The sequence below is a fragment of the Curcuma longa genome, chromosome 13, assembly GCF_044706935.1.
Source record: "Curcuma longa cultivar G26 ecotype Majalengka, Jawa Barat chromosome 13, ITB_CL_G26_1.1, whole genome shotgun sequence".
Classification (NCBI taxonomy): Eukaryota; Viridiplantae; Streptophyta; class Magnoliopsida; order Zingiberales; family Zingiberaceae; genus Curcuma; species Curcuma longa.
The window spans coordinates 1396553-1454297 of NC_133873.1; the positions used below are offsets into that span (position 1 = coordinate 1396553).

At 36.7% G+C, this 57745-nt stretch overlaps 1 protein-coding gene and 1 long non-coding RNA gene across 2 annotated transcripts; both read right to left on the bottom strand.

Moving 5' to 3' along the window:
* Positions 1–17857: 17857 nt before the first annotated feature.
* LOC141843862 (uncharacterized) lies at positions 17858–21473 on the bottom strand. Its single transcript, XR_012603094.1, has 4 exons — positions 21326–21473; positions 21197–21235; positions 20222–20297; positions 17858–17922 (listed from the first exon to the last, which is right to left on the bottom strand). It is a non-coding gene; the product is annotated as an uncharacterized LOC141843862 (long non-coding RNA).
* Positions 21474–22875: 1402 nt separating this feature from the next.
* Positions 22876–42195, bottom strand: LOC141844189 (mitogen-activated protein kinase kinase kinase YODA-like). The gene is made up of 12 exons (XM_074732219.1): positions 41859–42195; positions 39829–40519; positions 38998–39726; positions 37049–37136; positions 36886–36948; positions 32307–32467; positions 32155–32230; positions 30610–30669; positions 30428–30535; positions 29554–29793; positions 24318–24406; positions 22876–23802 (listed from the first exon to the last, which is right to left on the bottom strand). The coding sequence occupies exons 2-12, from the start codon at positions 40362–40364 to the stop codon at positions 23292–23294; spliced, it is 2661 nt and encodes an 886-aa protein (XP_074588320.1). The 5' UTR covers positions 40365–40519; positions 41859–42195; the 3' UTR covers positions 22876–23291.
* Between the last annotated feature and the right edge of the window lie 15550 nt (positions 42196–57745).

Below are 57745 nucleotides of genomic sequence, written 5' to 3' on the forward strand. Positions count from 1 at the left end.
AAACACACTTAAAGAAATGGTATACAAGAGAAAGAAATCAGAAAAAGGGCAAGGGTTCATTGATAGCATTTACTTATACCCATGCCTTCCACTTTCATGCACTTTCTTTTCTTGAATTTCTTTTCTCTTGAAATTTCATTTCTAAATTCCTATTTCATCCATTTCAGTTCATGATTCCTTTGTGTCTTCAATAAACCTTAATATTTGTGGATTCCAAATCATGAATGGTAGTGGAGAGTAGAAAACAAGCAAGCCTATGGAAATGCATGAAACCTAAGTGCTTGAGTGAGCTCCATCTCCGTTTTGATCATGAATTAGAATTAGGGTGAGAGCCACTGATTTATCTATTGAAAACAACCTCGTGAGATTCAGTGTGATGCATTTTTCTCAATTAGTCATGAAGGGTGAAACTTACTATGCGGTTAACCAAATACAAGTCTAATCCATGGATTTAAGTTTTTGAGACTTTACAAGCTTAGATAATTTTCTTTTAATTGTTTCTAATCATGATTGAGGATGATCTAGGGGGGTACAATCCTAGTTTATTTTGTTGACTTGAGCGGGACGCTCAAGGGTAAGTGTGGGGGAATTTGATGAGTTAGGATTTTTATGCACTTTATCGATTCAATTTTGGGTTCTTTCATGAAAATAAATTGCTTAATGATTTAATTTGATTATATTTGTGATATATTGCATAATTTGAGGCTTGATTATAATTTTCATGATTTAATGGCGAATTTTACATTAATTGAGTTTAATTGGTTGTAGGATTCAAATTGAACCGAGATCAAGCTCAACCATGATCGAATCGAGCCAAGATTGACCCAATTGATCGATCCAACTTCATGAATCAAGACTCAAGTGCGATTAGGATGGAACCCATGCGAACCGGAGCCAATTTGGAGCTAAATTGAGTGAATTTGATTGAAATGGGCTAACTCAGACTCAAGTCAGGCTAACCGAACCCACTGCTACAGTACCCAAGCTTTAATGAGAAAGCTACAGTAACCTAAAAATCGCGGTTACTGTAGCACTACTGTAGCAAACTGCAGCGCCGCCATCTTCTTCGTTTTTCCTTCATTTCTGCTCCGTTTTTCTTCGTTTTTTTTTAGGGAAGCTCGGATTTCTTCATCCCACATTGATTCCCGGATTCAAGAGAGCAACTACGACCCTAATTTGGCACCAATTGACGGAAGTTTCTTCCGGTTGAGGGTTTCACCGGAGGAGCCAGTTCCGCCACATTTCCAGCCGGATTCCATGGATTTGATCTACCGGAGCGTTCAAGAACATTAGGAGGGGTTCTCTGATGGTTTTTGAGGGTTCCTGAATCTCAATGAGCTAGCGATTCCAAGGATTTTCAGCTGGAGGCATTCATCCTGTTTCGGCTCTGTTTGGAGAGGAATCTGAGGGTTTCAGAAAAGCCTCTGATTGGAGTCGATTTCAGATTAGTTCAAGCTGGGATTGAGAGGAGCTATTCTAGGATTTCTGATCTTTGATTGGTTCTTGTGTGACGGCAAGAAGGAATCGATTTGAGGGAAGAAACCGAGCTGTCCCTGTTTTTGTTTTTGCACTGTTTCTGTAGTTTCTGCACTTTGTTTCTGAATCTGATAAACAAATCTGTTTAAGACTCTTTCAATCTAGTTTAGCTATGAACATTAGTTGAGTTATTTGTTTTGATAGATGAAATTGACAATGTTCATGACTTTTTACTTCCTTTCCTACTTTGTTTTAAATAAACTCAGAATAAATATAAAGTTTACTGATCAAAATATACTAGGTATCAATCTCCAGGCATCTAATCAAAGCACAGGATCAGGTTTTTTGGCACAGACTAGCAGCAACAAGATTGATGTTGGACAATCTGAAATTCTACAAATGTTTCGAATAACTGTTGAAGAAAACTAAATTTTCATACAATTAGATGACAAACCACCTATAGTACATGCTTACATGATGGACACCTATCCCTCATTCTAGTGTATTTTAATGGAGTTATAATACTACAATTTACTACCTAAACAATGGGATGTATTAGAAGTCACACAAGACGTCCTCATTGAAGCCAGTGAAATACATGTAAATTAGAATTGAAATGATGATGAAAGTAACCCATAAACTGAAAATGAGATTGAAGGGTGCACATAGTTTACAACTCACAATTGCTACAAGTACCTGCTTCATCAGGAGGGAGTCTCAATCATTTAGTATGGACCCTAGATCAAATTGGCCAGTCGATTCCCCTTAATTGATAGTAATATTGTTAAATGAGCAGTGCAGGGTGTACCTGATATTGCTCATATAAAACCACTATTGGACCTCACAACTCACCATGCCACAATACAAATAAAGCGAAGCAACATCTTAATAAAAGCCAATAAGTAATACAAGATACACAAGATATATGCACCAGCAGAAACGTAATAAATGACAAAAAAAAAATTGAAGTTTTGAGATAAGATGATGACAAGCAAAATAGATATGAAGACATTATCTCATGCCAAGATACTAAGGTCTAGAAGTTTATCATATCACCTAGGATAACAGTGAAAAAACCCAACATCATACGACTTTTCCATTTTGTGCGCCTAGCTATCGATGCGGTGATGATTCACCACGACAACAAAAGGCAACAAACTACAACAGACTATGATATTTGCTAGCACACAAACCAAATCATATTTATCTCTAGTAAACAACGCTTTTCCCCGGTGAAAGTGTCAGCACAGTTAGATGTACTAAGTATCCACAAGGATCTCACGCATATGACTAATCCTGGGCACAAAAGATCGTACCTTCAACATTTCAAACAAAAGACTCAAACAAAATCACATGAATCAAAGCTGAAAAGAATCTAAAAGGGAAAAAAAACGAGTGGAACTTAAAATTAATAAGGAAACGTTGAATTTACTGACTCACATCGATCTTTTGTTGCCCGAAATGAGCAGCAAGGAGTTCCTCTTGTGTTTGAGCAGTCATCGTGATCGCGGGGCGATGGAAAGGAAGGCGGCTGCTGAAAACCCTAACGACGCATGCCGAACGATGCGACTGGCTCGAGGCTATAAATCGTGCTCGTCTACTGCACTAAATTACAACATTGCCACTTGGTTGATCCTCAACCGACGGTCGTGATTTGGCACTTTGAAAAGGTTAATTAACATAATTTCAATAATTTTTTTTTAAGTTTAATGAACCTAAAATAATTTTCATCATGACGAAAATTCGAAGGATGTATTTTTCACCCACTTTCTCATTGTTCAGGCTAGAAATAGCATTTTAAATTTTTTTTTAAAAGATGAAATTTTCAATCATTTTTCTCTTTATTCATACTAAAACACCATTTAAATAGTTTGATGAACTAAATTAACTTACATTTATAAATTAATACCAAATATATATTTATGAGAGCGTGAGAAGTTCATATTTTGATATGAGTTATGATTTAATGTTGTTGAGTTTATCAAAGCATTTTAATTGAAATACTCTAAGTCAGAAAAACAGTTTGAATTAGCAAAATAAAACCTTACACCTTGTAAAAGAGTTTTTAAATAAAAAAAATTGTATCTGATTGAAAAATTAATTTTCATAATTAATAAATTGAATAAGGGCGTAGACGGACTAAGAAATCTGTAATTCAATCCAACTCAAGGTAAATTACTGATTAGGCAAGGTCTATTAAAAAATTATATATATATATATATATATATATATATATATATATATATATATATATATATATGATTAAAATTTTTACGTTTGAGTTGCAAATTAAATGGATTAAGCTCACGAGTCTAAAAATAAAAATATATATATATAATATTAAAAATTTTAAGTTTGGTTGTGAATTGAGTGAGTTAAGTCTACGAGCTCATTAACATTTTCACTTTTATTTTAAATTTTAGAAGAAAAAAATTTCTCAACTCACGCCACTTAGACTCACCTTTAAAGATAAAATATCAATTCAATCCATTTAAATTGTTCGACGGAATGGACCAACCTAATTAACTAAGCTAAATTGATGACTCTGTCGACAATCCATTTCTTATACAGTACGATGAGAGGGCATCAAGGCAACGATAATCGACAAAAACCCCTTCAATACTTTAGTGAATAGGTCGCTGAAGGAATGAGAGTATAAGTGCATTAGAATGCATATCTCTATCGCTACCTTCTCCTTATTTATTATGTAACCTCAGCTCATCGTACGTTACAATCGTCCACTCCATCCATTAACTACTTATGCAGCCATAACTATCTATGTCACCATAACTATCCATCCATGCCTTTATAAAATGTTCTTCCAATAACACAACGGTTACTACTAAAGTGAAGCTTAAGGTCGAATCTCGATGAAGCTAAGACAATGTCCTCCTCCGTAATGGTCAACTGTAGATTTTTTATTTACCTCCTCACAAATAATCATGAGGTCAATTGTGTAAGGTTGCTGAAGTGACGGATTGTACATTTTGCTGAAGTGTTTGAGTGAAGATCGCCTAATGCCGACCTAGTAAGGAGGGATATATTGGGAATGTTATCGGGCAAAGATGCTCTCTAAGAATGTGAAGGTGTGCATTGGGATGTTCTCAAAATAGGATGTTAATTTCTAGGCATATTCTCAAGCGGAGATATTTCCAAAACATGTAAGGGCGTGTAATGGGAATGTTTTTAGATAGAGATGTTCTTAAAGGTCGCTTGATGTGGATGTTTCATTTTTGATGTGTGTTTTATATAAAATTTTTAATATTATTTTATATGTATTTCGTTTTATTATATGAGCATATTTTTGTATATTCTCACGCATCGATTATATTTTTTTATTTGAAGAACTGTTTTTTTACTTTCTGTTTGAACATGAAATCGAAGTTTATCGACATCATAGGTCTGTACTGGCAAAGTAAAAGAGGTAACATGTGGCTTTCTCTCTATCAAGTCACTATCACCGCAAGCGCCACTACTACTGCCGTCTTATCCACTAGTCGTTTCATCTATTGTCACCGTCGGAAGCGTGCACTCCAAGTGAGTTTTCTCTTTCGTTTCATTTGTTTTTTTATTTGTTTCTAAGCAACAGGATAGCTTTTTCCCTTCTTTTGTTGTGGGTCGGCTTTCTCCCCGTAGTGCTTGGTGTTGTCAGGGTCACGGCGCAACTGGAGACGAAGGTTTCTTCTTCTTTGTCCCATGGTACTGTTCACCTTCTATTTCATTTAAACTGGAGATCTTGTTGGAGAGAATGAAGATAAAGATATTTGTAGAGAGAGAGAAGGAGGAGAACTCAATAACAATTGTTATTAATCTACTTGATTGTATTGTCAAATGTCAACTACAAGGAGCATATTTATACACATAAAAGTGACTCTTTAAGGTACACATAAGTAACTCTTTAAGGGACACATACAAAACTCTTTAAAAGACACTTAAGTAACTCTTCATGACTAAATGCTAAAAATATGCTCTAGGAATATTCTCTAGAGTTAATGAACAAAAATTAAGTTTATTATTCAACATCTCCCTTTAAACTAACTTTTGTCACTCCGAGTTTTGCTCTTAATCTTGCAAAATCTTCAAACTTCAATGCTTTGGTGAAAATATCAGCAACTTGATCTTGTGTCTTCACATACTTTAGTTGAACTTCATTTCCAATGATATTTTCTCTAATAAAATGATATCTTATATCTATATGCTTGCTCCTTGTTAAAACTGATGGAATCAAAATATCTCCATAATGGTATGATATTGTTCACTATGGGCATAAACCCTCATGACTTTATTCTGGGCTCTCCAAAAGGCCTCATTCCAATGGAGATACTTTCCATCCTTTTAACCTCATGATCTTTCCCATGTACTTTAGATGTGGGATTATGTTTGCACCCTTGATCCTTTTAACCTTGATCTTTCACATGTACTTTAGATGTGGGACTATGTTTGCACCCTTGCAACCCAACAATCCCCCTCCCCAAACAAAGGACCACAGGCCCCCCCCCAACGTCGTTTTGATGTCTGAATCCTCGACCCACCAGGATTTTTTACCTCTCGGTCCACCCGACCTACTAGGACTTCCCACCTAGCCGCAGCTAGGACTTTTTGCCCCTCGGTCCATCCGACCTACTAGGACTTCCCACATAGTCGCAACTAGGACTTTTTGCCCCTCGGTCCACCCGACCTAGGACTTCTCACCTGGTGTCTGGTCCTCTTGATTCAGACACGGGAAACACCCACTTCCTTTGTTTAAGGTTCAAACCACATGGTTAGATCTGGATCATGGCTCATCCGGCGGTTAGTCCGGTGAAGAGCAACCTCGCTCTGATACCACTTGTTAAAATCGATGGAATCAAAATATCTCCACAATGGTATGATATTGTCCACTTTGGGGCTAAATCTCATGGCTTTGTTCTTGTGCTCTCCCCAAAAGGCCTCATTCCAATGGAGATACTTTCCATCCTTTTTAACCCCATGATCTTTCCTATGTACTTTAGATGTGGGACTATGTTTGCACCCTTACAACCCTACACTCCTATCATGAAAAATAGGATTCTTTCCCAAAGCAATAGCTGACTTATTATCAATGAAAATTTCAGTAGCTTCTTCTTGTGGAAAAAACATTATCTTCAATAATTTTCTCAACCATATAGCATGACAAACACAAGCAGCAGCAGTTACATATTTTGCTTTACAAGTTGACAACATAACAATCGGTTGTTAATTACTTTGAACTCCAAGTGAATGCAGTATTGCCAATGCAAAATAGAAAATCAGAAGTGTTTTTTCTATCATCAATATCTCTTCCCCAATCACTATCACTATATCCAACTAACTTGCAATTCTAAAAAAATGAATAAATTAAACCATAATCCAAAATTCCCTTAACATATCTCAATATTCTTTTAGCAGCCTTCATATGAGATTGAGTTGGGGACTTCATATAATGACTGATAAGTCTAACTCCATAAAGAATATCAGGTCTAGAACATGTCAAGTACCTCAAATTTCCAATAAGCTTTCTATATAATGTTGGATTAACCTTTTTACCATCGTTAAATCTAGATAACTTGACTCCACATTCAACAGGGGTGTCAACTGTTTGACAAACTTTCATACCAAATTCATGCAAGATTTTATTTGCATATTCCTTTAAGAAATAAAGATATCATTTTCGATTTGTTTTACCTCAATGCCAAGATAATATGGCATTATCTCAATATCTGTCATGTCAAATTCTACAGTCATATCTTTTTTAATTCATCAAACATTATTGAATTGCTCTCTGTAAAAATTAGATCATCAACATATAAACAAACAATTATCAAATCACCTATTCTTCTTTTCTTTAACATAGAGACAATATTCATGTGGACACTTTATGAAGCCTTTAAATTTGAAATATTGATCAATTCTGTTATACCAAGCTCTGGGGGCTTGTTTTAATCCATACAAAGCCTTCTTCAACTTCAGAACTTTGTTTTCTTGTCCTTTGGCAATATACCCTAATGGTTGTTCTATATAAACATATTCCTCTAACTTAGTCATTCAAGAAAGCTGACTTGACATCTAACTGACAAATATTCTATTGTCTTTATGCAGCCAATGCAATAATCAATCGAATAGTTTTTAAACGAGCAACTGGAACAAAAACTTCATTATAATCAATACCTGGTTGCTGACTAAACCCTCTTGCAACAAGATGAGCTTTGTATTTTTGAACTTCTCCTTTTACATTCTTCTTTATCTTGTAGATCCATTTCAGACCAATAGTTTGCTTTTCTTTTGGAAGTGTCGTCAATTCACATGTATCATTCTTATGAATTGCATTTATTTCTTCATCCATTGCAAGCCTCCATTGTTCATTTTTCACTGCTTCTTTAAAGGTTAGGGGTTCTGAATCTACAAAAAAAACACATAGAAGCATTAATTTCAATATGTTTCAGCATAAATATCTTCCAAACTTCTCATCTTTTGAGGTGTTTCAGTTGAATGGTCTTCATGAAAAGTAGGTGGTTGAGTTGTATTTTGTATTGGCACTATAGCATCCTCTTCTTCTCTAAAGTATGAGAAGAAAATTATAAGTTTTCTCCACTTGAACTTCTCAATTGCAAGATGCTTCTTCAGCAAATTCAACATCTCGATTTATCACCACTTTATTATTGCTTGGGTTGCTATTCTACCAAACATAACCCTAATTTTGGCAAAACCTTTAAATTCTCCTTAAAAATGTTTATCCCCCTTTAATATTGCACCAACAATCGTTTCGGAGGGAAAAGAGTACCTTAAATTCTCAATATATGCTGAAAACAGAATTATCAGTCGACTCATAGTTTATCAGTCGACTCAGCAGTCGACTGCAATCTGAAACAGTCGACTGATAAACTGGATTTCAGTTATCAGAGACGAAATTGAAAAATGCATAAGTAATTGTACGAGTTTCAAAAATTAGTGAAATTTCACACGTACATTACTTATGACTAACCCTATTTGAGAAAAATATTTTTGAAAAATTTTGGTCTCAAATATGGTAGTTTGATACAAATTCCAAAAGTGATTGAATAAAGTCAATATATGTCCAAGTTTGTATCAACTTTTCTAATGTATTTGAATTTTCTGATTTAGAGACTATGTTTAAATTCCTGAGGGATTTTAAAATGTGTTTGATTATGTTAATTTAGGATATAACCACAAGGCTCCCCCTAAACATCATGTACTTCTTTCAAACACTTTTTAAATCAAATGCTCCCCCTAAATCATAACTCCATGAACTTAAAAACAATTAAGCTCCCCCTTAAGGTTTGAAATCACAACTCCTTGAGTAAAAGAAAATTAAGCTCCCCCTTAAGGTTTGAACTCACAATTCTTTGAATTTTAATCAATCAAACTCCCCTTTAAGTTGTGAAATTCCAATATCTTTTAGAAATTCCAAACTTTTCTCCCCCTTAAGGTTTGAAATTATAACTCATTGTCTTTTCAATAATTCTAGCTCTCCTTGAAATTTTACTCAAAATAGTTGAAAACTCAAACTCCCCCTTTAAAGTTGAATTTTGACATTATTAGCATGGATAACCACGAGAACATATTAGAAATCATTAAAGCACATAGATAAATTCCACATAAGAGATATCAAAAACACCAATAATCATCACAATTAATTCATAAAAGATTTAGCATTTAACCAAGTCAACATTAACAAGTAAGTCATAAAAATATCAACACATGTCATAGGTTCCAAACAAAACATCCAAGTACATAACAAACATCCAAACAAACAATCAAAAAAAAACTAGATGTTCAAGATACATATGATAAGACAATAAATACATCTTGACATCTAAAATCCTATCATCTACTCGTCAGCTGCTGGAGGAGGAGGAGGTGGTGGAGCCTGAGGTGCCTGCTGTCCTCGTAACAAGTCGAGGATCTGACCTCGATCTGTAGCCCAGTCCTGCCTCATGGTCTGGAGCTCCACACGAATGTCCTGTCTGAATGACAGGAACTCTCCATAGAAGTCTCCAAGTCTCTGCTCTATGCGTGTGAGGCGATCCTCAGATGGTCCTCGTGCAGGCTCTGGAGCAGGAGCAGGGACATCAGGTGCTGCAGCTCCCTCTGGAGCATCAGGTGCACCCTCCTCAGCAGCAACAGCAGGAGCAGCAGGGTCAGCTGGTGCAGCAGGGTCCTGTATGTCTTGTGCCCATCTCATGGCACCGTCATGATACTCTATCTTTGCTAGACTAAGTTGGAGGGACCCTATACAATCATATGACTTTCTAAGTTTCTTGATTTGACCCTTTGTGACATCTATGCCCTTAGATGCAAAGAATGCAGTCAGAATGTGGCAAAAGGGCATATATAGCTTTCCTTGACTAGGAGCAGAATAGTATATGATGGAAGCAAAGACATTCAAAGCTATATCGATGTCAAGGTGATGCTCGAGGGCGTACATCATGATGAGATGTGGCCAGCGAATAACAGATCGCCCTCGAGTGACTATAGGTAGAATGCAATCTAGAATGATGCGATACCAAACATAATGGATTGCAGACATACCAGAATGATCAAACATATTTTGTAGTGGGGGTCTAGGAGTACCAAAGTAAAATTGATGTATGGTATCAGCTGAGATATGACGGAAGGATCCAGAAATGATACCATGTGGATTGGGATAAGTTACAAAAGGATTTTGAGATTGACGACATTGAAGAAAAGCTTGAAGAATGTCTGGGTTGAACTCAATGATGGTTCCCCCCACGGTAGACTCATACCTATTGTTTTCCCCTCCTACTTGTCGAAGATTAACATAGAATTCTTTACACAGGTCAATGTTGATGTCATGAGTGCAGGACATAAGAATTCCTAGATTGTAAAAAGTTATTAGTTCCATGAGTTGTGGGGTTCTAGCAGTGAAGTAGTCATTGTTCAGATAGCGACACCCCATAATCTGAAAATCAAGAGTGGAAAAGAGATTTTCGGCTCCGGCCGAATAGAATCGTGGCACTATGGGCTCAGGAGGAGGTGTGGGTTCCCTAGGTGGTGAGGGATTCCTACGAGAAGGCCCTTCACTTCTAGGCCGTTTGGATACAGCATGTTTAATTTTATAACCTCTATATGCACCAAATCAAAAGATCATGGTATGTATATGATGCATGCAATGAATGCAATGATAAAAACACATAAACAAGATAGAAACAAGTTAGTCTAGGAGTAAAATCATTGATTTTGAGAGGAAATGAATGTTGGAAAAGGAATATACCTCCTTGGTTGCTCCATGTGAAGAAGGAACGCTCTAGGGTTTGCAAAAGAGTGAGGAAAATGTAGTGGAGACCTAGGGTTAGGCTTAGGAAGGGTTTGGAAGCTTTGAAATGGCCGGAGGAGGGCTGGAGTCGGAGAAAATCGGCGCCGGCGACTGAAAACCTAGGTTTTCAGTCGCCTGCTGTCGGGCGCGTATATAAGGTTTTTCGCTCATCAGTCGACTGATGATAAGTCGACTGATGTCAGTCGACTGATGTAAAAACAGTCGACTGTTCTCTTATTTTGAACATCACAGAAAGATCAGTCGAGTGCTGTGATGGTTCAGTCGTTCAGTCGACTGTTATCAGTCGACTCGACTGATTGGTGAGTCGACTAGCATCAGTCGACTGCCCTTAAATGCCCTTAAAAACTCACAGAAAGATCAGTCGAGTCATTTTGGTCCTGAGTCGACTGATCAGTCGACTGATGGAGTTATCAGTCGACTGATATTCTGAATATGTTCTTATCAGTCGAATTTCAGTAATTCCATAGAAATTCCACAAAATTCAGAAAAATCTGAAATTTTGCGAGCACATTTGTTTTAATGATATCTATCAGGGAAAAATTATGTTTCATGAAAATTCTTCATAGTTTCATGGATTGGCACAAACTTCAAGAATGTGCTTAATTGTGCATTGTTAAGTATCACTATGATGCATTGTTGTGATTCCTATAGGTTTGTGACTGTCTAGCATTGTGATTGCATTTGTTATATGTTTTCCAAACATTTTAAATATCCAATTACCATTCAAGCAAACACAAACACAATCAAAGTCATCCTAGTGTCTTGTGAGGTATAATAGTTTGATATGGGATCATGCAATGCTAAGTTCATAACCAATCAAAATTCATATCAAATTCTCTACTATCTAAGTTCTCATTTGTTCTATAGTATTTTCCAAACCAATATTTTTGATACTTTCATTAGCATATTTGGTTTGGTAAACATGAGTTCTTACCTAAATAACATGAAATACATCCTTCTTTGGTATCCAAAAGTTTGATTCACTCACATTTTCTAAATATTTCTTGGGTACCCATGCTTGTCTTATTTTACCCTTGGTGATTGGTTTGTTGAATGACCCTTGTCTTCCCACTAGAGAAATGTAGGCAAACTCCTTGGGTTTATATCCTAGTCCCGCCTTGTTATATACTGCCCTTTGGCTATTTAAGATCAAGTCAAGGTTCTTGGACCCTAATGTGAACTTCTCTAAGCATTTCTTTAAGTTAACAGTTTCCTCTTTCAGTTTCACATTTTCTTCACTAATTTCATTGAATTTACTAAGTTCACATGCATTGTTCCTAATAGTTCTAAGTTCCTCCCTTAATGCCTTAACCTTAGATTTTGATTCAATTAAAGCATTTCTAAGATAAGCCATAGTACGAAAAATAAACTTTTGTTTCTTTCTATCCATTACCTCATCCTCACTTGAGGAGGATTCATTACCACTTGATGACGATTCGTCGCTACTTGATTCCTCGTCACTTGAAGTCTCCTGGTCCCTTCCACGTGCCATGAGCGCCATGTGCCTTGTGATGTGACATGTCTCTTCATCATCTGAAGAGTCACTACTTGATGTATCATCCCATGTGGCTTGGGCCACCATGACTTCCTTCTTCTTTTTATCCTCTTTCTTCATTTCTTTCTTCTTCCACTTTGGACAGTTTGTCTTGACGTGTCCCTTTTTATTGCATTCATAGCAAATTACGTTAGAATTAGAATTGACCCTTTTTGATTTACCTTGATGTGATTTGATCATCCTTTTGGCATCTCTCTTAGTGAACCCTCTCGACTTCCCAGTCAACTGTTTAATATAGTGCGCTGCTTCTCTGATTGACATCTCTTCGTCGCTATCAGAGGATTCCTGCTCAGATTCGGATGAAGACTCCTCCTCCTTTTTCTTCTTCTTCTTTTTATCTGCAATCAAGGCTATACCTTTCTCTTTTGTTGCCATATTAGCTTGCTCATGTAGTTGAAATTCACAGAATAATTCATCAAGCTTAACAGCGGATAGATCCCTTGATACTTTATACGCATCAACCATAGATGCCCATAAAGTAGTTCGGGGAAAGGCTTGTAACACATACCTTACAAGATCGCGGTTATCGATCTTTTCACCGATTACATGGAGACCGTTTACGATCTCCTTGAACCTCCCATGCATCTGACTTACATTTTCATTAGATCTCATTGAAAAGGATTGTAGTTGGCTTACCAAGAGATCCTTCTTGGCTCGTCGAGATTCGCTTGATCCTTCATTCAGTTCAATGAGCTTTTCCCATAATTCTTTGGCCGAGTCGAAAGGACCAACCTTGCTCAATTGCTCTTTAGAGAGTCCGCACTGCAAGGTCGTTATGGCTTTCGCATTCGCTTGCGCCTTCTTACATATGTCCTTTGACCAGTTCTTGATAGGTAGGGTTGTTCCAGTTGCATCCTTCGGTTTTTCGAAGCCTTCTACAACAATAATCCAGTTTTCAAAGTCATTCATTAAATAAAATTCCATTCTACCTTTCCAGTATGCGAAATCGTTTCCGTCGAAGAATGGTGGTCGTGCGGTGCTATAACCCTCTTGGAACGCCATATGTTGCTCCGGTTGATTGTTAGATCCTCCGAAACGTAACCGGCTCTGATACCACTTGTTAGGATCGGTTGGTTCGCTAGAGGGGGGTGAATAGCATTTTTCGATTCTTCTTGATTGTTTCTCTGCAAGAGTGTTAGCGGAAGCAAAATATAAAAGAGAAAACAATAGATCAACGCTAACCCGGTTTGTTTACTTGGTATCCACCTCCGCAGAGGTGACTAATCCAAGGATCCACACGCACGCACACACCCGATGCACTATGAATCTTCTCCTTCTCGAAAACCTCGAAGGCGGAGAAACCTTTACAACTCTTTCGATCTCCTCAAAATGATATGAAATAATGTTTAGGAGGAGAGGAAGAAAGCAAAGAATCAGAGAACAAACACGTTCTCAAAAGAAGCACAAAGAATAAAAGAATAGCAGAATTCTTGAGTTGATCTCGAGCAGGCTTCTTTTATAATTCTTCAACATCAGTCGACTGCTGGCAGGGCCAGTCGACTGATGGCTTCAATCGGCAACAAAATCTCGCATTAAAGCGCATTAAATGCTTGCCAATCTTCGCCAACGTTCAAATAGCAGTCGACTGATCCAAGACCAGTCGACTGGCATCAGTCGACTCACCATACACCAGTCGACTGCCCAGTCGACTCCTGTCTTCCTCTGGCTCGACTGATTTTTCTGTGTGCGTCTGATTTATGAGCAGTCGACTGCTGGCAGGGCCAGTCGACTGGTGAAGCTGAAAAATCCCATTTCAGCTTCTCTTGACCTAGACCTCGGCCTTCAAACACCTCCCATAGCCTCGTGCCTTCCCTGGATGCTCCATCATCCTTGCACTAGCCTGAGATGCTTCCATCAGCTTCGTCATGTCAAGTCCTTGCCAAGACCACCCCTTGGACTTTTCCTTGCCAAGACTACCCACTTGGACTTTTCCTTGCCAAGACTTGGACTTTTCCTTGCCAAGACTACCCACTTGGACTTTTCCTTGCCAAGACTTCCCACTTGGACTTTTCCTTGCCAAGACTTCCCACTTGGACTTTTCCTTGCCAAGACTTCCCACTTGGACTTTTCCTTTGCCAAGACTTCCCCTTGGACTTGGACTTTTCTTTGCCAAGACTACGCTTGGACTTTCCTGCAAACTTGCATCACACATGTTAGATCACAAGTATTGCCTAACTTTAAACATGGTTTAGCCAAACATTGAAACTCAATGCACTTGGGGCAAAGATTGCACCAACATGCAAATTCAACATCTCAACTTACCACCACTCTATTATTGCTTCGGTTGTATAATTTGTAACCTTTGGAATGTAAATCGTATTCCATAAAGACATATTTAACACTTCGATTATCAAGCTTGGACCTCTTTTGTTGCAATACTTGAGTGTATGCAATGCTTTCAAAAACTCGTAAATGTTTAACATTAGGGTTTCTTCCATTCCATGCTTCTTGAGGAGTTTGATCTTTGACATTTAATGTTGGAGAGCAATTAAACAAGTAAACTGCACAAGAAACAGCTTCGGCCTAAAACTCCTTTAGCATATTTTTTGTTTTTAGCATGTAACTTGTCATGTTAAGAATAGTTCTATTCTTCCTTTCGGGTACTCCATTTTATTGTGGTTGTCTAGGAACTATCGAAGGACAATGGATTCCATGATTTTCACAAAAGTCATTGAACTTTTTAGAAGTGAATTCGCCTCTCCAATCAGATCTCAAAACTTTGATATTATATCCACTTTCCTTTTCTACAAGTGTCTTGAAATTTTTAAAAGCAATAAAAGCTTTTGATTTTTTGTTTAAGAAAATAAGCCCTTCTATTAAAATCATCAATAAAGAGTAAGAAATATTTACCTTACCGAGTGAAGGTGGATTGATCAGTCCATAGACATTTATATGCACAAGTTCAAGTGCGTGGTTGCTTTAAATATTGATTCTTTGGAAAACTACTCCTAGCATGTTTGCCAAGAAGGCATACTTCACATAAATAATTGGAATGATTTATTAGAGGCATCCCTTTCACCATCTTCTTTTCTCCCATAGCCTTCACTCCTCCAAAGTTTACATGGCCGAATCTCATGTACTAGCACCATGGTTCTTGCACATTAGCCTTCAAACACTTTGCTTCAATTGTTTTAATATTCAAAGTAAACATCTTATTCTTTGACATAGAAACCTTAGCAAGAAAATTAGCATTTTGATATGTAAACCAAAGATAATTATTTTTCATAAGAATCTCATAACCCCTTTCAAGACCCAAGCTTAGAATGTTACTCCTTAATTTTGGCACAAGGTAAACATCTGAGATCATTTTATGACTACCATCTAGAGATGAGAATTATACCTTTCTCTTCAATGTGGATTTTTGAGTTTCCAAAAGAAATAGTGTCTTTCACTTTCACAACAAGCTCTACAAATTGATCTTTGTATCCACACATATGATTGCTTGCACCATTATTCAAGTAACACAAGTTTTTATCACCTTTCTCTTCTTCTTTGATTTGTAGCAACAAAGTTGACTCTTCAGTTTTTGATTGTCAGCAACAAGATGAGCCGCTTCTTTAATATCATTAGTAGCACCATAACATTCCCAAGCATAATGACTCATTTTATGGCAAGTATAACATTTAACTTTAGACTTGTCATACCTCCTTTCATTTGAAGTTGGATGATAGCTTTGTCCTTTTCCTCTTGTTCTTCTACGGTATCTAGGTGATGGTTGGATTCTTTCTTCTTGATTAGAGTTATCTCTATTACCCCAACTTGGTCTAATTTAGCTATGTCCACGTCCTCTTTTTTTGTCCATGGTCTCTTCCGCATCCACGTCATCTAAAATAGTTGTGTCCTCTTTCATCATTCTTTAGGGTAGCTTTGACTTTGAGAACTTACTCCAATGGCTCTTCTTTTCTTCTCTTCATCTTTTTTTCATGGGCTTGTAATGAGCCCTCTAATTTTTCAATAGTCATTGAATCTAAATCTTTTTATTCTTCAATAACACACACAATATGTAACGACCCGGCCCCTCGGCCCCTTGGGCGGCCCAACTAGCGGCCCCCTTGGCGACCCCTATGTCGTCAATCGACGACCCTCGGCCGTGTCGTTACTCACTAGGACTTTCCACCCCTGGCCAGTGGATTTTTGCCTCCCCTAGGATTCGAACTCTAGACCTCCAGGATAAGTACTAGAGTTTATGAATCCTGGTAGCCAAGTGAGATGCTGTCACGCCCCGGGAGATGGCTGACCGAAAATTTCGGCAACATCTCCCCTGTAACAATTGCAATTCCCTGTATACATATATGACATAAAGGCCTACAAGGCCACAAATAAGCCTACACGGCCACAATCCATAACATAACAAAACTAAATCACAAGTATTAAAACTGAAATAATAACCACAACTATTATTCTATAGCATGCATATCACAAACCGAAACATGTATATGAAAATCCATAAGACAGATCAAGTTCTGAAACATATCTATCGATAACATATTAAAACCAAAACCAAAGAGACGACATCATCTCGATAGGGGACTAGCAGCGCAGCTCCAGACTGACCTCAACCTGAAAAGAATGAAATCAACGGGATGAGTTCAAAGAACCCAGCGGATATCCAATAGACATGTATAGTAAACTATTCCTAGCAGTAATAATCATGTAAGTACAGCCTCCTGAAGGGATAATAAGAAATGCAAAACTGAAAGAACGGAAGAGCTGTACATACCAGAATCTCCTACCAAAATGCATCAGGTCTCCTGTATGTGCATGTCAAACAAATGCAACAACCAAAATGCAGCAAGCATAAATGCAATCCATGCAGTATGCACATGATGCAATGACATGGTCACCCCTGACGCCAGTCAGCCACCGTCACCACGATGGTGAGGTCGAGTGGGTAGGGCTGTGACAACTGTGCACTCTGCCATCACTGCTCCTGAGTGACCGAGTGGACAGGATGCTGTCGGAGTACACCTATCCTCCTGCCCCAAGTCATATGGGGGAGCAAAGCTCTCATCTCCTCGTGTCACGATGCGAAGGAGGGATCCCTGTATGCTACCACGCTGCGGAACCACTACCCCTGAGCGGCCGAGCGGAGCATGACAGAGCAACTGCACACACCCTCCTGATGTACCACTAACCCATGAGTGGCAGTGTGTGCAGATCATGTAACTGACGACGGGCTCAACTACAAAGGAGCCGACGATCGCCAGCATGCAATCATGCAAGGATGGTGCATGACGCTAATGCATACAAGGTATATCTAGTGGATAGACAATGCCCAATAAAGAACGGTATATCACTACTTTGATGCACCTATATACGCTACGCATGACAAGTATCAATATGCTAAGGAGCTAAACAGGTATCAGGTAAGAATGATATACAACATATATGAGCAAGTAGTGATATACCAAGGCATATATATATATAAAAGCATAACAAGAATTATTACTACCAGCTATAGCTAAACTATACATGTCAAATAACTTATCTAAAAAGATAAGACAAGATACCCGCCTTCCGAAAGTAGTCGGTGTCCGCAAGGAACCTCCATCCAGAAATCCAATAGTAAGTCACTGTCCTGTACCACAGGGCTTAAACTTAGATATTTACATATCAAGGTGATTGACTAATGAGAAAATAAATTGTATCAAGTCCGATCCTATACATCTCTATTCATTTAATTAACTCCTAAAGAAAAAGGATGAGAGATGACTCTACATTATATATCTAAATCAAATTATTAATTATGTTGATCATTTGGTGTTGTGCTCCACCTAAACTCGTTTCCTGCACCCCCTTTGAAAAACAATTTATGCTCCAGCACAAAATATCTCAAGTAAAATAGCACTATCCAAAGACCTTCCTCGTGCAACCTTCTCATTAACCATTGTATTTTCTTCTCCGAAGCCTGTCTACCCTACCTACTGATTACTACAAGTTTTCCAACTTGAAGTCATGCAATTACAGAACTCTCAATCGGATCTTGGTCTCACACTCCTGGGGAAATGAATCCACTGTATAGAGTAAAAGGGGAGAGAATTCTACATAAATCAAAAGTAAAACAGCTTCTGCACAGTGCTTACCTATATGAAACTGTAAATATCAGTTTGTCACGTTTGATTGTTTCTCAACTACTCCATATCAAGATATAAAACTATATATATATATAAACTAGATCAGTAAGAACAACTCCATAGTTCTACCTGTGAATCGTAGGAGAGGGAGAGAGAGAGGCGGTGCAACTGCTATGATTTCCTCCTCGATCTTTCGCTTCTCTCACGAATCCGGTGAGCAAACTCCTCTGCCCTCCCGATCACACCCGATGCCACCCTTAGGAAGAAAGGGAACCTCACCGTCTAGGGCACAAAGAGGAGAGGGTGAGGGGTGCTGGTCGGCTAGGGAAAGACAACAGAAACGGCGAACGACCTCTGCTGAGGGGAAAGATGTGTGTGAACGCCGATTGAGGAGGGAAGGTGGCAGCCGGCCGTGGTGTCCTTCACAAAGGAGAAGGAGACGGCGGAGCGGCTCGCTCCTTCCTTGGCTACAGGCAACGAAGTGAAGGGGGTTGGGGAAGAGGAAAGGCGTCGTTTCCACAAGGAGAAGAGTAATAACAATGGTTCGGCGGAAGGAGAAGAAGAAGATGAAGAGAAGGAGCGGCCGTCGGTTTCGGCGAAGAAAGGGGGAACGCTCGTGCGTTTTCCGGGCGGGAGAAGAAACGACGCAGACGGAGGGTTATCAATTCCTAATGGGTTTCGGGTTTTAAACCCGTTAACCATTAAATTTTTTTTTTTTAAATTACCGTATTTTACACAATATAATTAAATTTAGGAGTTAAAGGACGAAGAACTTTTTCCACTATGCATACATCTTCTATTTTGTCTCCATATCTCTTTAATTGATTGGCAATTGCCTTCATCTATGAACAATAATCTAAGATGGAATCAGATTCTTTCATTTGCAATGCTTTAAAATCACACCTTAGTGATTGAAGTTTTACCTTCTTTATTTTGGCAACACCTTGGAAAGGCTTTGTCAATATCTCTCAAGCTTCTTTTAAAGTAGTAGCATCAACCACCTCCTCGAACATGGAATCATCCAAACATTGATGGATGAGAGTGAGGGCTTGTTGATCCTTCTTCCTTGTCTTTGACAAAAAATCCTTCTCTACTTGAGATAAATCATCTTCATTTTGAGACTTCTCAAAGCCTTTCTCTACAATCTCCCATGCATCTTGAGAACCAAGCAAGGATTTCATCCTTAAACACCATATCTCAAAATTCTCCTTTGTGAGATAAGGAAATTGAAAAGAAGAAACTCCATCGTTGACCATCACTTGAGCACTTTAACATGGCTTTGATATCACCTTGTTGGAGAGAAAGAAGATGAAGATCTTTGTAGAGAGGAAAAGAATATAGGAGAACTCAATGACACTTGTTTCTTAACTTCTTGATGATTACAAATGCAAGTACAAGGGATATTTATACATTCAAGATACTTCAAGTGACTTTTTATGACTAGATACTAAGAATATACTCTAGATGCTAAGCATATACTCTAGAGTTAATGAATGATTACTATTCAGTCATATATACACAAATTAAATTTATTATTTCAACATATGACTACTACAATATACCCTTCTCCGGAACCCCGCATTGGTGGGAGCTTATGCACTAGGTTGTCTTTTTTTTAACATATGATACATTAAATTTTACATGAAAAACATGGAAGATTATTGAGATGGGGAAATCAACATTTCTCCCAAACACAGATTGTCAAGCCCATATTGCATTAGATAGACTAGCCACAATATTATCAGGGTACAAAAGTATAAATTGCTCAAACAGTGCTTCATTTTAACAGAGATAAAATCATACATGTTTTGCCATTCCAAAATCTGCCAGTTTAAAATGGTCATTTGGATCTACCAATATGTTTGCACCTTTGATGTCCCTACAAAAGGTTGAGGAACAATTTAGATGCAGAGAAGAAATCCAGTTTAAACTTCATTTTCAAAGATGGAGATGAATCATTCAAAAGAAACACTTTCTTATGCCACACCTATGTACAATATATTTAGCATGCAAATATGCTACTACAGAAAGAATTTGCTGAGTATATCTCCAAATTGCTGGCTCACCAAATTGACCATAGTCCTGAAGGAGTTTATGTATAGAAACACCAAATACATATTAATGTAAAGTTTGTCATCAATCTGTTTGAAGAAAATGCATACAAGGAAATACACTATTTCTTGCAGCTATTCGGTCAATTATTAGCAGTGCTTTCACCTAAAATGGAAATATAAGCTGTGTAGATATAGTGATATACCTTTCCCAATGGACAGGGGCATATTTGCATCAAATCAGATTTATCGCCCAAAATAGAAGTAGCTTAGATCTTTACAGGCATGCAAGCATACTCATTCGCTATTCTTTAAAGTTACAGAACTGAGAAGAGTCAATGTATATTCATTCCCATGGTCAACCATAAAGTTCAGATATCACAGAGTAATGAAAATGAGATTTCACTTCTCCATGATGTCATGCTATGTCTGGTAAACCATTAGCTGTTGATGGTCAGAAAAGAGATCATTTATATCTACATACTAAACACACAGATAAACATTAGATAAGTATTTGAGTCTAAAATGACAGTTGAAGTTGATTATAATTTGATAAGTGGCTTGGGAATATTTAGTCTAATGTCAAAATCTCAATTTATACATCACATCTCAAAGAAAACACCAATACTTGGAACTCTTCTACCTATATATATATATATAATTGCTTAATTTTGATCTGCCACTAGAACTATGAAACATTGAATTGACAAGGAAGAAGAGGGCACACCAGAAAGTGATTAGGGTTTGGTAAACCTGTATGAGAAATCTGTAATGTCAGAAGGCACGATCAATTATCAAATCAAGGCAGCTGCCAACCTAAACCAACCTAACAATAACAATAAAGCTTTTGGTTTACCTCCTGAGAACTAGCAAATTATTATTAGATGGAAGAAGATAGGGAAGAGGTAGGAGGGAAAGTGGGCGTCGACGGTCTGCCGGATGAGCCTGTAGCGCCGAGGTGAAGGAAGCCGGAGCATTAGAGGTGGGGTTTTTTTGAAAAATCATGATCGACAGCGGTGAAGAACCTAGTCGGAGTGTAGCTTCATTCCAAATTGCAGGTTTTAGACGCTACCCGCAATGACTTTCTTGATCGTAAAAATATAAATAAATAAAATAAAATAAAATTGACGGCGGTGACCGGAAACCCGGCCGGAGTCACGTCACCGTCGCATTTCAAATGAATTCAAGTTCAACGTTACGGTACGCCCAACGGTAAAAATATAAATAAAATAAAATTCATGGCAGTGACCGGAAACCAAGTACGCTCAAGTGCTCCCTCGATTTCCTATAGTGTCTTTTGATACCGAGTTCCTGACCGGAAACCAAGCACTATCTTCTCTCGGCGGACGAAGCGCTACGCTGTTTAAAGGCCAACGTAAAGCAATGGAAGTTGATTCAACAACTCGGCCTCACCCTCTTCGACGCCGATGGCAATCTTCCCAGCGTTGGAGAGGCGTTCATCTGGGAGTTCAATTTCTGCAACTTTGACATCCGTCGCGACCATTTTAATTACAATTCGGATGGTATCGATTTCGAATGCTATGCCTCGAGGGGATCGAGCCCTGTCGCGTGTGCTGCCACTGTGACGGACTGTACGGTGGATTAGAGAATAGACGATAGACAAAAATAAATAAATTAATCTCAGTCAGTCGCATTTACTCAATCCCCAAGAGTGATCAATTCGGTCCCATAGAAATTTCTCACCGACCACCAGGGTAAATCAAGAAGCGCACGCAGCGGCCAACCCAGATGTCCAACATCCATTGCGATCCCCATTTGAAGGAAAAATTTCTGCAAATATATCATAGCTGGGGATCGAACTGGGTTGCCTTGGTGATAACCTGGATGTCCTACCGCGGTACATGGCCCCGGGGACGAGAATAGACAATAGAGATAACGCGGGAAGTTGCGATACTCATAAATTTTTAAATAAAAATTAAACAAATGAATTATTTTCTAAATTTATAAATTATTTTTTTTATTTTAATTAATTCAATTTAATCGAATAAATGAAATAAAATCAAATTAATTAATTTTTTAATAATTTTTTTTTTAAATTTTAAATTCAATCAATTTAATTGAATTTTTCTGCTAAAGTCTTCTTGGAGAGAAGATTTATCCTCCTACGAAGAATCAGCAGCGTGCTGACCAAAAGCAATTATTTAGTGCTTTTTTATTTTACTGTTATGTATGGATGGTATTGAGCTATTCAAAATATATTTTTTTCATTTTATTATTGATGTATGACTGGAGGAGCAATTTATTATGATTACATGAAAAATATAAATTCAATTTTTGTTTTTTAGGAAAAATTTTAAATTTCATATTAAAGGATAAAAGAAAAGGATTTGTCATCAACAATTATCTCAATCAAAATATCTTTCATTTTCTAAATATGTTTTTTTCTCAATCTTCTGAAAGATAAAATTAGTAAAAGTCATAGTATAATAACTTAATGATGTAGAATGTTGGACAATGTGGGGTCAGCCTTTATACAAATAGTCTAACTGTATGCACAAGTTGAGTTCCGAGCTTCCGGTTTTCCAAACATCGCTTGCTCTTTCTCTTCCCTAACAAAGAAATTGCATCCTCAATGAAATCACTGCGTCAATCTGCGGACTCCACTAATACTTACCAGTTTGAAACTTGGCAGAGCATTGTCGAAAAGAACGTAGTCCGCTGCCCAAGTCTCCAAAGAACAAAGAATGATTGTACACTTGCAACTTCCTTACCAAATAAATTAGTTTGGGATGAAATTGGGGCTAATATAAGCATGCCAGAACCAACAAAAAAAATTACGATCTGGCTGATCATTCTGTCAGTCATGTAGCCTTTGCAGAGTCATGAGTTGGAAGACCTGAACTGGGATTTTGTGAAGGCTTAAGCTTCATTTGATCTCTTAACGAAGGAAGGAGCACACGATCAGGCTGCTTCTCATGAGGATCCCATAAATGAACATGTCTGAGCCTGCCAAATTGAGCACTGCGAATGTCAGCTTCTGATGCCACTCTTTCCCAAACTTTTTGTGGGCCTTGCTGCATTCCAGCTAAAAGATTGAGTTTCCGTTCGTGGCATATGGTCCCGCTAAGATACATATCACTTTTGCATTTTGACAAGCAAGTGAAGCCATCCGGTTCACGACTCCCCTTCTTGGAATGGCTGAAGGGAATAGCACCATTGCCACCGGTCAGAGGCGTAGAGGCACCGGAGGTGGCTATAGGACTTGAAATGGGAGAAGGGGACATCCTTCCACTCGCATAGCGTTGAGATCTGGAATTCAAGTGAGGACTTCCCATTGGAGAGACAGGGCAAGATATGTATCTCAGAACATCACTGCATATGAGAAGGATAATCAATAGTTTATTTTTACAAAAGAAAATTTAAAAAAAGGCTCATGTTCGCTCCAATTGCGTGCAGTAGTGCATGTGAATAATTGGAACACAAGACCTTTGTGTGCTAAGATTGCTGCTACTTAACCACGTGCCTGTGGTGTATCAGCAAAAAAAAAAAACTTTACCTTGATATTATTGAGTATGCATTTAAGTTCAACGTACTATTAGAAAATTTTAAAATGTTTGATTTGTGAGATCACATCCCACAGTAACCAATATAGTTCATTTGAATTTCTTTGACTGTTCCATAATGAAATAAGATGAGAGGAAAACATTGAACTAAAAGTTTCAAACTTAACATGCCATGTTTATCTCTAAAACATGCCCGAAGTTAAACTACAGAGAATGCTGACCAAGCTATTCCTGCCTTTTCAATACATATAAGAAAACAAAGTAACTAACAAAATCATTAGTCTAAAAAAGGCAAAAAAAAAAAAAAAAAAACAGTGGATTTACCTTGTTCCTGAAGGTGCTCCACCTCGTATGTGATAGATTGTCATTCCTTCCGTGTCCAGAGAAGACAAATTTTTCACATGGCCAGTTATCTGGAGTTTCATTAATAACCGCATGAAAATTCAAAGCACATAAGTATAAAAGAAAATATCACGATGAAAGCAGATGCAAAATGAAGCAATGAAAGAGAAATATGGAGAAGAAAGGAGAACATTTGACTGAAAACATCCTTTCAAAAGGCACAAAGATTATATAACTAGACCTAGATCTTAGATTCATTCTTGTAAATTCTACTAACGTGTATCAGTTTCTGCAATATCAACATGTATTTAACCATGTGTTTCGTAGTTCTCATAGACGAGGGAATGGTTTAATTTACAAATATACAACTTTGCAGCTATCAGATACAGATACATTCATTATCCACCAAAACACATGTTTCAAGTGAAGCCACTTAGGGTACAATGAGGCAATTATATCTGCAATTCTAATCCCCTACTGTTATTGGCATAGTTTCCAAAATTGCACGAGATGATGAACTGGTCAAACTCCAAGAAGTTGGTTCACTAGTCAGACTCATGCTTCAAATAGCCAGATCACATATCTACAATATCTATATTTCTATATAGGATATATATAGACTTGTATGACAAGATATCAAATATTACATCTAAATATTGGGCAATAGAGTTAAACGATATATGAGCATCTATAATGTAAAATGTGTGCACGTGTGCGTGAGAAGGTGAATGTAAAATATAAAAAACTGGGAAAAGAAAAAATTGGCAGAGTTTTTGTAGGATCGTTGAAAGCACGGGGGGGGGGTTGAATAGTGCTATCGAAGCGTTTTCGAATTTCGTAAAGATGCTTGTGAAATCTTGCAATCAGAGTTGTGTAATAATGCAGCGGAAAGTAACAAACACAAGAAGCGAGCACACAAGTATTTATTTAGTTCACAGCCACAGGCTGCTACTCTAAGGCCCACGATCAGATGACCGTTTCCGACAGCCAATCCACTATATAACTCTCCTCTTACGAAAGGGAGTTAGTGAATACAAAATGTAAAATCAGTAACAACGATACCGTCCTTTTAAAAATGAAGTACAAAATGAATTTTACCGAAGGAATGAAGATGTCGACTTCTTGCGTAGCTCTTCGGCATTACGACGACGTTCATAGTTGATGCTTCGCGTGTAGACGGTCGTCTCTTGTCTGTAGAATGGTGCACTAAAGGATCTCCCTCGATACTCTTTTACTAGGCTTTATGAGCGCCCGGAAGCCTTTCCAAGCGCCTCCACGTTGTCCGCCAATCCACCATCGGCGCTGCTGACTCGGCACTTCCAGGCGCCTGTATCCCTTTCCAGACCCCTGTATGCTGACGTGGAGGTTCCGGATGAACCTTTGACTCCGTAACGCCTATCCAGATCTGGGACGCCTAGAACCAATCCGAGCGCGCTTAGAAGTTGAGGTGTCCCGACCACTAGGACTCTGCCACCTCACTGCTTCGCTGGTCCCGTTCCGCTAACGTCCGATCGCCTGGAACCAATCCGGGCGCCTAGACTCCGGTCACCTAGATCCAGATAAGGGCGCCCGGAACACAAAGTTTCAGCCCCTCCTTTCCTGCATTACAAGTTAACGCAAAACCCAAAACTAACAAGAAAAGATAACAGTTTCACAACTGTTTTGGTTTTGACTTCGGATTTCCAGTGAAATCCTGGATCAGACCAACGCCTATTGTTCCCATACTGGGAACGCGCCCTTACCCACTCCACTCGGGAGAATTTACCTGTTTGCCAGTCAAGTCCTCCAGACTTGTTGGACTTCTGCTTAACCTCGATCCTCGGCCCTCAGGATTTCCTGCTAGATATCTGGTCCACCTGATCTGCCTAAACTTCCACTGCTAGACATCTGGTACACTTGATCTGCCTAGACTTCCACCTGACCTGTCTAGACTTCCACCTAGTACACTTGATCCGCCAAGTCTTCCTGCCTAATCCTCCAAACCAGGACTTCCACTGCCTAGCCTCCAACCAGGACTTCCACTGTCTAATTTTCACTAGAACTTGTCTGTGCCTAACCTCAACTAGGACTTTCCTATGCTACCTACACACTTAAATCGGCTCATTAGTAATTACCACATACTTAACTTGAACCTCTTGCCATTATCAAAACTGAGGTTCGATCATCTGGTACTCCTTGCACCAACAGTTTTAGCCAATGTGAACTTAGTCTAGTTAGTTGAGTGGATTAAATGAGAGAATTGATATTAATGTCAAGCCCAATCACTGGACCAAAATACTTAAATCCAAAATCTAAGTTAATAGTATTAGTGCAATCATACCCTAAGTGGTCGTGTTCGACCAAAATGATCTAATGTGTTTGTCAAAGGGTATGTTTTCTTGTGTTACTAATGTGTATGAATGCATATAAAGTTAGTGGGGCTTATGAGTCAACGAAGTCAAGTTGTACTAACTTGGTGTAGCCAAGTTGTGATGGCTCGATGTTTTGATGTGTTTGTCAAAGGGTTTAAATTTTCTTGTGTTACTAATGTGTGTACAAAGTTTGCAGGAACTTGATAGACTTCATATGTAGCTCGTGGAATTTATGACTCAATGAAGTCGAGTTGTGTTGACTTGGTGTAGTCAAATGGCTCAAAATTCCATTGGAGATCAATGAAGGATGGGATGGAACATTGGAGACTACAAGACAACGAACATAAAGTTGATTCAATAACTTTGACAGAAGCCACAATAGGGAGACTATGTAGCTAACCTAATAAAAGATAGCACATGGAAGAAGCTAAAGGCTTAGTGCATCTAAGGGACTAAGGACCTGATGGGAGACGAACTCTTGGACAACAAAAAGCTAGGATAACTTTGTAGGGATCTATATGCGACAAAAACAATTTTTATCCGCATAAACGCAGCGGAAAAGGATCCCTCCAGAAGATCCATGTGAAAAATCATACTCGTTTTACTATTCTATCTACTGGAATCGAGGTTACCTTTGATGCGAGTCCTTCGCAATCCCGACAGCAACTTTTGCCTTCAAAAGCAGATCTCAGCACGATCAGTGTGTTCGCGCCTCCACATTATCCACACAAACACCGAGATGGAGAAGAACCAAACTGTGGTGCTAGCCACAAAGGTTGGTTCGGCCAAGGAGGTAGAAGAGAAGAGGAAGAAGGTGCAATCATCCAAGAGTCAAAAAGAAAAAGCCTCTCACCCCTTTTATATATCACCATGGAATATCAAGGGTTTTGGCTTTTGGTATTCCATGGAATTAATACCCCATTAATCCCATATTAAGTGATCATGCAACCCCCCTCTTGATGAATTCGAATTGGCTTGTGTGACTTGAATCTAACTCGAGTCTAATTCAATCCGAATTGACTTGAGTCCAACTCGAGTCTCACTATAATCCGAATTGACTTGAGTCCAACTCGAGTCTAATTCAATGAGTCTACCTTGAGTCCCACTCAATGAGTCTAATCTACATTAGACTCAATCTAATGGCCCAATGATTCATCACATGAACCATCTCCAAATCACATGTTCTAAGTGTGTGACCCAATAGGTTCTCGTAACATTGGCAATGTCTTTAAAACCATTTTAGAGACATAAGCAATGAGCGGCATCTAGCAATACATCATTGCTACCCAAGTGACGAGAATGTCGAGATCCGACACAACCTTTCCGTGACTACTATCTTGTATGACTCAGTCCTTCTATCCTTGATATCTAGATTGATCAATGAGGCATAGACCGTGTCATCCTCTTATCAATCATGAATTTCTTGATCTCCAAGTAGACTACTCAATCAAATAAGCTCAATATCTCATATTGACTTATTCGAGCATGATCATGCATTTTTGCAGTCCTACTCTATCAAGGGGCTCATAGATATCACTTCCGTCATATGGAAGGGATAGATCTCATCTACATCACTCACATCCCTCCGCATAACTTATTGCATACCCAGTGATCGCCTTTATAGTCACCCTGTTACAGGTGACGTTTGACGAAGCCAAAGTATACAACTCATTATGTAGGGAACCGTAGTGACTTCAGGTCTAAGGACTATTCATACCAATAGTCACATGAGAATGTTTATGACACCCATATAACGATCCATGAAACATTCTCATGGCGGGTCAATTCAGTACATAGTCTCTAATATGTACCCATGTGTCAACGTGATATCACATATCCATGACTTGTGAGATTAAGTCATCAATTGACCTACATGCTAGTCTCAACGCATTAATATTGTCCTTGCATATTAATGCTCGACTAGGAATAGTTAAGAGTAGTGTTCTATATATGTCTACAGACTCTCACTATCAATTCAACCAATTGATATGCTGTAGACAAGAACCTACTACTCAAGGACACTATTATATTTATTCATATAGCACGGATAAGAAATAAATATAATAAGCAAACCTTGCCTTTATTAATGAATATGATACATGTGTTCCCTAAACAATCATCTCATGATTGACACTAAGGGCTGACAAAATACCTAACCAAATTAATAGTGGGTAACCCATCTAAGCTTACAAAAGTTCTTTATTAACCCGTAACTCACCATGTGTGACTAAATTGAGGAATTACAAGTCAACAAGAGTTACTTCCATGTATTATATATGAGATGAACTAAAACAATTAGATTCTAATTTCCATGTTTCTCAATAGCATGGTCAATTCAGTCACAATTACATAGCTATGAGCTTTTGGTTAAGGACAAAAAATGTTTGAAATAAGGATAAATAATGAAACAATTTGGCATGTCAAACTTTAGGGGCAAAAGTTGGTTGCTTGTGCACAAAATCTCAACCTGAGATTTCCTTATTTATTTGTCATTTCAAATGTCTAGACAGCGATGGAAATTCACTATTTAAATAATTGAATCTAGACGATTCCACAAGAAAAATAGGCAAACTAATGACACTTTAGAAAGTTTCATATTATATGTGGAGCTTAGACCAAAGCAAAATAGATATATTATTATGGAATTATTTGGACAATGTAATGAGGCCTCTTTTATGAGCTTTTACAATAACCTGGTCTTATTAAGTCTTGAAAAATAGACTAGGCAAATAGGAAATAGTAAAAGTAGAAAGAAAAAATATGAATTCTTGACCTAAAAAAATAAAATAAAACCACGTATTAGATCCTGAACTGACTTTTTTTTTTTTGCACCACACAAGTAAACCAATTCTCAGAGAGCAATTTACCTTTATGTTTGCTCCACCTGAACTGCCACCTGGCGATTCTAAAGGTTCAGAACAAATTGGAGATTTCTCAATTGATGATGCGTTTTTCACAAATGGATGCTGCAAAAGCTCAGAAGCTGTAGGGCGGTTAGATGGCTCACGCTGAAGACAATGCCTTATAAAATCCTTGCCATCATCAGAAAGGTGGTCAGGGATTTTTGGAAGCTCTTTACTGTTGCCAATTTTGAACATTGCTGCAATCTATAGAAGAAACAGTTGTTAAATATTGAAAAAGACCAAATAAAATAAAGTATGCAAACTAGAGAATAAAACCAATACTTGGCCATGCATTATAAATGGATACATTCTCTGTATAGTGTCAAATATGTACATAACTCTTATCAAGAACAAGACAAAGGAAACACTATTCTCAAATTAATACAAGCAAAGGACGAGATCATCCAAGAAAATTAATTAGGGCACGGGTTTCTTGTGAATTGTTGCTTCAATTCAGTGATTAGTGTAACTGGTGATACCATGTTGGGCAAATAATTATTTCCATTCAGAGATGTGGAATAAAGTAAGCTTGGCAAACAACTTAACTGCAAATGGATAAGAATTAGCAAGAGCATTCACAAATCATGCAAAAAGGTCTCTTGGCATTCAACCATCATATTCTCAAAATTAATGTATTGATGGAGAGCAATGGATAAATCTATGGTCCTTACTTAAAAAAAGTATGTCTACAAATTATTTATGTAAAAATTCTTAAATACAGAAAGTTTATATGAGGAAACTAGTAAAAGAAGATGCTTTCTGAACACAACAATGCAGTAGAAATATCAAAGTAGCACCCTAAAAAAATTTTGCATGCTCTCAAAGTTTAAGTAACAACCCCTTCATATTGACTCCAAGGTGGTTTTGATGTAGCCATCTCCAGCACAGTGCACCCTAGACTCCAAATATCCACAGCAAGGTTACATCCATTTGAATTCTTGATGACCTAACCACACGATGCATAATAGGAATTAATTTAGATGCATGATTGATAAAAGTGTCGCCTGAATAAAACAATACCTCTGGAGCCATCCAATACGGGCTTCCCTTAAATGATAAGGGGCATGATTGTCCAGTAATCTGAGAAACACAACATTAGGTGATAAATACTGTCTTCAAACATAGAAAGAAAAAAAATACTTTTATGACTTCAGATTTCAGAATAGATTCAATAGGGAATAGTTTTTTGTACTAATCCATGTTACAAAATAATTTTAATATGAAATTCACAGAGGTACTGGAAAAATGAGAATGCATTTCAAGTTTTGAGTGCATTAAATGATCTCATGGAATTTTAATGTTCTCATGATAATTAAGGGCGATGCATGTTCTTTATGATCAAAGCAATGTACTCTGGTGGCAGATTTCCAGAAAATATAAAAATATAAATGCAGACTTTCTTACAGTATGCTAAAATTCACCTGCAGCTGATTTGATCAAGCCATTGTACTCTGGTAGCAAACTTTCAATATATATATACATATATATACAAGCATACTTATTACTTCTGCAGTAAAACAAAAATTAATTGCAAATTACTATACACTACTCTTTTCATATAATCCGAAGTTGGTTAAAAAAATAAAGGATGCTTTAAGTAGACTAGTATCACAATCCAAGCATATCTTGAACGCATAACATAACTAGTTGAGCAGATTGTCATGGAGCAAAGGATGTAAGAAACAAAATCACTAGGTGATCTGGCACATGAGTTCCATGGTATGTATAATAAATTCAAAGACTGATAAATCAAGTTTATGAATGATATATAATACCTATAAGCTTAATCTTTAGGAGATTATTCTCCTCCATTGACCTGCTCAGTACTTTGACTCAAAGCACTATTATAATATTTAATCTGGTAAATCATATGAATGAAATTAAGTGGCAACAATACCAAGTGGAATTACCTAACTCCCAACACTAAAGCCTACAGGAAAAACTCAAAATACAAAACAGGAATTAGCACATAAAGAAATTTTAAAAAAATAAACATGCACGAAATGTAGCATGATAGCATTTCATCTAAACAGATTTTGAAGCACATGCTCCATTGAAATGACAAGTCACGTTATATAAATTGTGAGCACAAAGAATGTGTTATGCTAAAGATGCAAGAAATGTGAGATAAGCATGACAACATTTCATCCAAACAGCTTTTCAAGTATATATATACCTTAGAATCACTAATCACATTATATGAATCAAGCATACAAATCACATACTATTCTTAGAACCTTAATATTAGATACATTTAATGTATTATTCAAAATCTAGTCTGGCAAGTCATATGAATCAAGCTAAGTGGGACTAGTGAGTGAATTGCCAAAATACCACACTAAAGGGAAACTCAAATAGCTATTAAACACTGAAATTTGCAACATAAAACAAGTATGATATATTTAATTTCACATGAAAACATGCATGAATATGGAGATAGGCAAAACAAAATATTTCCCAAACACAGATTTTCAAGTCCATATTGCATTAGAAAGACTAGCCACAATATTATCAGGATAGAAAAGGATAAAATTGCTCAAACTGTGCTTAGAGATAAAAGCATACATGTTTTGCCATCCCAAAATCTGCCAGCTTAACTCGGCCATTTGGATCTACCAATATATTTGCACCTTTTATATCCCTGCACAAGGTTGAGTAAAACGTCAGGTGCAGAAAAGAGACCAATCATTCAAAAGAAACAATTCCTTATGTCATACCTATGTACAGTATTTTTAGCATGCAAATATGCTAGTCCAGAAAGAATTTGCTGAGTATAGCTCCGAATTGCTGGCTCACCAAATTGACCATAGTCCTGGAGGAGTTTATGTATAGAACCACCAGATACATATTCCAGGTAAATGTAAAGTTTATCATCAATCTGTTTGAAGGAAATACATATATAATCAAATCATGGCTCTATGAAAAAGAAATATACTATTGCTTGCTGCTATTCATTCAATGGTATTAGTAGGTTACCTTCATCTAAAATGGAAATATAAGCACTCTAGATATAGTAATGTAAATTTCCCAATGAATTAGAAGCGAAGATGAGATATAAATATCATCAAGTACATAGTGACTATCCAACTCCTAAACTGTATCTTTATCAAACAATTCTAAGTGGCCAATAAGTTTCCTAAGGAAATAAAGAATTATCAAGTAGCTTCTTCGGCTAAGACTCTAGGATGCATCAGGACAGAAGCATATTTGCATCAAATCAGATTTATCATCCAAAATGGAAGTAGCTTAGATATTATAGGCATGTAAGCATACTCATTCACTATTCTTGAAAGTTTAAACTACTGTGAAGAGTCAATATATATCTGCATGGTCAACCATAAAGTTCAGTATCACAGAGTAATGAAAATTGAGATTTCACTTCTCCATGATGTCATGTTGTCTGGTAAACCATTAGTTAATGGTCAGACAAGAAATCATTTATATCTACATACTAAACACATCAGAAGTACGAGTCTTAAATGGAACTAAAGTTGAGGGGTCAAGGGCTTGATAATATTTATTTAGTCTAATGGTCAAGATCTCAATTTACACATCACATCCTGAAGAAAACACTAACATAGCTGTCGAGTGGGAATTATTCCACACAATCCTAGGTAATACTCTTCAACCTATATATATTATTGATTAATAAGGAATGTTACATATAAACGCTTTATCCATTTACAACTAAGTCCATAATACCATGAGTCTACCTCAAGCTAATTTGAATTTTTTATAGAAACTCAACTTGTTACTAATGTATTACACACTAGGTTCTTTTAAGAATTTAGTTAATAAGTTTCTCATGATTAATGTAATCATTGGAATTGAGTGGTGATTGCAGTCTCTATGTGTTATGTCCTCTTGTAAACTACTAGGTCGAAGATATATGCATAGTAATTTGATTGTCACAATACAGTTTCATTGTCTCTACAAAAGCATATCCTACCTTGATCAGAAGTTGTTTAACCAAGATGAGCTCACCTGTAACTAAGGCTATAGTCCTATATTCTCTGTCTCTGCACTTATCTTGCTACAAGTGTCTATTTATTGTTGTCCCAAGAAACAAAATTATGTCCTAGGTAGAAACAATAGCCAAATGCATATTGCATATCATAGAAGCTGTCAAATCTACACCCAAGTACTCCATGATCTAAAGATCATGAAATAAGATACTTTTCTCTAGAGCACTCTTGAGGGCTACCAATGGTTAAGGTATAAATTCTCTAAAAATTAATTACACACTATGAATAATAAGCTGTCACGTTTGGTGACTGTGAGATAGTGCAATTTTCCTACAAATCCTATGTATTTCCTTGGATCAATTAGAGGCTCCCTCTGTCCTGATACTAATCCAACATTATGTTCTACGGGAGTATCAACTGGTTTAGTTTCTACCATGACAGTCTCATTAAACATATTCAATGCATACTTGAGTTGTGAGATATGCGTACCTTTATCTTTATCAATGACTTTAACTACACACAAGACTAGCTTTCCGCAAGCAATAAACATTGAAGACTACTCTATAGACCTTAGAAAAATCATCTTGGAGAAAGTTATTCTTGATATGAAGCTGATAAAGGAGTTAATAGAAGACAACAACTAGGGAAAAAAGAGATGAACTGAAGTAATTTTAGCCACTAAAAAAAAGGTATCCATGTAGTAAATAAACACTATAAATCTAGGTGTAGCTCTTTACTACAAAATGAGCTTTAAGACAATCAACTATTTATGGAGGCAACATTTAGATGACAAAGCTTATTTGAGACTTAATGTGGACTTCCTTAGGGAAAAAAGAATCAACTTCTAAGTGCCAGATTATAGAGCATCCATCTCATTGATTATGGTTAGCTGCCGCCTAAGATTCAAAAATGCCCCCAAGGCATTCATAGGAATGTACTCTCGGGAAAATGAAGATACACATGCAACATATTTAAATCATAATAATGTATAAACAAAAAAGTGGATGAAAATGGGAAATAGAGGACTCACGAGTACCTTTGTTAGAAGCAATGAAATATCCAAATCTAAAGGATCCGAGATGGCAATTGGTGACTAGAGAGAAGGAAAGTCTGAAACATGTGGTGGAGTTGGAGTGTCTTTGCATTATAGTCGTCATTTGTGCATTGACAAGGAAGGTGCTTTAAGTGGAGGGTCATTAGCAACAAAGGGAGGGGAGAGATCCATAGATGGGGTTAGAAAGGACAATGGGTGGGGATAAGAAGATCTTCCTATGTAGACTCAAGTAGATGATATAGAGAGAGAAAGGAGCAAACTAAAAAAATGTCACATTAGCAATGTTAAAGGCATGACGTTTCTTAAGAAAGTAACAATGATAAATTTTTTAGAGACAATAATAACTAAAAATGCACTTGATGGACCTTGAGGGCAACTTATCACATCAAGGAACACACTAGATGAATAAAATAAGAACATTAAAAAACCTAAGACCTAAGGTATAAGAGAGTGTACAACATCTTATAGAAAGAGGATAGTAAAGTGAACTTTACCATAGAGTAGAGATTTGCGTACAATTTATAAGATAATGTGCACTGAGAATAGTGTCATCCTAAAAAGAAAGAGGACATATATGTACAGAAGTAAAGTTTGAGCAATCTCAATTGACTCTTTTATTCTGCTACACCATTTTACTAAGTCTATGTGAGCATAAGAACCAACAAAGACCACTATGAAAGACACAATTAAGTGAAAGAGTGAAACAAATATTTTCAAGCATTGTCACTACATTGAAGCTTGGTAGAGATGCCAAATTAATTTTTAGTTTGTTATAAAAGGCAGATGGAGAAAAGTTTAGAATGCCCTTTCATTAAAAATCGTGATATTTTACTTGCCTATAATTTATCCATTTTCAAGATGTCCTCAAAAGTTTCAAAATAATAAAATATGAGCATCTAATCTCATCGATTATGTTAGTCGTCGCATAGTGCCTCTAAGGCATTCATAGGAATGTAAATGAAGATACAAAGCAACATATTTAGATCATATTGGCGTATAAAATATAAAATGAAAAAGTGGATGAAAATAAAGGATTTATGAGTACCTTTTTAAAAGCAATTAAAACATCCAAATCAAAGGAGGGATCTGGGATGGCAATTGGTGACTAAAGAGAAGGAAAGTCTTAGAAAGGTGTTGGAGTGTTTTCACATCACGGTTGTCAATTGTACATTAGCAAGGTAGGTGCCTTGAGTGGTGGGTAATAAACATAAGCAGGGAAGAGGCCCATAGATGGGGTTAGAAAGGACAATGAATAGGAAAAGATCTTCCATTATGGAGCAATAATTAATCCCACTAATCAAGTGATTTATTCACCAATCAGTACCTTGATCTACGAATTCCCAAACTTTATAATAATTAATAATAATTTTCAATTTAATTTGATTAATTTTTTTCTTGTACCTTCCATCTCTCTATAATCACTAATTTAATTCATATTTGTGCCTTCTTTGTCTGGAATCTATTCCTCCACTTTCCCTCTCCAATTTATGGTATGACTTGGCAGCTGCATGGGCTGAGGAAGGTGGCAAATAACAAGGGAGGTTTCTTTATGTATAGGTGAGCTAGGATCTAAGGGCAAGGGGGGTATACAAGGTCAAGGTGAGGCAACAGTTGGTTGGAGCAGCATGATTCCTGGCACGAAAGGTGGAGATTGAGACAGAGAGGATGAAATTAAGGATTTACCTTGGCAGTGAAAGGAGAGAGACAGTGCCATCAAATAAAAACTCTCAACAGGAGAGCATGCTCCGGTACAAAGTAAGAGAGATAAGATATTGCATTGTCTTTTAAAGAATAAATATTCATCATCTATATATTAGATCACATCCTATAACTGGATACTGAATGCAAGACAAAAACTATTCAACATGCAAAATAAACTAATAACTGTAGCAGCATGAATCCTTATTAGCTTCTCAAGGCTTGCATCACTTCTAAATGGAATTTTATGGACAGACCTACTCGGGATGATATTCAATTGACATTTATACCAATTGGTTTTAAGGCTTGCATCACTTCTAAATGGCTATTTTATGGACAGACCTACTAGGGATGATATTTAGTTGACATTTATACCAATAGGTTTTACTTAGACTCCTAGTCCTAGCTTATAAAGAGCTTTAAAAAAATGGAAAACATGAAACAAACAAGAAATGATGAAAAACTACCAAGATAGCAAGAATGATGGACCAAGGAAATTTTTTTATCACCACAGCCAATCATCAGTAATTGACAAGTAATAGAATGTTCTCATTGCGTATTTAAGAAAGCAAGTAATACCATCTCACTACCATAATACTGCACAATATTTGGATGTTGCAATCGACTCAAAAGAGATATTTCCTGCCAAAAGAAGACAACACAAGAATGATGCTTAAAAATTAAAGAAGAGCAATAATAAATACAGTAGAGGATGGTATTCTAGTAAAACAAAGGTATTCACCTGCCCTAAGTGTTTTGCACTTTCCTTTGACTTTGCATCATCCATGAAGAGGGTAACCTCCTTCATCGCACACATTTCACCACTCTCACTATAAATAATGGCATAAACAGAGTAAAAGATAAGTAAAACAAACCTATAGAAGTCTGAGGAATCAGGAACGGAGAGAAACTCATATAGAAGAAGAAGATAGTAAATTAATAAAATTTTAAGGATGTTAGATAAAGTTGTGGATTTACAACGGAAACTTATTTTTTTTTCCATGAAATAATTCCAAGGTGTTTCTATTGGCTCTACTGGTTTAAGTTTACACACAGAATTACCCACATCCCTCATCAGGCTAGTGGTTGATATTCATGAATCATTGCAGACCTAACATAAATATAAAGGCTTCCCTCACTTTCAAGGTCAGTGGACTTTAGCCCATGTCACTAAGACTCAAACAGAGTACTTAAAAAAAGAGAGTGAACAATGCTTCCGTCAGTGCGAAGTCCTGAAGAAGAGTCAGACCACAATGAGTTTATTGTATGCAGTTTTACCATGCCTTGCAAGAGGTTATTTTCACAACTCAAACTCGTGACCACCAAGTTACACAGCAACAATTTTAACATTGCGTCAAAGCTCCCCTTCAAATTGTTTTATACTCAAATAGACTACTTTATTTAATTAAATTGTTTTATACTTTAATTGACAGAAGCTAGCACTGCTTTGACTCAAATAGACTACATGATGAAGGTAGAGCTTCGTAAAGAAGGGGATAGCTAAGCTCCTTCCCTAGTCAATTCCATACTTCCTCAGTTATGGGTTTGCCCATAGATTTGCAAGGACAAATGCATAAGAATCAGATTATGGATGAATTTGGAAGTGTTTATTTAAGAGACATATGAAAAAATAGACATTAAAAGGGCCGATAAATGATACTCATATCTCAATGTCTATTTAGTCCAGAAGCATATTAGTTTGAAATTGGCAATAATGGAGTCATTCTGTCGCATAGATCTACAAGCTAATTAAACAAGCAATGTCTATGGTCTCAAACCAAATTGTTGGCTAAAAGTCATTGTCATAAATGATGCTAATGTAGTCTAAACCTTTGACCTTGGCTTAGCAAATATGTTGCATTTCAAAATGAGATCTAACTTCCAAATTCTTGTTAGTGACCAATTAAACGTACATGTATGCGAGTCATACAGTCTATGAGGACAAAATATGTTTTGATTCATTTAGAAATTAATGTGTGCAAGTGGAACTAGACATGCCAATGAGGTGTACCCATGCCTACATAGTCTAGGCCCGCCTCGACTTGTAATTTGCCATGTAAAACTAGGGACAACTTAGCTCAAATCAAGTTGTGCTTGTAATGGCCCATTTGTTTCAGGATCAAGCCTAGGCCCAAGGGTAGCCACGTCATGCTTGACATGGCCTAAGCCTACCAAGCCCAAATGTTTAAAAAATATTTAATTAAAAAAATAAAAATACTAAAATTTGATAATATATTTTTAAAATCAAAATATATATTAATTAAAATTGATAATTTTTATTAAATATTATTAAAAATGTTTAATATTTATATTAATTAAAAGAAAAAGGCAGGCCAAACTCGGCTTAGCCAAGGTTGTGCCAAGCCCAATCTCGTGCTAGCCCAAGTACACTATAATCCCCATGCTAAACACAAACCCACATATAGTGTTGCGCCCGGCACAACACATCTTGTTTGTGGCTAGGCCAAGCTAGACACGGCCAAAATTGTGTCGGGACATACCACGCCATGGGTGGCCTAGCCCATTTTGACACCTATACTTCAATACATATTTGACACTAATATAGACCAAATATAGAAATATGCCAATTAAATAATCACCCATAAGAATCTAATAAAAAAAGCTTTTTGACAGGCTTAATAAGGCATAACAAGTCAAAAGTTCTACCTTATTTAATAGTAGGATATTTACCTGTTAAAACCAACATAAACATGGCCAAATGTACCACGACCAATCAATTTTCCTTTCTTCCACCGTGATCCTGGACTTGCAGGATTTTCTGTCTTTCCAGGACTCCGAGATATCGGTGTAGCGACAGCTGAATTGCTTGGAGAGAATGGAGAAGTGCGAGAAACATTTATTGGTGGGAGAGGTAATCTATGGCATTGTTTCTTTCCATCATCGTTCCTAGTGGTAGGTGATTCTGGTGCAGTTCCTCCTGCTCGTGGATGAAGAGGAGAGACAGTACCACTATGTATCCTGGAATTCGGACCAGGACTTGTCATTCTTGGGCTAGGTATTGGGGAGCATTCTGGACTACCTCTACTATGTTGCCAAAACTGCCCTAGCATGTCTCCACCCAGAGAATTATGCCCAGAAGTCTGTCCTGAGCCTGGGCTTGAGCACTGGCCAGATCCATTGAATGTTACATCATTACCAGTCTTCGTTGGCACACATGCTGATGTTGGAACCTGCTCAAGACATAAAACCCTCATAGGACTTCTTGAAGGACTTGACATAGAACTATCTGGGGCACTTCCAATAGCATTGTTATGAGGAATTTGCATATTAGACCGATTACTGTTTGGAACACCCCACATGGGTGAAGATGTTGTTTGGTTTCCAAATAAAAATTTTGTTGGCTTAGCAATTTCTTTTGGGCTCCTTTTCCTTGGAGAAAAATGGTCCTTTTGCAATAAGCTTCAAAAAGAAAAGCAACATTAGGTTGCACACGAGTTAAAATAGCATTGAGCTAAAATTGAAAAAAAACGCAGACAGAATTCCTTAACTAGTATTGCACACCTGAAGTGATTATCTACAACAGTTTTGTTGGTATTCTCAAGGTCATTGCCTACAGGACTTTGAAGTTGAGAATCACATCGGTCGTCACTATCAATTGAGCAATTACTGGAAGCCGAAGCAGTAGCCAATTCTCCATCAAAATCATCAAGTCCTTTGGGAATGTGACGAGGCTTTGGAAGTGGCAAACACAATGGTGGTTTTCCACGTTTTTCCAATATTGGTCTTTGATAACGAACTTCAGAGGGCGCACAAGTAACACCTGAATTTATATCCGGAAGAGGAAGTGGTTGGGCATTTGGCCTAGCAGCAAAACTTTGACAGCGAGACACTTGCGCAGTGGGTGATGTAGATTGTGATTCTGCTCTGGATCTGCAGTTCTTCTCTGACGTTACATGGCTGCTATGTCGTTCAATCCTTCTTGAACCTTCTTTATGCTCAGTTGGACTTATAAAACGATGCAATGTATCAATGAAATTTTCTTTCACGGTCTTCTTCTTCACATCTTTAGATGATGATTTCCCCCACAACATAGGCATTCTGATTGAAATTCCTCGTATGCTTTGAGGATTACAAAATAGAAGCAATTATATCATAAAATTCCAAGTCACTGACAGGAACTTGGCTTCCCTCCAGTAGAAGCCTCAATCTAATTGGTAGCATTCAAAAGGAATGGACTTTTAATTGACGGAGGCTGGAGAGAAGTTTACTCAGGAATCAATACTTACTTTAAGAAGAATCAACAACAATAAGTCTATGTCCCATTCAATCCTAAAATGATCTTTTAATACTGTAAATTTTTTAAAACTGCAAGCACACATAATCAAGTGCCAAAAACAAGAATTGCATTTGGAAAAATTGCATCCATGTTGAAAACAGTTTTCTTCAGCCTTCATTCATACAGACACATGAATTGGATTCTAATATATTTACTGCCAAGTAATACCAAAGAGACAATCTTGGAAGATAGTATTAATATCAAAACAAAATGAAAAAGAAATTAGAAGAAAACGAATGAAAAACATTAGGAAAAGTTTCCCCGCTCTAATGAAATATGTGCTAATGTCCACAGGCATTGAGGTAAAATGATACTCCCTAGATGACCCCCCCACCCAAATATGGAACCGACAATGTCCACAAGAGTGTGAGGAAGGGATACAAGATCATGCATAGTGAGAGTAGCCTCAGGCTCAATGTGGGCTACTAGTGGTTATGTGTGAAGGAAGAGGTCACCAAGGAGGATGTGGAAAAAGAACAAGAGAGGGGATCCACAATGGAGTCAAAAGCAAAGAGAGGTTGCATGGGCAACCTCCCCTCGATGACAATCTCTTGATGAATATTAGATGAGAATCAGTTAGTTGTGATTAAAAAAAATATTGCATTTGATAAGTTATGATGATAATACACAGCCTCTTTTATAGAGATACCAACATGATGATAATAGTAGTAATTAACATAAATGGAAAATACATAGATGGCATTGTATCACCATGGGTCAAGAAAATATACGAGGTTAATTAGGAAACAATTGGAGACAAATACGGAAGGAATCAGATTGAATTGGGTGATAGTGTTGGAGCTAATTGGATAAATGATTAATCTTCTTCCTTGGACAGGATTAACCTCCACCAAAGGATTGAACTAAAAAAAGAATTTATGTTGCTTAAGCAACAGTTAAAATTTTATACAAATGACTATCTGCAGATGCCAAACCCGAATCCAATGTCAAAAATATAACAACATTCAAATTCACTTAACACAATTCCATAAGAACTCGCAAAAACTAACATAATGTATAACGAAAGCTTCAACTAAGGTTAAAAATTGGCAACAAGAAAAATCAGTCTCTGTTATGAAAAATTCAAATTAAGCAATCACCCCCTAAATTCAGGATCAGTGGGTCAGATAGCTCCAGTTTAAATACTACAACAATTATATAAATTCCTTATGAATCAAATACAGAAACTGCAAAAAGCTCAGTTTTCCATCCAGAATCGAGAAACCCCCAGAGCCCAAAAAACCTAGATACTGACCATGAAACATCTCACTGAGGTAGTTGCACGGATCCTGTCCGAACGACATTATCTGGCATTTGTCGGGACAAAATAATTCTACGAAACGACCAGTCTCTTAGACGTCCAATCGAGCAATCCTACTGACGATTCGTTGCTCACTTCGCCCTCGATCTCACTCTCGAAGCTCGAGCTGACTCTGGAGGAGAACCAGAGTCGGCGGTCACTGGAAACCCTAGCAGAGGACCAGATATCGCACGGAGGGAACGAAGGCGAGCACTCCAGGAACCAGAATTCGCCGACGAGAGCGGACACAGAGAGGAATCGAGATCAGAAAGCGAGGCGATGGAACGCCGAAAATCACAAGGGGTTTGGAGTGGTAACTCCACCCTCCGCCCAAGAGCTAACAATTAAAAACATTTTCCATGTACTTACAAGAACGTACCCGATCTATCACCTGTACTTTATGTGTGCTCCATCTCTATTGAACCAGTTACGAGATAGGTAGAATGTGGGAGTAGATCGCGAGAACTTTGGAATCTTATGAGATGTGGACTAATAGAGGTACCTTTCGTGGACTCGTGAAATAGACTCAAGATAGCGTGGCGTTTTCTACGGGACGCTGAGTGAGGGGCCCGGAATAAGCACATGGACGGTGACCCGGCAAAATAGGAAATGAGGTGGGACAGCGATGGCAGTTAGGTGTTAAATGAGATATATAAGTAAGTGGGGTTCGTGTTAATCAAGGCGCTTGCGGTGTCTGCCATAATGCTCTTCTTTTTTTCTCGGGTAAAATATTTGAAATTGAAATTGATACATTTGATATGTATATACTTGATTGAGTGATAATAAATTAAAAATAAGGCAAAATATTTGAAATTAAAATGAGTACAAAAATATTGGCCTTAAAAACATTTTAAATTTTTAGAAAGTTCGAAAAAAAACCAAAGTATATTCTACAACTTGGTTAAACTAATATTTTTCTATATTATAATTAATGGAATAGATGCAATTCTATTTTATTTTATATTATTATTTATTAATTGATATTTAATAAAAAATTCTTTTTCTATTTATATTCTTTACGTTGATTATAAATTTCTAATATATTATTTATAATATTAATAGAAAAGTAATTTTTTTTTATTTTGAGCAGCATGGATTAGGATTATGATTGAATTAACGACAATTAAGTTCATATATTTTTTTTCCTCTTTTTTCATAAAAATAATTTTAAAAATTTTGAATCTCTTATCTTTCAACTTATCTTTTTATAATCTATATTTTCTTTTTCTATTTTTATTTAGCCTTATGCACTTCGAAGTTTAATACCTATGGTAACATTATTATAAAAGAATATAATTGTGTCGCAATATCAATCAATTTTACATATGGTGCAGAAATATTTATTAAGATAAAAAAATTATTGATTGGACATCTAAACAAACAAGATTATAATTTGTTTATTATATATGGAGGACAAATTATAAGCATTATCAACTCGTACTATTAGGATTGAATTGGATTAATTAATTAAAATCAAATCAAATTGAATTTTTTTGAATTAATTGAACCGATTGAATTTTTAAATAAAACTTGAACCAATCAAATCGATAAAATATCGATTAATTCTATCGAAAATCAAATTTTTTAAGCATTATGGGAGATTTACCGATTAATTAAGGGTTTATAGATTTACTTAGGAATTTATCGATTATTTTTTATTTTGATTAATTTGGTTTAATCGAATAAAAAACTTTAAAATCGAAACTAAATCGAATTAATTAATTTTTTTAAAAAAATTAAATTTTAAAATAATCGAATTAAATTTTTAAATTTGATCATTTTGATCGATTTATTTGATTTAACTGAATTTTTATATGAATGACTTTCACAATGACATATGGATATGTTCTTTAGTTAGGCATCAACAATTCCAATCAATCATTGTGCACGATTAGAGGGGGTAAATAGGAGCGTGTAATTTTTACTTTCTTTAGTTTGTGTTTGCTTCCTATTATATTAATATATAGCTAAAATAAATAAAATAGTAATTACAAAGAAACAAACATATAATACCATAGTCTTTTTATCGGATTCAAAACCTCTCATTTCTATTTTATGACTTATAATTCATTAATAAATCTCTATAACATTGTTATATTTTTTCTTCTTCGTACAAGACAAAGAAGTCTCTTACATTTCTTGTCCTGTTACATCAAATACAAAAAGAGAACAAGTATCCAATAATGCAACTACATGACAAAAATACAAGTATTAAAATTACTCAAAAAATTGCTTAATTATTGTAGGTTGTTCACAACGACCTTGGAATGTAGTGACACTCCCCCTTGGAATTGATTTATCATGAGCAATTTTTTTAGATATCCATGAAATCAACTTTTATAAGTCTTTTATTCCCGAAACATTAGTTGATTATTTGTTGTTTATCAATTGACCACTTACTAATTATAAATTAACTCTTCCATAACATGTGGCCTGTTTCATTTGGAAACTAGTCTCATTCTTTGTTGACTAGTTCATCAATTGAATTGACCAAATAAAATCATGATTGAATTCTCTATATCCCAATCTCATCATCCACTTCAACTGCCATGTTGTTTGTTAACTGTGCCATCAATTGACTATAAATTTATTATTAATCAACTCTTATGCATTAGTTGGTTGATCAGTCCACTTATCCCAAAACAAAATTATTTTATTTATTGCCATTTTAACTCAAGTTAATTGTCAAGTCAACTCTATTTATCTCAATCGATTATTCAAATCCTGAATTCATACTAACCATAACTTTTTCACTGGTTGACATTGTAATCCAAATTCAATTATACCATAAATTTAACAATTTTAGATTCATTAGTCAATGTCACTATCACTTCAACCACACTTTAAGGTTGAGTGTACCATGTTTAGTGTACCATGCCAAGAAACTCCATGCTTGTAAGTCTTTCTTATTTGTTAGTACATGTTGACCGTAACTTATTAGTACTTAAACATTGTCTAGTATTAGATTGATTTCAATCTACTAGGATCTCTCAGACTTCACCCGTTACCCATTATTCAATCAAACTCAATCTATCAGGATTTTATCTTACCCTACCTCATTATTAGGACTTCCACTTGCCTAGCCTCATTACTAGAACTCTTACTTGCTCAACCTCACCACTAAGACTTCCACTTGCCCCACCTCGACCAAGACTTCCACTTGCCCAACCTAACCGTCAAGACTTGCACACCTACCTAGAGTACACTCCTACATGACTTCAACATCGGCTTAGAGTTCACTGAAAGGATTACAATACATCGAACTAAATCAATGATGCATCTACGAGATCTAGTTATCATCATCTATAAGGCTGCATTACCAACAATCAAATGCAATGACAATCGAAGAACTGACGTGAATCGAGAGTCAATGTCATCGTTTGTCGCTGATTGGAGTTCCTACAATGAGTCTTCTATAGGAATGAACAACAATCGAAGTCCTCTTCTCAATGGGGAAGAGTCCAAGGAAGAAGAAGCAAGCAGATTTAAGCATGCCCAATTGAAATCAAATCCTCTCTTCTTATTGTTGGTGTAATTATCAAACTCTAAAGTTTTGATATTTGTTTAATAATATGTTAAAGGGGAGGTTGGTCAAAGTTGACCAAGTTGATAAGAGAATCAAGGCAAGTCAGGTTTGACTAGATGCTTGAAAATGAGTTGATAAGAAGTCCAAGTAGGTTAATATTGACCAAATGCTTGGTAGTCAAATGAGAAATTTTGGAGGAATGAATTCCAAGCAAAAGAAAAATTCTAAGTGAGTAAACCTTAGATAGTGAGAAATCTTGGAAGAGTAAACTTCAAGCAAGAGGAAAATTCTAAGGGAGTAAATTTATGATAACGAAAAGTTTTAGAGGAGTGAACTCCAAGTAAAAGGAAAATCTTCAGGGAGTGAACCTTAGGTAGTGAAAACTCTTGAAGGAGTGAACTCTAAGAAAGAGGAAAATCCTAAAGAATGAATCTTAGGTAATAAGAAGTCTTGAAAGAGTAAACTCCAAGCAAGTATGATTGAAATAAGGTTGTCAACACTATTTTGCATTACTAGTATTGTTATTATACTAATTCGATGTTGCAAGAAGTCTTAGTGGATTGGGTTAGTCGGATACTAAATGCAGAAGAAATCTAAATAAATCAGCTGGACTGAATGTTTGGTAGGTAAGGTAACTCCTTGAGAGACCTTTTAATTTCTGGAAGACAGTGAGGATGTGTCCCAATTGGGACAAACCTTAGACATTGATCTAACTAAATAAACCAAAAGAGGTTTTTAAGTCGAGATTAGACAGTCTAAATTATCAAATTAATTCATGCATATATATTTATTTCTAATTCTATTTTACAGGATTATTATTATGTTATTGTGCTAACTTTATTTTGTAGAAAATAGAGTTTTCAAGGTTCAATCGATCGAACATAGAGGTTCAGTCAACCGAACAAAAGAGGATAAGTATAGATCAGTTCAAATCTAAGCCCAAATGAAAAGACACGATCAGTCGATCGAACCTATATGGAAAGCAGGGATCTGATAAGATCAAGTTACAAAGAAAAATTCGAGGTTTAGTCGATCGATTAGGAGGGTCGGTCGATCGATAAAGTGGTTATACGAGACCTGATCTGATCGAGACGCACCAGTAAGAAAAGAAACAAGGAGTCGGTCAAGCACGAATACAATGGGATTTGATTGAGATCAGTTGACCAAACGTAGGTTCAGTCGACTAAATAAAAGCTATAAAAGAAGCTCGAGTATCGAGGCTTCTTCAACAATTTCTCTATGATCCATCTTCTTCCTCATTGCTCTGCTTGTGCAAGTATTGTCATTGACACACTGAGAGTCTCTCCGAGAACCTACTATTGGGTTGCAAGGGTGCAAACATAGTCCCACATCTAAAATACATGGGAAAGATCATGGGTTTAAAAGGATGGAAAATATTTCCATTGGTATGAGGCCTTTTGGGGAGAGCCCAAGAACAAAACCATGAGGGCTTAGGCCCAAAGTGGACAATATCATGCCATTGTGGAGATATGGATATTCTTTAGACCCTACAATTGGTATCAGAGCGAGACCGCTCTTCACCGGACTAACCGCTGGATGAGCCATGATCCAGATCTAACCATGTGGGGACCCTCTGGAAAAACAAAGAAAGTAGGGGAGGCTCCGACCATGAGGGACATGGCAGCCGGACCATGAGGGACATGGCAGTCGGACCATGAGAACATGGCAGCCGGACCATGAGAAATGGTAGCCGGACCATGAGAAATAGTAGGGGAGCTTCTAGTGGTCCTTTGTTTGAGGGGGGGGATTGTTGGGTTGCAAGGGTGCAAACATAGTCCCACATCTAAAACACATGGGAAAGATCATGGGTTTAAAAGGATGGAAAGAATCTCCATTGGGGGAGAGCTCAAGAACAAAACCATGAGGGCTTAGGTCCAAAGTGGACAATATCATGTCATTGTGGAGATGTGGACATTCTTTAGACCCTACACCTACGATCCAACTCTATTCCTTAGTTCTTGGTACTTGTAATACTTGCATTTTATTTATGAGAAAGTAGTGTGTTACTTTTCTCGTTTCATTTTGTATGAGATTTCTTCTTCACCAAAAGCTTTTTGGACAAAGAACTTTTAGTGGATTGTCTACTCATAAACAATCTAAAGAATCGTAAGCCTTTGAGTATCACTCATTAGATTGTAAACTAAGTAACCAACCAAGCCCTCGCATTTGTTTTCCCGCTGCAATCTTTTGTTTTCGTAAAATAAAAGTTTTCTAAAAGGCATGATATTCACCCAACTCTATCGCCTTCCAGGACCTACACTTATACTTAGACCCATCCTGTAAGGACTAACCATCATAAAATTCATAACTCGTTAACAACCTATTAATGTTAATGAATCGAGTTATTTGATTTATACATGCAATCCACATCCGATAGCATAAAACCCGTTAAAACAAAATGTATTAGTGGAGCTTAATTTTAATGACAATTGTGTGTGGTATTAATTTACATGTTAACCCACCAAATGGAGACTTAATCCTTCAATCTTCCACTTGGGTTATATGTGATATCGTATACACCACACAATACCTTAGTTGATGAGCTCAACATGCCAAAACCTTATGGGTTAAATATCCTCTTAAATAATTTGGTCCATTAATTCAATTTATACAGGACTAAAGAAGTCAGAGTTATTATAACTGTAACAAGAGCCAACAGTAATCATGGTATTAATTTCATTAACGACATAGATCAAATGTGGATGTGTAATATAAAAATGACACAAAATGTGATCCGTGCATGTCTATTTTAAAGAGTCCTCCTTATGACCCAAATCAAGTTCGAATCAGGTTTATTGATACCTTATGCTAAACTACAGTAGTAAATCATGATTCAATTTTATAACTCAAAATAGAGTTCTACATCATTTTTACAAATAGCGTATACAAAACTACAATAGTAAATCATGATGTCTTTATGTGAGAGAGTCAAAACCTTTTACACATGTAAAAAACTTTAGTACATATAATAAGCCAAATATATTCATTAATATAGAACATTACATCAAATACAAATTCCTATCAAATGGATACTTCATCAATATAAAGAACTCCCATATTTAACGCATGTTGATGAAAAACTTTAAGCGACAAGCCTTTAGTGAATGGATCCGCTAACATGGAATCTATCTTTGTGTGCTCTATCATTATTTGACCACTCGAAACTCTTTCTTTAACCACCAAAAACTTTATGTCAATGCGTTTAGACTTCGATGAACTATAGTTATTCTTGAAATATAATTCTGTAATTTTATTATCACAATTGATCCTCAATGGCTATTCAATGCCCACAATGATCTATAATTTTGTAATTAATAAGGTTCTGCATTCATATCCTGTGATTGGATGCATCATAATAGGATATAAATTCTGCCTTCATTGTGGAAGTGACTATTAGTGTATGCTTGATGTTTTTCCATAATATAGTCTCTCCTGCTAGCATTAAGGCATAACTTAAGATGAACCTCTTGCTATTTAAGTATCTAACAAAATCGTCCATTGATCTCTAGATGACTTCATCTTCAATATGTGTGTTATATTTGAGAGATATCGTGAGATATCGTAAGACAATTATCTTAGACGATAATGTACTATTTATTAGATAAATAAAATCAATATTTGAGTGTATATTCTCTATGTATCTAATTAGATCTTAAACTTAATTAATAAAGTTCACAATACAATGTATAGCATGAGAGAAACTATGATTGGATCACAATTAGTGAGTATCTCTTCATGTGTAATTATGTACGTATTAAAATATTTCCTAGTCAATGAATTGATGAGACTAGATATCATTAATTATGTAAGACTAGCATATGTTAGACTTTTTGATTTAACTAAGCAGCTGATCCTAACTGGCTGAAAACATTGAGAAGTTAAGAGTTAACATATGATTGCTGATTAAGAGCAACTAGTTCATCGAATGTGATCTACCATGAGACTTCATATGATTCTATACATGTCTATGAAGATCTCATTTAGTTCGAGTGTAAGTTTTCTTTTACTTGAGGTATTTAAGTCATCTTGGTCATAGAGACTTATATTTTGACATCTTAAGTAAACGTCTCTCTAGAGGTGTAACCACGGGATGATTAGGTATAAGTTGAAGTGCCTAAAAGTGATTAGTAGCCCATAAAGGATTCACCATTCTTTTTATTAGGAGACGTATACCCTATGATCACTTGTCAAGATTATTACTTGTAAGTCTTTGACCAAAATAGAAATACATCAAGAGGATGGTCCCCTTGGATAGTTGTTTGAGTAATTTAAATCTGTAGGATAAGGAACTACTGCATGGGCTAGGTGTGACGTAGTGAATCTAATGGGGGTTGATACATAAACTACGTCCTGAGCTAAACAAGTATAAGATGAGTGAAAGGAATAGACACATGAAAAACTATAGCTACTGAAGGATTTAGAAATGGTTCTGGAATCAATTATAATTTTTTGATTAATTATGGATCATGATATACTACTAGGTGTCACTCATGATCGATCCATACATAATGGTTAATTATGGATGATCAATATAAATCGGGAACCTATAAGGTCACACACACAATGAGTTTATCCAAAAGACATAAAATGAGTTTGAGAATTAGATTCTCAAATCAAAAGAGATTGAGTCTGATTGGACTAGACGTAGGGTAAATATAGAAGATATTTTAATAGAATGGAAGTGCAGATGGGCCACATCTTTTGAAGATGAATTGGATCCTCTTTGGTTTAATTATAAATCAAATTGGGTTGATTTTAATTAAAAGGTAGTTTGATTTTGAACCAACATGGTTGGTCTTGAATCAAACTTAAGGCTAATAGTTTGGATTTTGGACTAGCGGATTGAGGTTTGGATTTGCTAATCAACCCCGTTAGGAGATCTATAAATAGATCTGGTTAGAAGAGAAAAAGAATAAGATGTTATCTTTGGATAACAACCCTAAGGGTTAGGTTTTTTAATCCCCTCTCTTCTCTCCCTCTCCTTCTTGCCACCGTCGATCGCCAAGGGACTCTCCCCTTTGTGCCACCGCCATCCAACAGGACCAGCCGCCGGTGGACCTTCCTCCGTTGGCCAACCACCGCCCATTGGAGAGCAATATCTACTGGCCACAACCGACAACACCTCCTTCGATGTGGGACAGCGGGACTTCCAACCACGGGTAGCTTCTTCCTCCACCCCTAAGCTATTATTCTGGCAAGCAATTATTGTTGCCGGAACTCCGATGTCATTAGGCTTGTTGTCCCTCACTGATAGTGAGCCTTCCGACCTTCGAACAACAACTTCATCACCTCCGTTCAGTTCATTTCATATCATTAGGTTACCTTGTGCCATTAGATTCTGAATCGAACTTTGGGTCTCTCGGATCGCATTGTCTCCCTCCTTCGACTAGTATCGAAACAGAGATATGACACATGACTTATTGAAGTTGTCTCGCGATGATCTCAGCGTGGATACGAATAGAAGCAACCTTTCAAAAGGTTTATAGTTGATGTCGTTTTCGCTTCACATCATTCAACAAGTATAATTTAGTTATGTTATTTAATTCTATGATTATATCTACACATGTGTGTATCCTTGTATGTGTGTGATGTAGTGCTATAATAATTTAGTTTATTATGCTTCCGCTACTTGTTTATCAAAATAAAAATTTTAAAATGCACATAGAGACACCTAACAATGTGAGTACATAATCCTTAGTTCTTTGTAAACATCGCATAACCCTCTTTATAGTTTTCCAATGCTCTAGTCTAGGTTTCTAAGATATATGTCTAATATCCCTATAATGCATATAAGATCCGAATGTGTACATACTTGAGCATACATTAAACTCTCTACTACCGATGCATAAAGGAATTATTATATTCCTTTATTTCAAGTTCATGGCATGGATATTGCTACAAACTAAATCTGTTACCCTTTGACACAAGTGTGTTGCCAAGAGCACAATTTTACATGTTATACCGAATGAGTACCTTTTCTATATAGATATTTTGTGAAAGTCCAAGTGTGTACCTTCAATGATTATGACAAATCTGTATGTCTAAGATAAAAAATGCATCATCAAGATCCTTCATTTCAAATTCATTTGAAGAAATAACTTAGTTTCTAACAGTAGATCTTTAGCATTGCTTACCAATAAAATATCATTCATATACAAACAAGTATAATGAACTTGCTCCCATTGAACTTGATATATAAACATTGATCAACTGGATTCTCCTTAAACCGTATGAAGAAACACTTGATTAAATTTTCAATATCATTGATGAGATGCCTACTGTTGGGATATATACTATAAGCCTTATTTTTTGTATAAACATATATTTTACAATCATATTGAAATGAGAATTACCTTGGTCAAAATGTTTACATTTTTTATATAATGCACTTGTCCACTTAATTTATATTGTAGATAACATAATGTGTGGTGCCACACAGAAGATCATATTATCGGTTTCTTATAAATTATAAATAGTAGCTCACAACCAAGATGGACAGGGATAAACTATTGGAGTGGTTGTAGTGTAATTGGTATTAGTTTATCACTATTAAATTACACTAGTGTGTATTGAGCATGACTGTTTGAGGTCATTTTGCGAGTCTAGATAAACTCAATAATGTCTATATAAAGCTTCAATTAGTGCATGAATTAGACAGCTTCGACTAATGTCCTCCTTCTATGGTGGCTCGAGCTTCGACACAACCACGTCCAGCTTCTACTGGAAGATCATCCCCAACATTTGAGGTCGCCCAAAAATTTCTACATGTTGGGTAACGAAGTAATTTTTATTTTTTTATTTTTTTACACTTATTTAAAGTTTGAAAGTGTGGGGTTGTCACACTTTCAATTCATTGTCTTCACCTACTCTACCAAAGATTTTCTTCTGATAGAGAGATTTAGTGGATTGCTCGCAGGAAAGGTCGAAGGCACCTGGGACTTCGAGTAGGAGTCACCGGAGGCTTCGAACGAAGTAAAACCTTCGTGTTGGCTTGTGTTGTTGTAACACCCGTATTTTCCTCACTTAAGATTATTGGTTAGATTTAGAATATTTCATAAAGAGATAAGGGTTAATTATAAATTGTAGCGCTTAAAAATTCTCAAAAATAATTTTAGAAATATTCTATGATTTTTCTGGAATTTTAGAATATTTTTCTGGAATTTTTAGATTAGCGGAAGTAGCAAAATTAAATAGGAAGAAAAAATATTCAAGGCGAGATTCGAACCCACAACCTATAGGAATCTGCAATTCTTTAGATATTTCCAATAATCAAAAACTCAACATATCCGTTTCGAAAAAGAAGGAACTGAAATTTAATTATAGGCGAGTTAGTTTAAAATAAATATGAAGGAAAATGTCTGAGGCAGGATTTGAACCCGCAACCTTTAAGAATTTGCAACTCTTAAAATATTTCTAATGACCAAGAGATCCAGCAAGTCTGTTCCGAAAAAGAAGGAACCGAAATTTACTTATAGGTCAGTTAGGTCTAGGAATCACTTAATATAAATAGGAGGCTTAAGAGAGGGTTTTGATTATCTTCGAAAACCCTTCCCTCCCCTCTCGCCCAGAACGCCGTCGCCCTCTTTTCTCCTCTCTGTCGGCGCCCCAAACTCGAAGAACGAGGAGTCCGTCCCCCAGGATCACAAGGAAAGTTTCCAGAGAACTCCTTTTACAAGGACGCTCCTCTCCGCGATAAGAACGCGTAGATATAAGAAGATCACCGAGAAGATCTTCTTCTCTAACGGAAGAATTGTAAGGAAATTAGCGCAAAAGGTAAGTACATCTCTCACCTGCAGTATGAGTAGTTCCGTTATTTTCTTTGCTCTTTCTATAGTATGATTTTATTAAAAGCATGCATAAAGTTCTTTTACATAGCGTGTGTAAATTGTTAATTTCTTGTGTTTTTCCATAAACATGATCTTGTTAAAGTATATGCATGATTTTGTTGAAGCATACGTAAATGGTAGAATTGCATGATATAAGAAGTATGAGAAAGATATTTTACTTTTAAGAGGCGGGTATCGGGCACAAGGTTCGCCCATAAGAAATGCAAGACATAAAGGATTCTGGGCACAAGGTTCGCCCACAAGGAAGGAATCCAGGGCACAAGGTTCGCCCATAATGAATTCCGGGCACAAGGTTCGCCCAATAAGAAAGGAATTCAAGGCACAAGGTTCGCCTATATAAGAGATGTCTGCATTGATACCTCGCTGGGCCCAAAGAAGGATGTTTATTTATTTTCACTTATATATAGTATAAGTTTTCCCATATCATTTACCAGCATTTTCTTATATGACAAAGTTCTCTATGGTTTTTGTGAGTTAGATGATGTACTTACTAAGCATTGCTTATAGTTTGCATTCCTTATACTGCAGATAAAGAAAAGGAAAAGTTTTAGGAAAGAGGAGGCAGCGGGAGAAGTGTTTGATGTGTGGTGTCGGCGGAACCGCGGAATAAGATCAAGAATTATATAAATGTTTATTTTATGTCCAAGAATTTATATTTATTTCTTTCGCTTCCGCATGTTAAACAGAAAAAGAAAAGTTTATTTGAGATATTTTATTTAATGAGTAAAAGTTAAGAAAAGTTTAAGTACGTAACGTCTCCCTACTAGTATAAGAAAGAGGTGGGGCGTTACAGTTGTGATTCACTACAAAAAAACAGTTATTTAGCCACGAATTTTAGGGACGAAAATAATTCGTCGCAAATTAGCAACGAATTTTGGAACGAAAGCGGTTTTCGTCGCTAATCAGCAACAAAATTTCGGACGAATATATAATTAGTTGCAAATTTAGCAACTAAACTAATTTGTCGCCAAACTCATCGCAAAAATAAATTCGTCGCGGAATACGTCGCAGACATTGCAACGAATCAATAATTCGTCGCAATTAACGCGACTTTTCCCTTGCACCGCAGCTCGCCTTCTCTCGTCGTTCTCGCTCGCCTCTCGCCCGATTTCGCTGATTTCTCTCCGAAATCTCTCCGAAATCTTTCCTCTTCACGTGGTAAGCTTTCTCCTTCCTTCTTCCTCCTTTCTAACATCTTCTTTGCCATGCTACTTTTCGGCGTTGGACCGCTGGAGGAACATCGCCGGCGGCGGGCGAGCGCTGGCGGGCTGTGCCTGGCCCTGGATGGCAGTGGGCGGCGCTGCCTGGCCCTGGGCGGTGCCGGGCGGCGATGCCTAGCCCTGGTTGCCGCTCCCTGGCGCTGTCGCCTGCTGGCGCACGCCTGTTGGCTGGCGTTGGCCAGCGTGGGCCGGCACTGGCAGGCGCTGCTGAACTGTCATTGAAGGACTCACTTAGTGCTGTTCGCAATGCTTCTCAGACTGCAGCTCACATCTATCAAGTTTTTAGAATGCATTCATTTCACAAGAAGAAATTTGCTGAGTATGGAGATGACAACACTGAAATATCAGAGGAACATGCAATTTCCCTCCTAACAATCAAGTCACAGAACTCAGGACTGTATGATATGCCTCCGCATGATGCTGCCATTCGTATACAAAACAAGTTCAGAGGATGGAAAGGGAGAAAAGAGTTCTTAATTACTAGGCAACGGATAGTCAAGATCCAGGTCTGTTGTCCTTTATTGATCACATTGCTCATGCATTTTGTACACATGGAATTTCTGTTATTATTTCTTTCTCATATCTTTGTGGTTCAAATTTGTATTCTCCATTTACACTGTTAGCAACGCATAAGAAAAGGAAGGACATGAATATATTGTTAGAAAGAATTTTAGATACCTTGGATCTATTATTCAACAAAAAGTTGATAATAATGAAGATATCTTTAGTAATATGAAGAGTGAATGGTTAGATATGGAGAGTTTCTAGAATTTTGTGTTGTCATGATGATTCTTGTTTTAGTTTATGAATTAAATTGTTGATATTTTAAAAACCAATGCATATAGTTAGCGTGAAGATGTTAAGATAGTAATGCACTATCTAGGATTTTGCTATTAAGGATGATCAATATTGCATTTTCTTCTTAAATTTACTTTCATCCATCAGTACTGTTTGTTGACACAAAATGTCTTAGCTCTATCAGTGCAAAGATAATTATTGGTGAACAAAGTCCAACTTAAGTTATCCTGAATAGGTTGCTGATTGGCTGTTTTTGATCTTGCTGATGAATCATAGGTAGCTAGCTGTTGGGATCTTTTTTCCCACATTAATTATGGTGTTGGCTATTCTTAGTTTAATTTGAATATATTGGAAATTACAAAAGAAATGGTAAGAAGCATTCATGAGGAACATAGATTGGTGATACAAGGTTGCCATAATGTCCATGGTTTCATCTTTCAGAAAGACTTATATAACTGCTGTATATAAATTTGATGGTCGGCATTGCTATATATAAATTTGTAATACCCGTAATTTTTCCTTAGAGAATATCTGGACATTTATGTATAAATGATAGATGAATTATGGTAATGAAAAAAAAAGAATTAGTATAAAATACTAATTTAGGTTTTAAGAATTAAATAGGCCTAAAGTATTGCTTCTTGAGGGGTTAATTTCATGGAGGCTTTGCTAAAAAAATATGGAGGTGCCAAGGATTGAACCCTGGACCTAATGTATAGCAAGCTTTAGTAATTGCATGAGTTAACCATAAGAGCTAATGATTGTTTCTTGTTAGAGACATAAGGGAAATGAATTTAAATGCGAGATGACATCATCTTCATTAAATGCAAGGAGTTACACATGCAAGGTTTAAACTCCACTTCCTTCTTTCATTTTCCTTCAACGAAAATATGAGAATATGTGGCCAAAATTTCATATGATGATGTGGAATTAGATTTATGAGGGGAAGTTATTGGAAGTAAAGGAAAAAGGGGGTTATGAAAGCTTTAAGGAGGGGTTACAAGAAGCAAATGAAACTTCTTTTCTCCATTTCTTCTTCTCAACGAAAAGAAGGTTATTTTCCCTCATTTTCCTTCTTTTCTTGAGTATGGCCGAAGGTTTCAAGAGGGAGAGGAGGTTACAAAGAAAGGAGTTAAGGGAAGGAGGTTACTCAAGAGGGAATTAAGAGGGGAGTTACACCTAATATCTTTTCTCCTCATTTCATTTTTCTTCTTTGTTTTCCTTCATTCTTCTTGCCGAAACCACTTTCTTCCTCTTTGTTTTCAACCTTGGCCGAGCACCCTTTGAGCTCTCTTCATCCACCAAGTGCTAAGGGAAGGGATCTAAGGAGAAATATTGGAAGCAAAAGAGGAGGCAAAGGACTTGTAAGGTTTTTAGTCTCTTATTTCTTTCTTTCTCTCTTTTTTTTCTCTTTTCTCCTTACTGCTCTTTTTGGCCGAGAGGTGCTAATGATGGTTTCATCATCATGTTGTCAAGAAAAGGTTTCAAGGCAAAGAGTTGGGAGGTTTTGAAGGAAACAACAAGGTTACCAAAAGGACAACAAGACAAAAGAGTTCTTTTTCTTCTCTTTTTGTGGGTAAACTCTAAGAACTTTAGGAACAAAAGAGTAAGTTCCCTCACCTGCAATATAATGGCCCTAAGATGTAGATTTATGTGTTTGTGTTATTTGGATGATGGAAACTCATGATAAACTCAATTTTTCATAAGTTGGCTATGTTTTGTTTTAAAGGTTTTAAGGCATGTTTTGGAACAAACTATATTCCCATATGAACTATGATTATGTTTAGGAATAGAATTTGGTTTTCATGTGGTTAAAACTTGGTGTTTCAAGAGGGTTAAGTTTCGGCCAGAGGGAAGATTAAATGTTTTAAAATTATGGTTTAAACTCACCTATGCTTGTAAATGATATGTGAGAATTCAAGGGTTCATGTGGCTTATTATACCCAAGGAAATCATGTGTATAGGTTTCGGTCATTATGTGAAAAAATTAGGATTTTAATTATGTGTTAACCTAACCATAGTTGCAAGTGTTATATGGAGTTGTTTCATGATGGCTTAGGTATCCATGCATTGTAAAAGTTAAGAATTTATGCTCTAAAGGGGTTGGCCATGTATGAACATGAGGAAGCTTAAAGTTATATTCTGTTTATGGCAAATACCATGTGAGGAACTCTTAATATTAATTAGAGTTTCAAGTGGTTGAATCTAGATCTAACCAAGGGTGACCTTGGTGTAACAAGTTTCGGCCATAAAAAGGGATTAGGGTTTGTGATAAGTTGTTTTGGTTATGCTTAACATGTATGGATGCTATGTTGTAAGACTTCCAAGCCATAACCTAGAACCCAATGAATTTTTGACCACCTTAAAGCAAGGTTAGGGTTTGGTCAAAGTAGGGTTCAATGCTGTTAGCCATAAGGTTATGTTATACCT

Coding starts and splice junctions, on each gene's coding strand:
- LOC141844189 (XM_074732219.1), bottom strand. CDS start 40,364: ATGCCTATGTTGTGGGGGAAATCATCATCTAAAGATGTGAAGAAGAAG. Junction 32,468..36,885: donor AGTATTATGGTAGTGAGATG/GTATTACTTGCT, acceptor TCCTTCAAACAG/ATTGATGATAAACTTTACAT. Junction 24,407..29,553: donor CAGGTGGAGCAAACATAAAG/GTAAATTGCTCT, acceptor ATGAAACTCCAG/ATAACTGGCCATGTGAAAAA.